At 39.3% G+C, this 55,786-nt stretch overlaps 1 protein-coding gene across 1 annotated transcript; it reads right to left on the bottom strand.

Moving 5' to 3' along the window:
- Positions 1-3,827: 3,827 nt before the first annotated feature.
- On the bottom strand, positions 3,828-14,525 carry LOC124128782 (protocadherin-11 X-linked-like). Its single transcript, XM_048387998.1, has 3 exons — positions 11,755-14,525; positions 6,306-6,414; positions 3,828-4,777 (listed from the first exon to the last, which is right to left on the bottom strand). The coding sequence occupies exons 1-3, from the start codon at positions 14,485-14,487 to the stop codon at positions 4,311-4,313; spliced, it is 3,309 nt and encodes a 1,102-aa protein (XP_048243955.1). The 5' UTR covers positions 14,488-14,525; the 3' UTR covers positions 3,828-4,310.
- Between the last annotated feature and the right edge of the window lie 41,261 nt (positions 14,526-55,786).

Raw genomic sequence — 55,786 nt, forward strand, 5'->3', positions numbered from 1 at the left:
TAATTTTATTTCATTTTTAACTATCCTGTATGTCCTACGTTTGTTTCCTGTGCCTCTTGTTGCATTTACATCTTATATGAATGGATCACTGAATCTCCGTGATGACGCCAGATGCAAACAAAAAGAATATCAACTATCAGGTCTCAAACAAGATTGATGTTGACACAAATCAAAACATTATCCCCGTATCATAAAATGGCATGCCATGTTGGATCACACACAAAAAAATATGAAAAAGTTGATATCGTTTGAAGCCATCTCACATTATCCCCCTTGGCGTTCCGAGTCATATGGATATCATCTGTCTCGTCACAATCAGCGCCCCCTGCCGGCGGAGCAGCAACTCGAGGGGCCAAAACATCCCACGTTTGGAGGGGCAGATAAAATTGGTTGACATACGTGGGGTGGCAAGCCACTTATACTTATCTCGATTTACATAAATATACATCAAGTGATCTCTGATAATGTGGTGTTAATGTTGATTTATCGTTGGACTATCAAAAAACATACGCAGTGACACGGCAACTATACATTTTTGTGAATGTGAGTTCAGAATACGGAGGTGGTAGGCGTGTAGAGATAATTTTTGATGTAAGGTTTTTATTCCATAGAGATAACTTTGCAAGTTGTTTAATTGAGACTTCGTCAAAATGACTAATCTGATCATTTATAAACATAAGGAACATGTTGAGAACTTATAAAAACAAATTTCGATTTAATAAATAACATAAATTTAAAATATATTTGTGTTATTGGAGGATTAAGAAACCGTACTTGTTTCCGTTCCACTACAAAGGTGACTAGGTGCATGGTATATTCAACTAGGTGCATGGTATATTCAACTAGGTGCGTGGTATATTCAACTAGGTGCGTGGTATATTCAGTTGTATTTTGTATTCTAGCCAGTATACACACACACACACACACACACACACACACACACACACACACACAACCACGTCGCTGGTGCCACGTTAGTGCCATAATCTTGATCGCGACTTTAAACCCCATTTCATTTCACCTCTATGGTTGATGAGCACCAAGACTGTGTTTATGAGATACACTAAGTGGAAGACGTCTAAGACCTGCTTCACTTTGGGCCTCACCCCACCCCTCCCCACCTCCAACCCCCTGCACCATTCCCCGCATGAAGCTTACACGCTGTGGTATTACTGCAAGTGTGTTCAAAGCATCGTCACTACTCATTGTACTCTCTCAACAACCAGATTACAGACTGTTTGGTCTGCAAATGTCAAAGTGTTGATAGTTATGTGAAACTTAACAAACGCATACAACAATCCTTTAAAAGAATATTCAACAATCATTGAACATACTATATGCTTTATTTACACATGAAGTTACATCTATATGCATGTTTGTATATACATTAGTATGTACAGCTGACAGAACATATATACTGCCCGTTCTTCGTCTGAGGGCTACATTCAAGGCTTCAGGAGAGCATTCAAAATGTTTTATGGCAGAGCGCATTTCCCATTTTGACGCATCAGTGACAGAAATGATATCTCATGCAATTCCCAATTTTGACTTGTACATATATTGCCGTTTGGTTCAGAGGAACACTTGTCTTGCCCCTGCATGTGTTTGTGATGGGTGCCACCGTGGGTAGATGATACGATCACCTTTTAGTGAACACCTAGTATCATGCATCAATAAATAAAATATATAAATAAACACATCCCTATGATATAATCGGAATCGTACAATGGCGATTTCATATGATTATGTCGAGCATGTGTCGCTTTTATTGTCGGTATTTCTCGTTGACTACGGATATTTAATAACCTATGTTCCATTGTTTAAACGATATAATATTATCTTGACAATATATATATGTGTGTGTGTAGCGATATGTCTCAAAGACAAATGTCTCTGATAATAAACGTAGCATATTTAAAAAGAAATATGGGTAACAAATCAATACTTTCCGCGAAATCCAATTTAATATTCACAATGGTGAAAAACGTTTCGGGGTTGTTTATGAAAAAAGAAAAGAGCACTGAGAATTTTACTTAACAGTTTCCTTCGTCTTACTTACGAACACACATATTTGCCTCCTTAATAATACATTGAAACCCATCCTAGGCCGCGGTTACCCAAACACAGACCTATTATGCAATCAGTGTTTACTATATATCCTTACAACGTTTATTTAATCCTTTGGCATTTAGAAAACGCCAAAATGACGAGAAGCGTATATACGATGTAGTTATAGGGAAGGATGCATTCGAGATACGAAGAGTTCGAGTCTATCGAATCTATAACAGGTGTTAATATGAAAATATAAGCGACAAATTGCTTTCCATAATCAAAAGAAATCTCTGCTAAAACGTCGATATATTCATAATCGCATTCGAGTCAACGAGAGTCGAGCATATACAAATTGGGAAAAAAATAAATCACAAGCAATGCATTGAAACAATTAAAACATTGTTTTTGTACCTGATCATGTAATTTATGATACATTCGGCATCAATCAATCAATCCTGGTGACATAATAGGTACACTTTGCCGCATCGTAGTACCGGAAAACATGTCATAATTGACTGCGAAGGGCTCTCACATACAGAGAAAACAGATGTACGATAGACTTTCTTCAGTGCTGCACATAAACGACTATCTTACTTATAGTGGCCAGGGTGATACTGCAATGTTGAACTGTTTGCTTGGAGGATATCACTATACTTTATCACATGGATACAATTTGTGTTGGTTGTCTCAATGTTTGTACATATTTGTAGGTTATGCATCAAACAAAACATGTTATAGCCGTAAAGTTCACTGGCATTTACCGAGAAGGACATTGCATGTTAATATTTCTGTAATCTCCCCTTAGTAAATTACAGGTCATTTATGATATGACATAATTTACTCTCATATATACTCTTCAATCATTGGAGGAAATAAAGAATGTCTGTGTGTCTGCCTTCATTGTCTCATACTTGAAATGCACTGATACATCAAAATACATACATACGTACCATGTCCACATGCCATGTAATATGTGATTCGGTCAAATCTACGTTACATGTAAACATTACTTGTGGAGATTATTACTTAAGAGTCGGTGATCACAGATGATTTTATTCATTTACTTCAGTACCTATGTTGTCTAAAGGTAACTAGCTAAACGCGTTGGACTACAACAAAAGTATATCAACACAAGAATATACATGTACATCGGTTCATATCATAGTTAGCACATAAACTGTCGGGGAAAAGCAAGTATATACTCATGTTTGATGGTGGCTAAAATGACACAAACAAGGAAAGTGTTTTCGATTGTGATGTATTTCATACGGGTAATACTATATCATACTTGGGTTCCGGATCTTAAGTTTGCATTGTTTCGGCGACTGGTTTTACCCAGTCACCTTTTGATAACGCTTGCAATTCTTTCCTAAAATCCACTTTTCAAATGTATACCTTCTTTCTCCCGGTAGTTTATTTAGAACAAAAATATATATCCTGAGAAGAAACGGTTAATCTGTTTGGGACTAGAAATTCTCTAGTAACCCATTTCACTGGTGTTTATTTTTTTCACTTCAAGTGAGTGAACGGCAATGATTGTGTTCTACAAACATGCTGAATCCTGTGAATACATGTCTTTGCAGTAAAAATGATTTAAATACCATCTGAGGAGCTTCAGATCATTTCAGGTGCATATGGCACAGAGCAAATACTCAGAAAACATAAAACAATAATACAGAAAATGTTCAACTGCACGTACACGTGCTCAGCCTCGTTGACCTGGGCCAACATGCACAAAGCGATCTTAACGCTATGACTATTGCAAGCCTATGTTAAAGAATGGGAGTTTCGATCATCTTAGGACAAAGATCGCTTTGTGCAAGTGGGCCCTGGTTGGTAAAGTGTCAACGTACCCCGGCGTCGTGGATCTGTCTCTTAATATCAATCACTGGATTTTCTGGTCCATATTTACAGGCCGTCGTCGTATAGCGAGAATATAGTTGAGTGCGACGTTAAACAAAAAAGACGAAAATCAAAAGATGATTGTGTTGTCACAATTCTTGCAGAGTAAGAATAGTAATATCATGTCAATGATGTTGTTCACACTATCAACCCTCGGTTTGTCACATCCAGGCCCGATATTTGTACTGATATATAGCTACAATATATTGCAAGCTACGACGTAATTCCAAATCCACTCACTCACTCTGTTTAGATGATTGTCTATTTACATATGTACATGAATGAAAATATATTGCAAATAAATTATCATAAATATGTGATATTTACAATGCATATAAACAACAGTTGTAGCAACATTAGACGAAGATATCGTCAACCTTTTGCAGATCCAAATCAAATATAACAGAATCACCACATTTTAAGTTGACGCCATCCACGCTTGCCCTCTTCAGAGTCTCTTCATCCGAACTATCACCAGACATGCGCAGATCGCTACGACTTTTAGCCCTTATGAGTCCTTGGCCATCATTGTCCTTCAAGACGTTCCTTGGAAGTTTTTTCGGTTGCCGCAGTTTTGGAACAGGGGGCTCAAAATGAAAACCGATCTCTTTGTAGGGGCTTTCCGGTTCTTCCTTGATCGTATCCAAGCTGCAGTAGTCAGCATACAGCTCGTCTCCGGGCAGGGAAATCTCGTCGAGTTTCGGTAAGAGACGTCTGCTCTGCATGCAGTCGTATTTCTCCTTATTTGGGCGAATGACGACACTGTATTCGGGTTCCGGTGGGCAGTCGTCAGTTGCTAAGAGCTTCCGGTCTGTTGAATGACCTGAAATTGATTATTACAACGCTATATTAACAAAATATACGACGTCAACGCCAGAGCATAACCAGTCTCGATTCTCCGACGAAACGGATTCCACAGTGTTTAAAAGACTAAATAACGGTGAAAATTATATTTTATGGATCACTGAAAATCACTGACAACTAGTGTCCACGAAAACAATATTATCTACCAGGTCTCACACAAAATAAGTTGACAAAACCTAATACTCACTATCCTAGCATCATGGCATGCGCTGTTGGATCATACATAAAAAAATTTAATAAGTTGATATCGTTTGATGTCAAACAGAGTAAAAGGCAAAATAGCGGTAAAAATATATATGAATGGATCACTGAAAATCAGTGACGACAAAAGTTGTTCGTTAAAAAGGTATGCATGTCCTGCCCTATCGTCAGCACCCGTCACTTACACAATTTGCATAAAGAAGACTACAAGAATATGATTCATTTTTGTTATTTGAGAACATCATAAGTCGACTAATAAATGGTTAACGAATTCTGAGAGCTTTACACCACGACTTGGCAGCCGCGTGTTAAACACGTGCAGGGGCGAGTAAATTACAGAGCGCAGTGGTATATATCCGGCGCGGAACAATTGATAATGCATATGCTACTTTCAGCACGTGCACGCCGCCCCAGTTCGATCCCATGACGACCATCACGCCAAACCAAACATATACTTAAAACCAGAGAGAGATATCTGTATCTCTGTCTCACACAAGAGACACAGTCAACAATGCATACGTCACATTGTCATTCAAAGAACACGTACGAGTCACGAGTGTCAAATATGATATATTAAAAAAATTACAATTAACAAAGAGCAATTAAAGACACAATATGTCTGATATTTTAAATTTGCATAATAAAACATCCATTGATAATTATTACGATTGATATTAGTTTTCATATATGATACAATAGAATAAATAGAGTGAGCTTTTTAAATCATTACATATGACTGTTACGAAATGTTTGTTTGTTTGTTTGTTGTTTAACGCCGCACTCAGCAATAATCCAGCTATATGACGGCGGTCTGTAAATAATCGAATCTGGACCAGACAATCCAGTGATTGACATTATGAGCATCGATCCACGCAATTGGGATCGATGACATGCATCAACCAAGTCAGCGAGCCAGAACACCCGATCCCGTAGGCGCTTCTTACGACAAGCATAGTCGTCTTTTACGGCAAGCATAGGTTGCTGAAGACCTTTTCTAACCCGGGTCTTCACGGGCCGTTACGAAATGAATCTCATTTCGGTATCTGACTCAAGGCGAACATGTTCAACCAACTCAATGACAGTGATAATAAGTACCGTTAGTACGTTATAGCCATAGCGGGATGCAAACATCATCTCATATTCTTCATCTCATCGGAATATTCAGCCAACGTATTACATCATGTCTTTTGTATTGAATTTTATCGGGGGCAATGTACTATGACTAATATCAACTTGTGTTCGTTCCCCCTTTATTAAAATAACAATATTGCTACCATGATTGTCACCTTGCAAGGACGAAGTCTCGTTGCTATGGTTATCGTCGTCACTTCCGCCTTTGCCGCTGTCGTTTCCGCTGGTACCACTGTCGTTGCTGTCGGCGGATACCTTCCTTGTCTGGGGTTGGGAGGAAGTGCGGGAAGAGAAAAATGGACAAATGTGAACATACTAAATGGGTACATGATCAATGAATATGATTGCCCTGTTTTATAATAATCGGATCTCCGACCTATAAACATTGAGGTCACACCGTTAATGATACTGTTCTAAATAGGAGGGGCGGTCGGGTAGCCTAGTGGTTAAAGCGTTTGCTCGTCATGCCGAAGACCAGGGTTCAATTCCCGACATGGGTACAATGTGTGAAGCCCATTTCTGGTGTCCCCCGCCGTGATATTGCTGGAATATTGCTAAAAGCGGCGTAAAACCATACTCACTCACTCTAAATAGAAATATTGTAAGTTATTAACATGGCTGAGACCAGATATTTGGAGTAGAGTTTGACAAAAGAATTGTGAGAAAATCAGAATACAAAATATTTTTCAAAGATTTATATACGGAAAGGACTGGATTTTGTCTCTCTAAAATTGAGAAGTTTGACATCACCACGTATTGGCCAGCTGACATTCAACTTCAGGGGCGATGAGATAGCCTAATGGTTGAAGTGTTTGCTCGCCACACCTAAAACTCGGGTTTGATTCCGATAATAGGTAAGAAACCCATGCTTGGTGCCTCCTGCCGTGATTCGACTGAGGCGGCGTAAAACTAAACTCAAATTTTAATCAGTAAGTTAATCAATGATCATTAAATCTTAAAAACTGAACATAACAATGTTCCCCTAGATTGACGTTGCTAGCCAGTAAATCACACGATTCGGTGAACTTTTGACCGCGTACGAGATGCAATGTTATCACTCAAGCTAGTCTTTCATAGATAAAACCTTCATATTTGACACACATTTCTATGTCCACTTCAGAATTCAGCTAATCTAGTAACTCTCACAAGCGGACTACATTGAACGCGGAGTAATAACCTTGCGATTAGCCCCATACTGTCAGAGCGTCATTGTCCCTTGTCTGGTAGCCATTTCCAGACTAAATAAAACATTACTATAGAAACTATCACATCGCGTGGTACTCTGCACTAATTTCACGGGATTAACGTGAATCCATTTACTGCAGATTTAGCTAAATGTGTATTGTGTTGCACGTGCCGGCAAGTGCTCTGCGATCGCGTGAGAAAGCCTGTAGATAGCCAAAACATTTAAAGTGTCAGACGTAAACAATATCCTTGTCATAGACCACGTGGGCTTTCTGTTAATTAGGATTTGTTTTGTAAGCTGGTTCACCACAAACGAAATTTTAATGAAAGTTAACGATAAATGTCGAATGGCGTTTGTATAGGCGAAACAGGTGGTCATATTGGCTTTGTGTGGTAAAACTATTATGGGAAGGAGAAATGAGAACTAAATTACGGTCAAATTACACCTACTGTATCTCTACTTTACAAAAATCACTTAATTTACATGCAAACGTGCTTGTCTGAAAACTCGTTCACCTATTTGTCAAACCGTTACTCGTCACACACAAAGACCAATTTGTTGATTGAATATTTTTGGGCAGTTAAATTGCATTACATATCACTGATTCTGGCTGACTTTGCCAATACAATTTTTTTTAAATGTAATCCCAATGTTATTTGATGCTCCTGTCAGTTGTGTTTAAGATATATCTCAGGATGAGTGTCTGACAATTAGAGATTTAGGTAGAGTGGAGTAGGGGAATGGACTTAAGTCAGAAAACATTTTGCTTCCACTGCCTCAAAACATACAATACAACGGTGAGCCGAACAACTTTCCTTTTTTTCACATCTAGTCCAGCAAACCATTTGGGGGGGAAGTACAATTTGAGGATAAATAATCCCCCACCCCTCCCCCGCCCAACAACGAAATCTTGAGTTGTAGAGATATCACTGTATTCAAAATAACCAATACGCCTGGTTGAATGAGTATATATAAGTTAATATATCCATTTAGGGTGCCAATCAAGAACATCAAACCAAACATACGTATATTTCCCCCGACAGACCACCACGGCATCAGATGATCATGGGGTTATATGGGGGTTATATGGGGGTTATGTTTCACTTCTTCGTAAATTCCTCACTAACAGATTTCTCAGTCCTAACACTCCAAGTGACAGATCCTATCTCTAGCCTGAAGGAGATAAAGTTCAAAGTGAACTGAAGGTCCTGATGCAGGACTCAAAGTAATTCATCACACTCGGATCTGAGAGTTGCATTCTCCCACAGAAAAATCACTAAATCTTCTTGTGATTTGTAAAAAGAGAAAAAAAACACGCATTGTCCACAGCCCCTTAACTTCTCTTTTGACCATCTCATTTTCAAATCCGCTTGTCCCCAAAATACAAATACCTTTCTTTTCGGCTCCTTTTTTCAAAACCAAAGCCCGAATCCCTATAATGGTCATTCGTAAATTAGCCATCATTATTTTTGCCAACAAAAACTTATCGGAACAAAGGATCTCCTGAAAGGAGATCTTCCCTTGAAAGGATTAAGGGGTTTCCCTATAAAGGGTGAATTATTTCCAGGCGAGTAGAGAACCCATAAAGATTTAGGGGATAAAACAGGGAGGCCAGCGCTGATAACGAGACATGAGATGTGAGTTCGACCTTCTCGGGGGCTATTATACCCCCTGAAGCTAGGAGGGTGTATTGTGGGATAGGGAGAATGGGGGACAAATGGAGGCTCGACAGCCTGTTGTGTCTTGTAATGTTTGAGGAAATAAGTTCTTATAATCATGACAGATTTGGTAATGTATGGGTGTGTTTGTCTCATGAAGTTCTTCAACATGATCACATATGTTCATAAATCACTCGAAGGGTGTTTTTTTACTTGAAGATGATACTTGGGAACAGTTTGTTGACAACATTGTAGAATGTCTTTCTGAGGTAGCCTATGGTTTTATTATTAATTGTTGACATACCTGAATTTAGATCTAGTCATGCTACGTAGATAAGGTTGCGCTGTTATGTCCGTGATTGTATTCATTTGAGGAATCAAGTTATGCTAACATGCAATGTATTCCTTTTCAGTGGCAAGATAGTACAACTTACTAAATTAGAAGCAAGATTCTTTTGAACGGAAAATAGAAATAGTAACCTGTGATAGCATTCGAAGGATATATAAATATAAATAAAATATATTACGCATTCGAAGGATATATAAATATAAATAAAATATATTACTTATTTTAAAAACAACATATATATATATATATATATATATATATATATATATATATATATATATATATATATATATATATATATATTCATTCAAAGTCAATCGTAACTGTGATCATATATTCATCTACCCGATTGTGTGTTTTCACATAACTACGACCTGCATATTTTGATTAATAACCCACTGATACCTATACGTATTGCCTAAATCCTATTTTAATAAACACATTATTGTACTTATTCTACTGAACGGTTATTGAGAGACTGATATGCATTAAACTGCTGTTTTTATGGAAATTAACACATACGCTGATATTATCACTGATCGCATCTCAAATAAAATGTATAGTATATTTGTAAACGCACATAATACACAATAATTGTCTGAAATCTGTAAAAATATTCTGCTTTAGTGTTAAATCATTGTTGCTCTGAACACGATACGTATGTTTCATTGTAATAAGCAATAATTGTTTGAAAACTGTTGTTCCGCTTCAGTTTTGAATCAATGATGCTTTAAACAAATTTGGTACGTATGTTTTTTCATTAAAAACAATAATTGTTCAAAAGCTGTAAAACCTGTTCTGCTATAGAGTTTGATCAATTATTCTCCGAGCAAATATGCGTCGTATGTTTTATTGCATTATTCATTTTCATTCATGTCGATAATAATGAACATCACCTGTTGTAATACAATAAATTCGACAAATCGTGAGGTCTTCCAGACTATAAACTCCACCTGTCCGACTTAAATGCATCTCAGAGATAGAATACAGGATGTTCTTTTTCTCCAACTTGACATAAAGAACACTGATGAGCATTATGTCTGTACATCTGTCAGACCAACTCACTTTATAATGACCACCTTCATTTCTAATGTATACGTTTATATCTAACTCTTCCTGCTAATTAAACATTACCATGGCAACATGCGCATATTGCAACAAAAACCCGGGATGCACGAGCAGATCGTGAATGTTTTCTTCGGTTGCATAGCAACGCTTCCCCATACCGTCCCAAACCAGTGCATGTCTCCGAATTCCTGCTTCACACCGATCCACACTTGGAGACTACATTCAATACGTTTGGGGCTCTGAATGCGTTTTCAGATGCACGAGATAGCAAAAAGTAATATGTCACCTGACCAAGTCAAGTGGTCTGGTCAGAGTAATGGCTTTTTCCTAATCCCGTATAAAGGGTTGACGAGGGGTGGTTTACTGGGGTTGCCCTTGTGGGGATAGTATTCTAGTACTGCCTCATAACCACATGCCTGAGTGAACAGACAATGGGATCTCACAGACAGTGGAATTGAAGGAAAACCCTTAGCCTCATGTCAACTTCTAGACAACGCGATTCCCAGGAAACGGATCATCTGAATCGTTTTTTTTCTTCCATGTATTTTGATGATTTATATATTAAAAAATTGGTTTCTTTCTTCAGGTTTCCGTTTCTATGGCCAATGTCCAGATAACTTTACTTTACATATGAAAATAAATGCTTGATAGTTAGAAATGGTCTTCCCAATAACTTGAATCCTATTTCTATGGATGATTGGCCGAAAAACAATAAGAGTCAAACAATACACCTGAAGTAAATTAAAATGCGCAGTTTAAGGATTTAAGTTCACTTTGTGAACTGTGTGTGTTCATTGGAGTCTGAACCTTCGCAAAGTGAGGATCAAGCGGTATGAACGTCGGCGCTTGCGACATACAATGATAGACTCGTGATACTACTAGAAACATTGTCCGGTTGACTCTGATTTTGAGGGTTGGTCGGGTAGGTTAAAGTGGTTAAAGCATTCGCTCGTCACGCCGAAGACCCGGGTTCGGCTCCTGACATGGATACAATGTGTGATGCCCATTTCTGGTGTCCTCCGCCGTGATATTGCTCGAATATTGCTAAAAGCGGTGTAAAACCATACTCGCTCGCTCACTCACTCACTCACTCACTCACTCACTAGGATTTTGAAGCTTCGATCATAAGCAATTATGGTGCCTTCGACGACTGGACCTCCCGTGTCCACTCCTTCCGTGTGTATGTATATATTAACATGAAGTGAAAAATCTTATATATACATAATATTCGTTAACTACCCTTACCAATGATAGACATGAATTGAATTTTGGATTGGTTTATTATAAATTAAACGTATGCCAAATTAACTTTTGAAAAGCTAAGATTTCCGTGCAATTCTCACCTTTTTCCTCGCCCAGTTTTGAGCCGCCGTCAACTTGCTGCTGTCGCCGGACCCGAGATGCCACGCTGACAGGAACTTCCAGCCGTGGGACACGTGACTTGACAGCCTCGGCGACGACAGGGAACGTTTCAGCTTGTGCCCACTGTCAAGCATATCTCCATCGTACTTCACGTCGACGTCGCGCGGTTCCACCTTCACGTGCAGCTGACGTTCACGTTTCAGAGTTCTCTCCCTGTCAATCATCCTGATGGTAAAGATTATCACGACTACTACAACGATGACGAGGCCTGTCAGACATCCCAATGCCGTTACTATCGTCGTGTTGTTGTTGCTTTCTGCAGTGCCGGTTAACAGAGCTACTATTGTCTCATTACTAGCAACCACTTCTACGATCAACGTTGTGTTCGTCGATAACGACACCGTTCCTTGGTCTCGAACCATGATATCCAGGGAATAAACCCCTAAATCATCAAGGGTAGGATATCTGGTTAGAGTAATCGTTCCTGTTTCGGAATCGAGGCTGAAAAGTTCGTCTTCTGTTTGATCGTCAAAATCAACGTCTTCAAGCCTGATTTCGACCCTCTCAATAGATGCCAGTATATACTCAAGTTTGCCATTATCACCCGCATCGTTGTCGATAGCATCAATGGTCACTAATGCAGTACCAGGATCAGTGTTGTAAGTTACGAAAATGGTGTCGTTCTTTTCAGATGGGAAGAAAAGAACAGGAGCATTATCGTTCCTGTCATCAACATCAACAAAGATCTTAGCAGTGCTTGTGATGGGTTCTCTCCCTTTATCTGTTGCGAGTACCACAAATTCAAAATGACTTTCCATTTCCCTGTCTAAGGGCCGAGTTGTCTTCAATTCCCCTGTTTGGGTCACCGCGATTGGGAAACTTTCAATATCCTCAAATAATAGCTCAATACTTAAAAACAGTTCGCCGTTTCGTCCATCATCAAGGTCATAAACCGACACTTTACCGACTTGAGTTCCCCGGGGGAGGTTTTCAGGAGTTTCAAATGAGTATATACTCTGGCTGAACGTCGGGGCCACGTCATTTACATCTTGAAGATTAATCAACACAGTTGCTGTAGAATTATGACATGGAGTGCCGTTATCTCGAGCCATGACAGTCAATAGAATCTGTGCCTTATCTTCTCGATCGAAAGAGAGTAGAGCAGTTATCTCCCCTTGTTGAGAAATCGTCACGCCGGAGTCCCGACCCTCTGTGATTGAGTAATGGATTTTCCCATTATCACCATAGTCTGAGTCGAATGCCGTTACTTGTAGCAGTGTAAGGTCGGGTTTGTTGTTTTCTTCTACAGTAACCTCATACACTTCTTGTGTGAAGGTGGGTATGTTATCATTCTCATCAAATATTGTCATTGTAAAAGATGCAGTGGTGTTCAGGGGAGGCTCAGCTTCATCCTGACACGTGATGGTCCCGCCGACTTCGCTCTCCGTCTCTCTATCCACGAAGCGCTTCAACGTGACCTTGTATTCATTGACGTCGAGGTTCTGGATCTCAAACGTCGAGCTGTCAATGGAACATTTAACGTAGCCGTTTCTTCCCGAGTCAAGGTCACTCGCGGCCAGGTGAGCTACGACTGTGCCAAGTCTGTAGGACTCGGATACTACTCCGCCGTTCAGGAGATTGAGGTTTATCACGGGTTCTGTATTTTCTGTGTCTTGAACGAATATTTCTACCTCGCTTTGGCCAACCAATGGTGGAGTGTCGCCGTCCACACATTCAACTACAAACTTGAGTTTTCTCCCTTGGATCTCTGACAGCGGGGATATGACGGTTATCTCCCCTGTTCCTGGATTCATGATGAAATACTTTCTTGCCTCACCTGACTGAAGAGGGCTGAGTCTGTAAAATGGTCTCCAATTGACATTAGCGTCAGCGTCAGATGCGGTAATGCTCAGTACAACGTGGCCAACAGAAACCACTTCCTCGACTGTGACGTTATACTGTGCAAATGGAAATATTGGTGCATTGTCATTGATATCTGTGACTGTTATATTAACCATCAGTAGACTTGACTTCCTGGGAATTCCACCATCTTTTGCCATTAGATAGATTCGGTAGAAATCCTTCCGCTCTCTATCTAAGGTTTCTCTAACTATCAGATTGACAACGCTGCCGCCATCGAGATTCTTCTTAATGTCAAGGTCAAACACCCCATCGGCTCTAAGAATATCATATGTCTGAAGGGCATTGCGTCCAGTGTCCGGATCAATCGCTCCTTCAATAGCAAACGACGAGTTAACAGACACGGATTCCGAGATGTCCAGAGATACAGACTTCGACGGGAACGTAGGAGCGTTGTCGTTGACGTCAACGACTACAATATTGACCCGAACCTTCTTGAACAGCTGGAACGTTGACGACTGCACCACCAACTGCAGGTTGAGGTTGCATGACTTTGCAAAGCCACATATCTCTTCCCTGTCGATTCTTTCCACGGCAAAGATCTCCCCCTTTCCATCCGTGATCCGGAACAGGGAACTATGGGGGTAACCTTGGGGCAGTAAGCTGTACCGGAGAGAGGTCAAGAGCTCATCCGTCTTCTCTTCTTCCAGTTCCAGAGAGTCCGTTACAGATCCTACCGCAACGTTGACCCCTTGCTCCTCTACAAGGTCAAATGAGATGACCTGAACTAGGTAGGCGGGGTCAGGTAGTAAGGTCAAGGTCACTATGAGGATGAGCACAGAGGGAAGGGGCATGTCTGGCTACTTCGAAGTGATGTGGACAATGTTTCAGTGTGTTGATCTGAAACAGTAAAAAGGCTTTCAGTAATACATGGTTTCAAGCAATTTTAGATTGAGACTATGAGTATATTGCTCAGGTAAGTTGACAGTACTAGAAAGTAAAAGGTTGATTGAAGTCCCTCGAACGCCAGTGTGCATGCTACTTCAATATGTATTATGTATACCAATCTCGAAGCTGATGCGCACACTAAACTCACTCAGACAAGGCCTACGTTTCACACGGAGAACGGCCAATGGTGATTCCGGGTAAGACTATATACTGCGCAAAGAAGGTTCGGGATCATGAACATGATGGGGGACATCTTTATAAATAGTGTGTGCCCTAGGGCTGGGACGAGTCCAAATTTACTACCTGGTACCCATCCCCCTATTACCCGACACTACCCGGGTACCCAGTGTAGGTCTCAGGAGATGTCTCAAAATGTCCTATTTATTACGGAATTACTGATATTTTCAATTGTTTTTAAGATATCGGTATTTTATGCAAAGATATCAATAATGTTTTTAAGATATCAAAAATAATTAAAGATATCTTAAATTCATTTCTGATATCCATAATACAGTTACTGATATCTTAAAATGTTACGGTGATATCAACAAATTAGTTTGTGATATCTCTAAATGTATTTAAGATCATTAAACATTTACCATCCTACTGTACATATAAATATATTAGAAATAAATTCAAGATATCTTCAATTCAATTCAAGATATCTTGAAATAAGTTATACATATCCACAAATGCATTACAGATGTCATTAATTCGTTTTAGATATCTTTAATTCAATTAGAGATATCTTTACATCTATTCAAGATATCATTAATTCTGACCGTTACTGATATCAAAAATCCAATTAAAGATATCATTAATCATTTTGAAGATACCTTTATACCAATTATTGATATCTGTTATCTAATTTAAGTAACATGAAGGAATTACACGAATTATTCCAGTCCCCAAAATGGCAGAAATGATTTACAGATATCTTCAAATACTTCCTGTCCGACTGCATATCCCACATTACTTAACAGACGGAAGTATTTTAAGATATCTGTAAATAAGCGGAAGTATTTAATAATGGCAACAATTTAGTTTCAATATATCAGGAATTGAATTACTGATACCATAACAAAACGTGACATTTTGATATCTTTAAATCATATTTCGATATCAATAATCGAATTAAAGATATCAGTAATTCTTTCCAAGATATCAGTAATACCCTTCACCATATCCTTAATTCATTTCGTGATATCTTAAATTTTATTGCAAATATTTACAATTATCTGTATTTAAGATATCTTCAGTTCCATTAAGGATATCTTAAATTCAATTCAAGATATCTTTAAAACAATTGAAGATATCTGTAATTTCGTAATAAATGTGAAAACTGCTCTCCATACGTCAGCGGCGACTGAACGGGTCGGGATCCCTACAATGGTTGTACATGGGCGTTGGAGAATTGTCTCTTAAAGGAACAACTGTTACATGTAACATGGCAGTCACGTGTATCTGGTTTGTTTCCCCTTTACAGATACAAAAAAAAACGTGCTTTTAATTACAAATCAATTATTTTTAATTTCACAAATCGCTTCAATCAGTTTTCTGTTAATCGGTTGCACAGCCATATTATTACCATTAAACTGGGTTGTAAAGAACTCGAAACGGTGTAACTTTAATATTTGAGATTTCGTTATATCACACTTAGTTATGTACAAGTTACAAAGACTTGTACGTTAGAAATCATTTCCAGCAGTAACGTCATGTTTTAACTAAACATACAAACTTTAACTGAACAATCCTGAGCTATAACAGTGTTCATGTGACAGTTCGCACCGCATGCTTGTGCTCTGGACTACTTGTATGGACGACAGCTCCTGGTTGTGGCTGTCACTTGGCTCAAGAGATTGGCCATATTTTTATAATTACGTCATCAACAATGTTTTAGGGGGAACTATTTTCTGGATTAATTTCTTTGGCTACACCATAACCGACTATACCGCTATGCCCTGGTGCTATCATGTTCGTTCTACAATGATTCGTGTGTGTAAGTCTTATTGTCGTTTCAATTGTATTTTTCAGTGATACACGTGTATTTCTACATAATGTCAATATCGACATTACTTACATGTATACTTTCACTGTATACACTAAGGTAGAGTTCACGGAGGGAGTTGGTCTCTCCCACTTTCATAGTACGTAACTACACTGCCGGACAAAAGAAGCTTTACACCCATGTTTGATAGTGGCTAAAAATGAACAAAACCAGAAATGATTTATCGATGGTGATGTATTTGATAAGTGCATCACAGTTGTGTTTTGCATTAAAAGTTTGCAGTGATTCGGCGACTGTTTTCAGCCTAGCAACCTTTTGATAACTTTTGTAACTTGTTTGTTAAATCCAATTTATAAGTGTATACTTTCTTTGGCTCGCCAGTTTATAGTCAACGTAAATATTCCTATGGGTAGTTATTGATAACTAAAAATATCAAATATTTATATTAACTAATAACTATCACAGAATACATGAACATTTAGATTTATCTGAATTTAAACTTGTATTATTTATATTTTATGCGGTTGTAAATAAATATAATACAGATAAGTAAGGGTGCGATCGGGTAGCCAATTGGTTAAAGCGTTCGCTCGTCACGCCAAAGACCCGGGTTCGATTCCCGACATGGGTACAATGTGTAAAGCCCATTTCAGGTGTCCCGCGCCGTGATATTGCTGGAAAATTGCTTAAAGCTGTGTAAAACCATACTCACTCACTTAATAATAAAGGTAAAGCCAGCGTAGAGGAATAACCTCGTGGTTAAAACGTTGATTCGTAAAATACGGGTTCGATTACCTACACAAGGTGTGAAGCCATTATTTGGCATTACCTGCAGTGATATAGCTGGAATATTGCTAAAAGCGAAATAAAACCCAACTCACCAACGCCATATCTTAACGGGGGATATCGGTAAAATGAACCTGATCTCAAATCAGACTGTCATACAGATGTTTAGTTTTCATTGTACCCTCAGACAGAGCCCGGCAGGTATATCGTATATACTTAACATTATTATTTTCTTGACACATAGTGGACGGTTGACCGATGGTGACCCATATCAACCATCGTTAGCTTATATACATTCGGATAACCCCTACTCAGTGCACACAAGTGTTTAAGCAACGCACATAGCACCGACAATCACCGGGTACTTCACAGCGACCTAATGATCAGTGTGTTTGCACTATTACTGACAGATGTCGTGATATTGTGTGAACACTGTACGGCTCCACCTACACATTTGTTTAAACATTCATAACTGTTTGTTTTGTCTTCTTCCCGATACTACAGGCTATACTGCCGTTTGCTTACGATCCGTTTTCGCACAGGTGAACGCATGCATAGTAGCCCTATTTCTGAATCTTGTATGCATGTATGCATGAATATAGTCTGGGCGTCAATGGATCTGAAATGTTGTTTATACACTCTTTCACGTGTCATGACGCGCATCCTTCCCGAGTCTATTTTGGAATACGCTGCATTAAACATTGTAAGTTTTGCTTTAACGCCGCTTTGAATACTATTCCAGTTATATCATGGCTTCATGTAGAGAAAATCCCAGATTGAGAAAAAACGTTTACCTCATTAAACCTACGTACACGTTAACGCAAAGTGACAGAATCGAACCTTGATATACCTTACAAAATGTCATGAATGACATTTTTTTTTAATATATTTAAAATAATATTTTAAGTAAAAACATTATTTAATAAGTAACTGCATAATGTAACCCACATGAAAACAGCATTTAAACATACGTACATACGTATTACGAACCTCGTCAACGCGTGAAGAACAGTGCTCCCTGTGAAAGCCATCATCAAATAACTACACCTTCATAAATTTTATTTGCGACTTAATATTTTCAATGAAAGTGTTTGAATCTGAACTCATCTGGTTCAACATTCCTTGCTTACCAGAAACAACATTTAAAAGAATGCCATCAAATTCCGACCTTTCTGGAAGTGAGCCCTACCGCATAAAACCCCAACAGCGTGCACCTGTCCGGGCTTAAGTAAATAGTACAAGTGAAATGTACATGCTATCGACATGCTATCAACATGCGCCTAATGACCACCCCACAATACCAAGCTAACATGTACCATTGAAGCCCGTATTAGCACAGTGGCACAAGGAAATGTTCATAGTGGGTACATATTAGCATAGACTTAGTGTTACAATATTTGTTAATATCAGAGTTGAATAGGCAGCGTTGACACAACTTTTGTTCTATTTGCTCTGACCATGTGCCAAGCATGCCTCTTCCTCTTCCTTTATTTTCCTACTGGACATCATGGTTGTTGACCCCTCATGTTGAATATCACTGACAGCTGATGGTCAGCGTGTGGGTCAGTTTCCACCTGTCCAGGAGGGATCTTGTTACATGGTATCAATCAGCCTGTACTACGGTTTCCAGTAGTTTTGATTTAAGAGCGCGAGTCATGCTTCTGGTTATCTTATACGGTAAAATAGAAAGTAATGATACTGAATCTTTGTTCGTTTTTTTTGTTTTTTTTGTTTAACGCCGCACTCAGCAATATTCCAGCTATATGACGACAGTCTGTAAATAAAAGAGTCTAGACCAGACAATCCAGTGATTGACCTTATGAGCATCGATCCACGCAATTGGGATACGATGGCATGCATCAACCAAGTCAGCGAGCCTGACCCACCGATCCCATTAGTCGTCTCACGACAAGCATAGTCGATTTTTACGGCAAGCTTGAGATGCTGAAGACCTATTCCACCTTGATCTTTACGGGTCGAATCTTTATTGGCACATAGGTTTTCTCGGACTATTTAAATATTCTGAGTGATACACCACTGTACATTTGCAGTTTTGTGCACTAGTGGTATTAGTATAAAGGTACTCCTATTCGGAACTCGGTGTATGAATGTAAAATAAATCGATTATATAATTATATCGATTATTATCAAAAATCATCACATCACCTCGAACCGTAATTAAATATCTAACAGTGTCAAACAGTGGGTATCATATCATATTTCTTCGCTATATGCTAAAGATTATATTTGACATATATGCGACAAAACCATTTCCAAAATCATTAGAAGTATCTGCTGATGGTAGAGTCTGTTGTGCGATTCCGACTATATCATAAGCATGTGTTTATGAATTATTAACTAGTGATGATACCACCTGTGAACAAATAGAAGACCTTTCCTGCTCCACCCATCGGTGATAACTGTTACAAACACATGCAAGGACACGTCAAGTGTTCACCTGAACAAACATGGGAACACATCCACCACCATAAAGCGTTTTTGAAAGTCCTGCGAAGGAATTGAATGCTGTTCAAAAAGTGTGAAAGTGTGAAGGCTGGAGCTGCTGAAATATTGCCCGACAAATGGAAAATTAACAATTGGAAAGTAACAGTTATCCCTCTTGTCAAACAGTCTAAGGTTTCAAAAAAATATATATTCAAAAATTAGTTTTCTGTTCATGGTGTAAAATAATAATTTTAAAAGGTTGTTTCGTTGTTAGTAGAAGTGGTATCTAAATTCCGACAATGTTTACCAAAACACTTTCACAACAACATTAAGGCTTAAATATCAATTTAAAGTAAAACCACTTCTGTGTCAATACATTTCAAGGGGTCTGCACCTGTCTCTCCGTGGGGAGGCTGTGTTTCACTTGACACTGTACACCCAACGCTGTAACTCGCTACAGGTGGCCTCACAACACAACAGCTAACATAGAGATCGTGGCATGACATTTATAGACAAATCTTCCTAATCCCGACCCCATGCTCCATTGTAGGAATATCGATTAAAAGCACTTCAATGTGATAAGGATAGCATTATCAAATAGTTGTATGTCGTCTATTTTTCAGCACGTATTATGAATAAGACTGGAGGGAGAAGCGCGCCCTGCGGAACAGATAAGCCTGTGACACGTCGCCCATAACAAATAGCTTTCAACCGAGCTCTCTGTCGGACAATGATATATGTAGCCGAGTAGAAATAATCCGTGCTTTTAAAAACGAAGATTTTGAAGCGCAAACAGAGATATAAAGAAATCAGGGCGAAGTGACTCTGATGGCTACATGTCAAACAGTGGGTATCATGTCATGTATCTCCTCTAGATATCAAAGATATAATTTGAAAGCCTTTAAGCCCTGGTGGGTTAGTTATATTATTGGAAGTAGTCTCTAACACGAATGAAGGTCTAAATAAACGTTATTATCGCCTTTCACGAATAAATGCGAGTGAGGGGCTTACAGCGTGTTTGGAATGTTTGTGAAGTGTAAACAATGATACCGCTATTACAGATTATAATTTGTTTCACAACATGGGTGTTGTGGATTCAACAAAATAAATTTGGATACAGGGAAGAAATTTGATTGATGTAATCCACACTAATGCTATTAAATGTTTATCTCAACATGTCTCGTCGGTTATATTGACTACTAAATGAATAAATAAACGAACGATACAATTACATTTACTTAATATATACAAATAATGAGCGAATAATGTGAAAAACAACGTCCTGATATTAAATGTGTTTCATTTCCAAAAATAAAGCTTTATCAGCAATAAGAAGTAATAAATGAATCCATTTTTGGAAAAGGTTACAAGCCTACAAATACACTAGCAAACTATAACAAGTCAGGTATCTTCTTGTTATGGTTCAGAGGTATATATGTTTAATAGCTGACTGACAAATACATCAACATAAACATTACTCTTTTAACACACGAGTGAACAGACGAAAATGGTAAAGACAAAAGAATGAAAAGATGCATGTTTTAACGAACGAATGATTGAATGAACGAACGACATATTTAATAAAATAACGAAAACATTAAGTATTAAGAATAAATTAATTAAGTCGATACGAACACACGAACGAAAGAATGATTTACCTAATTTATTAACGAACGAAGGAGAGAACGCATGAAACGTATCCCGGCATAGTATGGAGAGTATTCTAAGTTACGTGAGGGCGACGTGGAAGGAGCGGATTCGTTACTTGGTTAAAATGTCGGAGGTCGCGCCTGGTGCAGACAAACTGCTAATGGCAGATGTCAACAATTTCAGGAAAAAACAGCGACTCGGAATACCAACACGCGGCAGGACAGTCTACACTGAGAACCAGAGAGACAAACAGGCTTGCCTGCAAATATCCCCAAAATATACTTTTATATAAAAATAGAGTTACGAACGTTTTGATTTTTCTAACATTACTATGTTTGTCTTTGTTAATAAGTTTGGATATTTTGAAGTTCCTTTGAATAGAGAATTTTTAATATTTCTATGAGTAACTCCGTCTCGAGGGGTCTTTATAATTCTGCAGTTAGTATTGTTAGTAGTACACGATCAACATAGCTGTCTCTAGTTCATTGTCTATGCCCATCCTAACACCCTCCATCATCGTTGCTTCAGTTGGACGGTGCTGAGTACGTCTGTATTGTGTACAATGCATAGTAATCTAATCTAAAATATATTTCTATTTACGAGCTATAAATTAAGCAACCTGAACGTGAAACACCACCCCAGCGTCGAACACCGCCACCGTCAAAGACCCGTCCCATGACCCACCTCAGGGACTAAGACCAACGACTAGTGTCTAAAACCCACCCCAGCCCCTAACACCCAACCCAGCGTCCAAAACCCATTCAAAGCGTCGAACACCCATCCCAGCGCCTTACACCCATACCAACGGTTTACACCCACCCCAGCCCCTAACACCACCCCAGCGTCTAACACCCACCCCAGCGCCTAACACCCACCCCAGCCCCTAATACTACCCCAGCGTCTTACACCCACCCCAGCACCTAACACCCCCACCAGCGCCTAACACCCACCCCAGCGCCTAACACCACCCATATCTCACCCTCATGCTCCACGACCATTGTTCTGACGAGCTTCCTCTGATCCGTCCTCGTCAATCAAGGAGTCTACAGATCCGCCGTCACCCGGGTACTGTAGCTCATTATAAACAATACCAGTCACATTAGTGCCATCGCCGAGATATCGGTACACAACTGATCACTATCGCCCTGATCCCCTACTTTGCAGCTGCCATAGTATACTAACTGCATTGTATGATTAAGATAACCAAGTATATCTTTGTTTGTTCCTTATTTAGTTGAATACTGTTATTGAGGAAACGGATGATGTGGCCTCTCAGTACTATGGTCAGCTCGTTTAATTGTGCGAAAATATTTCATATAAAATTATTGAACTTTTAATTGCTTTGTCTGAAATTGTAAAACATTTGCTTGGGTTTATTGCAACTTGGTGTCATATTTAATTCTTATCATCAGCATTTAAGGTATAACATGATTATTAATGTGTTTTTGAGACGTATCATCGGAATATCCACTGGAGAAGAGTCAAACATTAATGAAAATATTAATCATATATACTGTATGATATAACAAAGATATAGTACAAGTAAGTTGTCAATCATAAACTATTTTAATTGTAGCAATATCACATTTAAATAACATAATTCAGTAAAAATGTTATAAATTAATCTATATACATCGTTCTTATGTGCAGTGCAAACTATTCCTTCAGCAACAATCCGTTGAATACGCACTCTGTTATATAACCCACGCTGGAACAGTTTAAATCCTCCTAAAAGTTTTAAATTTAAATCCTTTCAAACTTACCTTAGTGGTCCAAGTTCATAAACTCAATGGCATACACTCTTCAAAATCGGAGTATGGAACAAGTCGGAATACTTTTAATCCAAAATGAAACATACGATGATTATGAGATTAGCACCTCCAATTAAGAACCAGGTACCGCAAACGCTCTGTAATCCTTTCGCATACGATTCCAATAGCGAATAGCACCGTCTTGTTGGGCTACAACAGTTTAAAACCTTTCTCGCAGGAAGTGAACTTGCGATCGATACTTAAGTTTGGATTAATTTTAAGCTGTTTGAAAATACGTGTTCGTGTTAGATAAAACAATACAAGGCCCTGTTCTAACTCTCCGAGATCCCTGTTTAATGGCTCGTCAGTCGTAGAACAAATTTACTCAGTAAACATTTCATGCGTCGGGGAGAAACACATGGCTCGTAAGGTCTTCGGCCCTTGCGTCGCGTTGCAATTTCTAAAAAATGCATAGCTATCATTAGGGGTCCTACGTTGTGTTTGATCGAATGTCATTACCTTTTTAAATACACACTACTTTTTTCGATGCGATAATCACATTGTAACAGCTACTCCGTTGAAAAAATATCGATCCGTGCTGGAGAATGTTTTCGCTGATTGGTTGAAATGTAGAATGTTCGTGTTATTTACTCGTGTTTATTGTACTGGTGGGATGGAGGAAACGGTCTCAAAGCGCAGCGTTGGTGTAGAACTATATACAGAGCATATGTAAATATAAATAGAGAACCAGTTAAAATAATTGTCCGTTTAGTTTGGAGACGTAAGGAAACAGTTTCATTTAAGGGAAGAGTTGATAATTAAAGTTTTGTTTAGCCTGAGAATTGTTCAATTAAATGAGGTTGTTTCTTGAGGTCTTCTTTGCTGCCATGACAAGTTTAACATGAAATGAAATTACTTTTCATATTAATTATGATAATTGTACATTGAGCTAGTCACGCCGCGGTTTTATCAAAATTGCATTGTCAACAATATTTCATGGCAATATGGTGCAGGGGGTTTATGCAAATAGATGTGTAATCTTGTTGTAGTCTGTATCAGCAGTTTTGTTAAATGGAAGTTTAACTTATGAATGGTTCATTTCGTGATGTTTGGATGCGATTATTTAGTAAACTATTAATTTAATTGTCGATTTTGTAAAAAGAGACTTATAGTACGAAATTAATAAGAAATGAAATATGAAATGCGATTGTAATAATATTTCAACAATTAATGATATGTGAATGGTGTTTATAGTTTTAAAGAGAAGTTTAACAAGTCTGAACTAAAATGTACAATAAGAAAGTAGGTTGGTTATCTTCACCGGACAGTTCCACAAAACGTCATCAGTTAAACTCTTTATCTATGAGAGTATTCACAAAGGTAGGCACGCAAGCACGCTAGCACGCACGCACGCACGCACGCACGCACAGCTACCATCACCACCACAACTCCACCATCCCACCCTACACCCAGAACAAAAAAACCTGGTAATCGAAAAGTAAACTCCACCTAATAGTTAAATTCCTTGGCTATGAGACAATGTCCCCCTTATGTGATGACAGTTTCAAAGTTGTTCCAAGAAATCTGAAGCACCAAAGAGGAAGAGACAGCCGTTACTGGAATAAGAGGCCACAATGGACAATTAACCACGAAGCCCACTCTCCACAAGGAAACCTTTCCCTTCTCAAATCAAGGAGCTATTAAACTAAATAGTGGTCATTTACCACGACCGAGAACTTTGACCACCGCCCAGCTTCTGGTTACTTATTTCACCTGGACACGAGCATGACTCAAATTTCGGCCGCGATAGGCGTGCATGTCAGTGAGGTCAAGGTATTCGAGGCTAATAGCGGCCTAATTCGTACAAAAATGGCGTTATCAGCCGAGGTTAAAAAAAATGTACAGTCAGTATACACTGAAAATATCACTGCAACTCTCTTTCTAGACTAACATCTAGTCTCTGAATGAACATATCGTACAGAGAAAAAAAAACAGTTGCTAAATTATCTTTTAAAAAATTAATAAAAAGGAGCCTCTCTTCATTTTCAGATACTGCAGAAATCTAGACTTGCCAAACATCATAGACTTGCATGGTCTGTATTTGATATACTTGTATCAGGGTCTGTAAGACAGACTACTCTCCTTCTAGAAGAATTTCGTTTTAGGACATGACGTCATTGACACATTCGTACCATGAGCATTGACGGTGTTTCATCACTTTCCTCTGACCGAAGTGATGCAGGTTAATGAATATACAGTTAATCGAGAAACGCACACAATATAGAATCTGGAAGCTGTAGCCACGTCACTAGGTTGTATTTGGACATTACAGAAGCTGTAATCACGTCACTAGGTTCTATTTGGACATTACAGAAGCTGTAACCACGTCACTAGGCTGTATTTGGACATTGCAGAGGTGGTAACCACGTCAATAGGTTGTATTTGGACACTACAGAAGCTGTAACCACGTCACTAGGTTCTATTTGGACATTACAGAAGCTGTAATCACGTCACTAGGTTCTATTTGGACATTACAGAAGCTGTAACCACGTCACTATGTTGTATTTAGACATTACAAAAGCTGTAGCCACGTCACTAGGCTGTATTTGGACATTACAGAAGCTGTAACCAATTCACTATGTTGTATTTGGACATTACAGAAGCTGTAATCACGTCACTAGGTTCTATTTGGACATTACAGAAGCTGTAACCACGTCACTAGGCTGTATTTGGACATTGCAGAGGTGGTAACTACGTCACTAGGTTATATTTGGACACTACAGAAGCTGTAATCACGCCACTAGGCTGTATTTGGACATTACAGAAGCTTTAGCCACGTCACTAGGTTCTATTTGGACATTACAGAAGCTGTAGCCACGTCGCTAGGCTGTATTTGGACATTACAGAAGCTGTAACCACGTCGCTAGGCTGAATTTGGACATTACAGAAGCTGTAACCACGTCACTAGGTTGTATTTGGACATTACAGAAGCTGTAATCACGTCACTAGGTTGTATTTGGACATTACAGAAGCTGTAACCAATTCACTATGTTGTATATGGACAATACAGAAGCTGTAACCACGTCACTAGGTTGTATTTCGACATTACAGAGGATGTAACCACGTCACTATGTTGTATTTGGACACTACAGAAGCTGTAGCCACGTAACTATGTTGTATTTGGACATTACAGAAGCTGTAATCACGTCACTATGTTGTATTTGGACACTACAGAGGCTTAACCACGTCACTAGGCTGTATTTGGACATTGCAGAAGCTGTAATCACGTCACTATGTTGTATTTGGACACTACAGAAACTGTAGCCAGGTCACTAGGCTGTATTTGGACATTGCAGAAGCTGTAATCACGTCACTATGTTGTATTTGGACACTACAGAAACTGTAGCCATGTCACTAGGCTGTATTTGGACATTGCAGAAGCTGTAATCACGTCACTATGTTGTATTTGGACACTACAGAAACTGTAGCCATGTCACTAGGCTGTATTTGGACACTACAGAAACTGTAGCCATGTCACTAGGCTGTATTTGGACACTACAGAAGCTGTAGCCATGTCACTAGGCTGTATTTGGACATTGCAGAAGCTGTAGCCACGTCACTAGGTTGTATTTGGACATTACAGAAGCTGTAATCACGTCACTAGGTTCTATTTGGACATTACAGAAGCTGTAACCACGTCACTAGGCTGTATTTGGACATTGCAGAGGTGGTAACCACGTCAATAGGTTGTATTTGGACACTACAGAAGCTGTAACCACGTCACTAGGTTCTATTTGGACATTACAGAAGCTGTAATCACGTCACTAGGTTCTATTTGGACATTACAGAAGCTGTAACCACGTCACTATGTTGTATTTAGACATTACAAAAGCTGTAGCCACGTCACTAGGCTGTATTTGGACATTACAGAAGCTGTAACCAATTCACTATGTTGTATTTGGACATTACAGAAGCTGTAATCACGTCACTAGGTTCTATTTGGACATTACAGAAGCTGTAACCACGTCACTAGGCTGTATTTGGACATTGCAGAGGTGGTAACTACGTCACTAGGTTATATTTGGACACTACAGAAGCTGTAATCACGCCACTAGGCTGTATTTGGACATTACAGAAGCTTTAGCCACGTCACTAGGTTCTATTTGGACATTACAGAAGCTGTAGCCACGTCGCTAGGCTGTATTTGGACATTACAGAAGCTGTAACCACGTCGCTAGGCTGAATTTGGACATTACAGAAGCTGTAACCACGTCACTAGGTTGTATTTGGACATTACAGAAGCTGTAATCACGTCACTAGGTTGTATTTGGACATTACAGAAGCTGTAACCAATTCACTATGTTGTATATGGACAATACAGAAGCTGTAACCACGTCACTAGGTTGTATTTCGACATTACAGAGGATGTAACCACGTCACTATGTTGTATTTGGACACTACAGAAGCTGTAGCCACGTAACTATGTTGTATTTGGACATTACAGAAGCTGTAATCACGTCACTATGTTGTATTTGGACACTACAGAGGCTTAACCACGTCACTAGGCTGTATTTGGACATTGCAGAAGCTGTAATCACGTCACTATGTTGTATTTGGACACTACAGAAACTGTAGCCATGTCACTAGGCTGTATTTGGACATTGCAGAAGCTGTAATCACGTCACTATGTTGTATTTGGACACTACAGAAACTGTAGCCATGTCACTAGGCTGTATTTGGACATTGCAGAAGCTGTAATCACGTCACTATGTTGTATTTGGACACTAAAGAAACTGTAGCCATGTCACTAGGCTGTATTTGGACACTACAGAAACTGTAGCCATGTCACTAGGCTGTATTTGGACACTACAGAAGCTGTAGCCATGTCACTAGGCTGTATTTGGACATTGCAGAAGCTGTAGCCATGTCACTAGGCTGTATTTGGACACTACAGAAACTGTAGCCATGTCACTAGGCTGTATTTGGACACTACAGAAGCTCTAGCCATGTCACTAGGCTGTATTTGGACACTACAGAAACTGTAGCCACGTCACTAGGCTGTATTTGGTCACTACAGAAACTGTAGCCATGTCACTAGGCTGTATTTGGACACTACAGAAACTGTAGCCATGTCACTAGGCTGTATTTCGACACTACAGAAGCTGTAGCCACGTCACTAGGCTGTATTTGAACGTCCTAGAAGCTGTAGCCACGTCACTAGGCTGTATTTGGACACTACAGAAACTGTAGCCATGTCACTAGGCTGTATTTGGACATTGCAGAAGCTGTAGCTATGTCACTAGGCTGTATTTGGACACTACAGAAACTGTAGCCATGTCACTAGGCTGTATTTGGACACTACAGAAGCTGTAGCCACGTCACTAGGCTGTATTTGAACGTCCTAGAAGCTGTAGCCACGTCATCAGATTGTATTTAGACATCCGGGGACATCAACTACTGAAACTCTAATCTAGGCTTGCTGTAAGAGGCCTTAGGGATCGGATGGTCAGGCTGAGTGATTTGCTTGAATGCTTGGCATCGTATCCCGATGACGTTGAACGTGGTTCATAACATCAATCACTGGAATGTCTGGTTATGATTCGAGTATTTACAGATATCCGCCACATTGTTAAGTGCGGCGTTAAACAACAAACAATCAAAGCAAATATTGAACCCCTCCCTGTACCTCTCATAACTACTTATTGTAGAGTGAGTAAGTGAGTGTGGTTTTATGACGCTTCGAGCAATATACCAGCCATATCACAGCGGGGGACACCAGAAATGTGCTTCGCACATTGTACCCATGTGGGTTAAACGAGCCTGGGTCTTCGGCGTGACGAGCGAACGTAACAACCACAAGGCTACCCCACCCACCCGTTTTTTTTATATGAAGCATTGCAACAAAAATATACCAAAAAAACGTTCATGGATACGATGTCTTTATCAAAGTGGTATTTCGCGTCTTGGTGTCTCCGTCGAGTAAACGCCGATTACTTCTTCTTTTGTGTATGACTTTTTTTTTACAAAATATACAGTATGCAATTACACAACAAACATGCTAGTTAGTCTGGTTTTAACAAAGATTTCTTATGGTAATTGAACATTATTTTCTCGTTCATTTACACAGCGTTTAGCAATATTGTGGCGTACGGCATGAGGGATGGACTTCACACCTTGTTCCTATGTTGAAACCCATATTGCGGCAAGACAAGGTATTAACCACTAGGCTACCCTAAGCCCCATTAAACAAACAGCCAACACATCTAACCGAAGCGCTGTATCTGCAGCTGGGGACAATTCATGCGAGTTGGCCTGGTTTTGTGAGTTCCTGTGTGTGATATATTGATGAGACGTGTAGGTCTGACCACATGCCACCATGATCCATCACAACAGATACGATTACATCATTTTGTTTGATTCTTCCCCGATTTTATTCGAACACTGCCGTGAGTCTCACGAATCTCACCCGCCTACCCCCTGACGAGTGTGCCACACGGAAGCCGTTGGGGTCTAGGGGAGGGGACAACTGCCCCGGGGTATGTTAATCACCCCTACCCGTATAATTTTCATGTCACGTGGGTGTCGAATTTCTACCCGACTCAGAGGAACTATTGTGAGCTCTGATCTCAGTTCCTAGTCAGATTTCAACCAAATTATCTCCGCTGCCACCTGAATGTTGTCGTGTCCATATCAGTATTGACTGACAGATGTATATATCAAAAGAAATGTACCTGTCGGTGTCTTTGATATGGTCACCCATCTAGAAAGATTTGTAGCGAATATGTTTTAATTTCGACATGTCTTGTGAAAGGACGCCCGCTTTGTTGGGGGTGTCCAGCTGTCTGGGGGTGTACATTTCAAACTGTCATCGCACGTCAACTCCAGCTGATGTTATGGTGAAATGTCACGTGTTTCGGGTAGTCAGGTTCAAATCTACATAACTCGATGAATGATATCAACGGTATCTATTTTCAAGCTTTTTTGAAAACATTATCTCATCATCTTTGACAAACCGGCCGATGCTTTGATTAACAAGTTACCAATTCGTTTAAAGCATTAAAGTTGTTTGGTTTTTTTGCAACAAGAAAACATATACTGTTACAAAGGCGAAGAGGAATGTTTATAAACGTCGAAATTATTATTATATTGCATGTTTATAAATCATTAATTGTATTGCTCGTGGTTAATACAATACCCAAAATTATCTCAAAATCAAAATCAACACAACTTTAAAACGCCTTTCGAGACAAAAGTCGGTTTTATTAAATGTGTCAGTTAATATTTACTTTTCTCAAGAAGGATACAACCCTGTAGTTGTAACTTTGATAACTGTACCAAACAATATATACAAATACACTACAATACAACAACATCTTGATAAGATGAACGTCAATAGATGACGAAAATGTATCTCAATATCAAATATCAGCTAACATCCCTATTTATGATTTCATCAAACATCAAACCTCTGTCATTAACGAAATATAAAGTACCAAAACCTGCTGATTTCACGATTTTGATAAACATTTCAAAATCAACCTGATTACAACAATAAAAATCGTTGTATTAAACTCAGACTAATTTCCTGTTCCGTTCCACAAAACAGTTTAGATCAACATTTCAAAATCTACATCGATAGAAAAAAACAGTTTAAGAACGTGACCGCCAAATCGTCTTCGTCACGCGGGAGTGTTCCATATAAAAAAAACGGGTTGCTCCAACAAAATCGAACTTTCTCGTTAAGATTACAAAGGAAATAATGAAAAACGTAAACAAAAATGTTACCGTTATGATAAATAAAGACGTCACATAGCGGTGTGTTATGTAGACACGGAATTATTGTAACGATTATGTGTGAACGGACTCGCCAACGCCAGGTGAACGCTCACGCGCCCAACACGTTGGTTCATAATCAACACATTTGGGTAGAGCAAATTATCACTGGTATTGGAGGCAGTGGAAATATTTGAGGGGACCACACTCTTGGAAAACGGACGCCCGCAGTAACCTCGAATTACGCTGAACACACTTAAAATTTTGAATTTCATTCAAGTTTAACTGTTTTATGTCGAGAAAATATTGTATCAGTTCTAAATCCATTGCGAAACTCGTGGCGGTGGTGGTATTTTCATTTGGCGATATGACATCTTGGAGGAAAGGTTTACTACTACTACTACTACTACTACTACTACTACTACTACTACTACTACTACTACTACGCTACTACTACTATCGTAATTTTTCAACCGCCGGTTTCACGAAGATCTATGGCTTAAAAAGTCCCCCATATGCCATGTTTGTCCTAAGGGTCGAAAAATTCCCCTATATGCCATGTTTGTCATGAGGATCGGAAAAGTCCCCTATATGCCATGTTTGTCCTAAGGGTCGACAAAGCCCCCTATATGCCAGGTTTGTCCTTAGGGTCTGAAAAAATCCCCTATATGCCAGGTTTGTCCTAAGGGTCGAAAAATTCCCCTATATGCCAGGTTCGTCCTAAGGGTCGAAAAAATCCCCTATATGCCAGGTTTGTCCTAAGGGTCGAAAAAATCCCCTATATGCCAGGTTCGTCCTAAGGGTCGAAAAAATCCCCTATATGCCAGGTTTGTCCTAAGGGTCCAACAAATCCCCTGTATGCCATGTTCGTCCTTAGGGTCGAAAAAATCCCCTATATGCCATGTTTGTCGTATGGGTCGAAAATATCCACTATATGCCATGTTTGTCGTGAGGGTTTAGTCTGTCATACAGACCCTGAAACACATATATCTAATATAGCCCATGCAAGTCCATACTGTTTGGCAAGTCTAGATTACTGCAGTATTTGAAAATGAAGAAAGTCTCTGGGCTCTTTTTAATTATATTTAATAACTTTAATTTAACAACTGTTTTTTTCTTTAAAATATGTTATTCCGTTATTTCAGGTAAATCATGACATGCATGTGTTTGAAATGTTCCTTACTGTAACAACTTACAACAATATTCAGTCTCTTTCCTAACCCCCTCAATCGCTTGCTAGTGCGGCGTTCAGCAATATTCACTCTCACTCACTCTGCCGCCAACACTATTAGGGAGTAAGTGAGTGAGTGAGGTTCCAGTGTGGAGAATCGAGGCTGGATCGCCAGTGTACTGAGCCAACACTTAACCACGTGGATAACCCAATAAATAAAAATCACCATACTACCAAACTACCATTAAAACTTTACTGATATCAACACTTGATCAACGACTTATACTCATAATAGAATCAATGATTGATATTTATACCAATATGGACAGCAATCAACGATAAATATTTACACCAATATGAATACTAATCAACGATTAATACATATACCAATATTAATAATAATATGAACGCCTAATACAATTATGAATACTAATCAGCGATTAATACTATTACTGATACGAATACTAATCAACGATTAATACTAATACTGATACGAATACTCATCAACGATTAATACTAATACTGATACGAATACTCATCAACGATTAATACTAATACTGATACGAATACTAATCAACGATTAATACTAATACTGATACGAATACTAATCAACGATTAATACTAATACTGATACGAATACTCATCAACGATTAATACTAATACTGATACGAATACTAATCAACGATTAATACTAATACTGATACGAATACTAATCAACGATTAATACGTATATTATCATCAATACTGATCAACGATTAACACTAATGCTGATAGGAATACTAATCAACGATTGATACTTTTTCCAGTTTCAATTATAATCAACGACGAAGAATTTTAATGATATCAAAACTCACCCCTAGTCCACAATAACCGTGTGGTCGTCCACACCACAAACCTTCTACTACCCCGCTATTTATACCCAGGTTAAAGGACAAGAGTATATGCAGTGTTTTACACTAATCAACTGCAGCATCTTCACACGACTGATGCATGGATTCAGTTAACAGCCTCCACATGTCGTGTGCCCCAACACAGGTTATCGGACGTAACACTTGTTATTTCACACTGCTATCTCCACATCGACGCGGCCGGTAATTGGGGAGAACGCTGATAGGCGGTAGACTTGGACGTGTTAATTACCTATAGTTCGCCCAAGTTGTCACCTCATGAGTTTGACAGGAGATGCTATCAATTATGCTCCTAATTAACAGAAGCAAAGAGTTGCACGTCTATGTTGTGGGTTCGTCTGTCATATGTTGTCTACATCTGATCATATGTGCCTATGTGTGTATATGCGTATGTGCCTGTATGTTTAAGTGCGTGTTTGTGCGTGCATTTGCATTTGTGTAATTCGTGTAGTATATTTGTGTGACGCGTGGAAATATGACAAAAAATGAATTTAAAATACCTGTGTAAAAATGTATTTTAATGACGTGTATTGTCTTTAAAAATTAAGCACGATGTGTACGTGATGTATACACATGACACAACAATAAGCTATTAATCTATATGTTGTCATTGTTGTTGTTTCTATTATTTATTTATTTATTTATTTATTTATTTATTTATTTATTTATTCATTTATTTATTTATTTATTTATTTATTTATTTATTTATTCATTCATTCATTCATTCATTCATTCATTCATTTATTTATTTTTTTATTTTTTTTATTTATTTATTTATTTATTTATTACTCATTCATTCATTCATTCATTCATTCATTTAAGATAATCATTAAATTCTTGTCGCACCAGCAATGAGCTCCACACATTGTATCCATGCTGGGAAGTGATCTGGTCCTACGGTGTCACGAACGAACGCTCTAGCCACTTGGATACCCAACCGCCCCTCCAGTACACAGAGAGTGTACTACCTCTTTTTATATTTTCATATATCTCTAACTTCATCTAACGGGATCGGGTGGTCAGGCTCGCCGACTTGATTGATGCATCTCATCGTATTCCAATTGCATACATCGATGCTCATGATGTCAATCACTGGATTGTCTGGTACAGATTCGCTTATTTACAAGCGCCGCCATGTAGCTGGAATATTGCTGAGTGCGGAATAAACAACAAACAACAGATAAATGTTGGTACACGAGCACTGAGTGTTCGAGTCACGATGCATAGAACGGGTTGAAACGGTAATGACGATTAGCCTATCGATTTCTGCATTTTAAAAATGAGTCTCAGAATAGATATGTTTTCTGAAACATATTTAGAATATATACGTAATTTCAGACAATTATTTAAAATATAATGTATTCAGACACATATTCATAAATCACTAGGTAGATGCGATTTATTTATTGATCACACGTGAATGAGTAAACGTGTGCATACGCGACAAGGAATATTTCATTTATATACAGGCATAGGTCGCTATGCAGTAGACATCGACAGGACCAGGAACACTGCACCATTTACCTGTTTCCCCGACAGCGTTCAATTTTAACTCATTTTCACAGAACGCGTACCACTTATCATCATATTTATTTCTTGTATCGGGGACTGAGCAACGGGCCGAACCATGTCGAAAAATTCAGATTGGATAATGCAGTGTATTGTTGATGGATGTATTAAGCTTAATTTAAACACGACATAAGCTGCATCATTGCGGTACATATTGGTGTATGTATTTTATCAATTCCAACATTTGTAGTGCACTCCTACACATAACTTGTCACAAATGGAATACCATGTTTACATTTCGGTCGAATGTTTTCATGACGCGTTATGGGCTCATTTATCACGTTTGGTACTATTTTTCTTTATTAATTCAGGAGCTTCCAGCGAAGAGGAAGCTGTACAAAAATGTGAAAATTATTACGTGAATAATTTGAGTTTAGTGTAACCATAACGCAGCGTTCAATTTCTTATGCTTCTAACACAACTTTAAAGTTAAGCGAGTTGATGAAATTACAATAAATAAAGTAAAAGGTGTTAATATATTAATTATTAAAATCAAATCGTTTAAGAATACTATAATATTTCATCAATATATTGTGTTATGTTTGTGATAATTTAAAAAAAAATAATCTTCTTTTCTTCAACATATGTGTCGTTAATATTCAGAATAAAGTGACAATACCAAAGGGAGATAACTATGTCAAACCGAAAACATTTGACGTTGACTTGAGCCTGACCGGGATGGTTTTCCGATAAAGCGTTCGATTTCAAAACCCTGGACGACCCAGGTATAACCCAACTTAGCACGTGTTAATTATATATACATATTATGGATTTTTTCCGGGCTAGGGCTTGGTTTCTAGGGCTAATATTATTTTTTATTAAGTTTTCGATTAGAGGGTTTGATTGGGACGCGGCCCAGAAGTTTAGGGTAAGTTTTTCCCTACGTAGTTTAAGTGGCATTTCTCCTGTTAAGGCCTGGAGTGAGGTGGAGGAGGTGCCATGTTGAGTTCGTGTGATTAGTTTTAGGGCCTGATACTGGATTGAGTCTATTTTTTTAATAAGAGATTTGTTTAAGGTGTCGTAAATGACACTGCCATCGTCTAGTTTGGATCTAATTAGTGATATATAGAGTGAGAGGAGGGTGTTTTTCCCTACGTAGTTTAAGTGGCATTTCTCCTGTTAAGGCCTGGAGTGAGGTGGAAGAGGTGTCATGTTGAGTTCGTGTGATTAGTTTTAGGGCCTGATACTGGATTGAGTCTAGTTTTTTTAATGAGACAGTTGTTTAGGGTGTCGTAAATGGCACTGCCATCGTCTAATTAGTGATATATAGAGTGGGAGGTGGGGTTTTTTTAGAGCGAATTTTGATGTGTTTACTTTTGGGGACAGTCCCTCGAATAGATCGTTAATCATAATATTGAAGAGTGTCGGGCTTAGGATGCTGCCCTGGGGAGTGCCATTTTCTGGGGGCATTGTTCCGATAGCGTTTGGTCTATGCCAACGGTGATTTTGCGGTTTGATAGGAACCTTTGGATGTAGTTAATTATTTGACCTTTAAGACCTATATTTTGTAGTTTATGTAGAATCCCGTTGTATCAAACCATGTCGAATGCTTTGGAGAAGTCTAGTAAGATGCCTGTGTAAATGTCTATCTCTAATCGGGCGAGGTAATTTATGGATGAACGTTTGTTAAAGGAACAATTTCATATCCATTTAACCCAAATATAACGTTAAACAAGTCAGTTAAATTACAATAAAAAAAGAAAAAGGTGTTATTATATTAATTGTTTGTATTAAATCATAAAAAAACACTATACTATTTAATTTATCTATTGTGTTATGTTTGTGATTATTTTATTAAAGATCAGTTTTCTTTCCTTAACATATGCGTCGTTAAGATTCAAATTAAAATGACAGTACCAAAGGGAGATAACTGTCATACCGAAAACATTTGACGTTTACTTGAGCCTGACCGGGAAGGTCTTCCGATACAGCGGTCGATTTCTGAACCCAGGTATAACCCAAGTCAGCACGCGTTTACTCATCTACGTCATGCTTCAGCTGACCAGCCCCAAGTAACATCATCGTTACAGCGAGATGGTTACATTTATTAATTCAATCATGAACAATGCATTTTAATTAATATTATGAACTAGATATTGATAGTATGTATGTGTTCTGCACCACTCCAGGGAAATTTATCTTTGATTTAAATTCGACTTTACATCTCAGGTTGCAATGTATGCGTTTTATTTCGGGTACTGCCCTAAGTTGTCTTGTTTGTTTTAAGTCGTCAGGGTCGAAAAGATCCGTTATGTGCCATGTTTGTTGTGAGGGTCGAAAAGATCCGCTATGTGCCATGTTTGTTGTGAGGGTCGAAAAGATCCGCTTTGTGCCATGTTTGTTGTGAGGGTCGAAAAGATCCGTTATGATCCGTTACTCAGCAATATTCCAGCTATATGACGGCGGTCTGTAAATAATCGAGTCTGGACCAGACAATCCAGCAATTGGGATCGATGACATGCATTAACCAAGTCAGCGAGTCTGACCACCCGATCCCGTTTGTCGCCTCTTACGACAAGCAGTCGCCTTTTACGACAAGCATGGGTTGCTGAAGACCCTGGATCTTCACGGGTCAAAAGTAGCAGAAGCAGTAGCAGTAGCAGTAGCAGTAGCAGTATCATCAGTAGCAGTAGCAGTAGTATCATCAGTAGCAGTAGCAGTAGTATCATCAGTAGCAGTAGCAGTAGCAGTAGTATCATCAGTAGCAGTAGCAGTAGCAGTAGTATCATCAGTAGCAGTAGCAGTAGCAGTAGTATCATCAGTAGCAGTAGCAGTAGTAGTAGTAGTAGTAGAAGTAGTCGTAGTAGCAGCAGGAGTAGTAGTAGTAGTAGAAGTAGTAGTTACAATTGCTGTTGCCACGCGGCCAAGTGACGTCTACTGACCGCGGTTCACTGACGCCAACATTCACTGGGAGAAGGTAATACACCTTTCCTTGCGTACAGCGGATAACAATAGAACGACGCCAACAGTGATTGATTAAGGAGACGCAAATCAAATATTCTCCCCTCATCTTTGTCCAAACACACAATGTTTACCAACCCTAAACATAAATATACCGAATAATATCAGAAGTTACGGGTCACGTTTAATTGTAATGTAATTTATTGGAAGACTGGAATCTTTCGAATCAATACTGAATTCCAACCACAAACCCTCAACAGGGGCGATTCGTCTCCCAAGCACGCACAACTGCAAAACGATAGCTAAACGCATCTGACACATCGCCGAGGCACCATATCAAATGTAAATCGCCCAGTGCTATTGTGCTGCTATGTTTGTTTAACATTCAGGGGACATAACTCTGTAAATAATTGTCCTCCCACCATTATAAAAAAGTGAATGGCGAACCAACATTAATTTTTCACCCTTTACAGCCCAAATACTCTGACTTACAGCAATCAACGCGACACTTAGTGGAAATGTTTGTTCTTTTATTGTGAGGCTTTTATCGCACCTGCCCCGATTGTTTAAGAGAAAACTCGTAAAAGAAACTGCCAGACGAGAATTCTCTTAAAATGGTGGCCATGTTTGTTTTGTCTGAAATAGCTGACTAACCAAAGGAAGTCTAAGTGCGTTTGGGGTTTTTCATGATTAATGGAGTAAAAGCGATCTTTGGCAGTGCTAAGTTGACGTGTTTAACATGTGTTGAATTTTATTCTTATTACCTTGTAGCATGTTCAACGTTTCGGCAACGCGGGAACACGATGATGTTAGCTTCAAAGCGAAAGAACGGCTATTGTCTAACGGAGTGTGATCACTTCTGTGCAACTGCTGCGATGAAAACACGTTGAAATTAGCTAGACAAACGTTCAAGTCAACAAAGGGCATTTCCAAAGAGCCAGCAGTTTAAGTTGCTCGACCCTCTCCATTACCGAACCACCGCGTCGTACATTACATCAGGACCACGTGATACGATTCATCATCCAGTACGATTTCGTCTTTGTGGATTGTGAAATGAACTTCCGCTTATTTTTCGTTTTTTAATTGAATTTGAGTATCGTGCAAATGATCGGAATTGAATCTATATATGTTTTCTTTTTTTGTTTTCATTTGTTTTTGCTTTTGAAGTGTGTCCATAGACTACTTACAGGGCTCAGATCCATTCGTGTTTTGTCTTTGCCATTGAAATACATTGCCATAATTATACATTGAGATTGAAGTCTAAAGAACTATTGCCTAATGTTATTAAATATATAACATATCACAGAGAATTATGGACTGTGAAACAAGTCTACAGATTGTTAATCTCAACAATACTTACACTGCTTGCATATTAGCAAGGCTATATATACATGTATATCACGGAGGCCCCTCTCTCCTAAGAGGTGAGGTGAGGTGAAATTAGGTTTAACGTCGTGTCCAAGATTATTGCAGTGATACAGCGACGTGTGTGTGTGGCTGCTTGTACTAGTCTGGACTGATGCTGATTTATAGTGCCAGCTCACTGTGATACCATGCCGCAGTTTAACATGAATACCCCGCTAAGACACAGTATACTTGTATTAACTCGTTAATGCAGAGTGGCAGACAGACAGACAGCAAGTACCATCTATTAACGTCTTTTGGACCTTTCGCTCTCCGGGCGGAAGCTGTACCACAAGACCACGGAGGTCGTCTCTCCTGAGAACCTGTGACAATATTTAACGTAACTAGTACTGTATCAATGTCGTTTATTGATAACATTAAATAAATAATACCAAACGACTTACACATTGATCAGTCGTCGTAATGTACCGAAGAAACCATTTGCGTATTTTTTATGTTTATCTTTAAAATACAAGTATATTTTTGCTTTAATCAAAGAAAAGAGAGAGCTCCAGAGTCATATGCATATTCTTCTAAATAATCACGTAATTAATGTAAGTTTGTTTAATAGGTGTTGGTGTAAGAAATAAAGTCACCTTTTAAAATCTTTAATTGGATATGAAAGCATAAGGCTTTTCATCATAACTTGTATAAAGAAAACTTACAATGGTAGGAAGAATTTATATTAGCTTCTTTTTAATTAATGTAAACAATAATATTATTATAGATCTTTAGAAAGCACTTTAATGCCGTCTTCCTCCCTAATTAACAACAAAACTTTATAATTTTATAAAAAAAAGCGAGCAAAATCGGAAAATCGTAGCTAGCATTTCTTTTGGCTTTGCATCATAATATAAAACCAGGAAGTGTATGTAGAGGGTTTTGTTTTGTCTCCCTGATATAAAGTTTTGTGCGTTTTTATTGGATTTACATTTCTTTTTGAAAATACTGTTTAAGCATTTTAATAGATTTAAAAAATAATTTTCCCTTCTTAATTTGGTTGTTGTGAACGACTGCTGGACATGAATTTGCTATGATGTTTTGGGTTTTTTTTAAATTTAAACATAATATTACATCAAGTGAATATAAAAACACAAGTCATCACACTGTAAAGTTTGTTAAAACACGGAACTTAATCTCACTATTTTCATGAATAAAATCGTGAAAAAAAGTCATAAAATCGTGTATTTCTCTGTTTAAAAAGTTAAACCAGTCTCCAGTTCCTTCTCACTACAGGGCACATTACATGGGGTGTTACCTCATACATGTTCATGAAAAAACTTAATCGTGTCTATACAACTAAAGAGAGCAAATATTGTCTGAAATTAAAAAAATGTAACGTCAACAAACTCCTCACTAAAAACAGATTCCTGTCCTCTCAACAGCTACGACGACGAAATACTCAAAGATAAATTTGTATAACATGATCATACACGAGTATGTCGTCCACAACGTCTGGCCAGTAAACAGCGAAGAGGAAGCAGGTCCCTCCAGATTACACGGGGCGATCATTGCACCTGATTTCCTGTGCCCCTAATGAGGAAATGTTAATTACCCACCTGGGAATCACGTACTCCCTTGTTTACCTGTGTATCAGCGTTCCGTGGTCTGTGTAAACATGCAGGCAGGTAGGTACGGCGTCTGAGATGTTTGATGTCCAGCAAGAAATTGATCAGTTTCGGCGTTCATTTCAAACGGCGGGCATGCATTGCATGTCAGAGGATCTGGGTTTATTGTAGATTTCGGAGAAACTGACAGTTATCACTGACTTGTTTGTCCATTTCGTGACTGATTGTCATCGTGGCAGCTTTATTGTCTGTTTGTTGTGTATCTTTTTGTTCGTGTATGTGTTTGATTGACAGGTGGGGATTTATAGTGACAGGTCAGTGTCGTGAAATATACCTTTGTCGATGTATTTTACATTGCAAAAGCGTGTGTTGGTGTCTCGTGACAAGAACATGTACATAGTATTAGAAATCAATACATTGGTCAAACTACTTCTATGAAATTGGTTATACATGATTTACTTCATATTATCGGCAATCTATTTGATATGTAATTATTATAAATACATCCTGATGTCATCAAATTGTAAACTTTAAGTGATTTAAGTGAATTTCATTTGTATTTATGTTCATAACCATCGTCAATGTTGTTAAGGGCTTGCGTGTACTACGTTGTCCCATGGCGTGATGATGATGATGATGATGATGATGGCGTAATCTTTAATGGATTTCCGCTCATCTCCCTCACTAAGACAGAAAAATAAGGCTCCAGCGTTAATTAACATAACTGTGTTCATCTCAGCTACATCCGTGTTAATTGCAAGTGCATATCAGCTAAACACCCGTTAATTGCCCATATCCGTTCTTTTGCCTTTCAAATGGGTATTCGACTGTGGTGCATATAGCATGTAAGTGCCTCTCAAGAGACCTGTCTGACATCGGAGCTCTTCAGTCTGACACGCGTTGAGGAGTCCCCTTCTTGTCATGGGGAGTCAGTTGTATGAGGCCCGCCCTTGAGACCCTCCTTTAGATATCACGTCGGCTGTCAGACTTCCAGGCAGCGAATACTCATCTAAGAATTCTTCTGCTAGAAAAAGAGTAACTCAACTACTCAACGACCCACTGCCTGTTTCTCTGTCTTTCCGTCGCTCAAACTCTCTATCTTTCTGTCACACTCACTCTCACTCTCAAAAAGCGGTCGTTGCACGAACTGGTTTCAATGCACGGTTACACCATGAATGTGACATAGGCGGATCCAGAGGGGTGTCCCCCCCACCCACCATTTTTTTAAAATTTGTTTGTTTGTTTGTTCTTCACTCAGCAATAGTCCAGCTATATGAAGGCGGTCTGTAAATAATCGAGTCTAGACCAGACAATCCAGTGGTTGACATCATAAGCATCGATCCACGCAATTGGGATAGGATGTCATGCATCAATCAAGTCAGCGAGCCTGTCCACCTGATCACGTTAGTTGCCTCTGACGACATTATTGTCACTTTAAAAAAACAAAAAACAAATTTAGTATGTTGTAGGCAGAATAAGAGAATATTGTGATATTTTGGAGCCCTCCCTTTCAAAAATGCTGGATCCGTCCTTGGTGTCTCAGTATTGTACAGTCACGTGTCACGTGACAAGACACTTGTTTTGACTGTGGTCGACAAGCCCTTCAGTCAACCTGTGACACAGACATACCACGCCACATCCATCTGATTTATATCCCGGCCAGTCATTATGAAACGACACCAACAAGATGGCCATTCTCACCATCGCTGAAATACGATACAGTCACGCCGTACAGGTTATCGTCTACTTACAGGGGGCATGTTCACAAGCATTCATCTTACAATTTATCAAACCAGTTTTCAAAACACAAATTTATAATAATATATCTAATACCGCAATCGGTGGTTATAGCATTGCATTACAAAATTGAAAATCTTCTCAAACTATCTCTATTTGTGAAGGTATGATTTATGAGCAATAGCGATATTGACAAAATTAGTTTCAAAAGGCAATCTCGTTTTTGTAAAAATACACAGTGGGATTTGAAGACCACGATCGGGTACCTAAGGAAATTTAATCATCCGTTGAGGCAAGACTAATTTTCCAGACGCCTTATTTCTGAAACGTGAACCACCCCCACAGCGAACCATCTGCGTTTGCACGGACTTTCCGTGCAGGTAGACCAACTTGTGGCAATTTGGCGTCTATTTCAGACCCAGCTGGCTTTAAATGAATGACATTCCTCTTTACTGTCTGATTTATGACGCTCACACCTTTTTCTCAGCATGAAGACTGCATGCAGATTCTCGTTTCGCTGAATGACTATCATTTACTATCGAAATCCAGGGTGGTTAATTTAGACCACCAAACCTCAGTGATTTGACCAGCACGGACTCAGGTCATCTTTGTTAACGAGTGTCGATGTCCAGTCCCGCTGACCAGGGGTGTTCACTTCGGCTGGACCCCACAATACCAGGATTAAAGTCCACTCTCCGATGTCCGGCATTGGGTTCAATGCGGTAAGGACAACAGAATTTAATATTAATACCTGCACCGGTTGTCTCCCTTGATATGATATTAAATACATAGGTTACCATTGGTCTCCTCTTATCGAAACAGATCGTAGACGTTATCAAGACTGGTATTTGCGCACGGTGGCAGTCCTGGTGAAATAATATACTCCATCTAGTATGTCACATAGAGAACGGCACAGACGTTGCGTATGAACAAGTTATCAGATGCACTCCAGAAACTTTGAATACACTGACTATATTATTCTCAAATCCAACACTCTCATACTTCCCTGACAACCACATACAAATTCTTCATATCCTCGTTCAGGGAGAACACCCGAAATTAAGTCCGGCGAGGAGCTAGTCTAAGAATTAAAAAAATAAAAAGCACCATACCCAAGTGTTGTGCTTCTGGGAGTTAAAAAAAATAAAATTAATTTTTTTTTGTGAACAATGTCTTTCCTATGTGAGTTCTTTTGGAAAGGTGAACATTCCAGGAACATGAACAGCATCGAAACATGTTAACGATGTTTTTGTGAGTTTCCGTTTATTTATTGTATATTTCAGCAGATAATTGCCCCGGTTTGCACGCTGGCGGTGATGTGTACGACAATTGTGGGTGATGTTTGTAGCATAGCCAAACTGCATTCAAATTGACTTTATCAGATGCGTACCGTTAAGATACATGTTTTTTCAACTCAATTAATGTTCTTTTTTGCAGTTCAGCAACCCATGCTTGCCGTAAAAGGCGATATGCTTGTCGTAAGAGGCAACTAACGGGATCGGGTGGTCAGGCTCAATGACTTGGTTGATGCATATCATCGTATCCTAATTGCGTGAATCAATGCTCATGATGTCAATCACTGGATTGTCTGGTCTAGACTCGATTATTGATAGACCGCCGTCATATAGCTGGAATATTGCTGAGTGCGGCGTTAAACAACAAACAAACAAACAAATCTTTTAAGCAGGCGCATGTAGCCTGGCCAAAAGAGGCCACTTGTTATATTAGAATCAAGTTTACTTTCATAGATTTTACCGAACTAAAGAAAAAATAACAGATGAAATCCCTAAGTAAGTATAAGATATATGGACGAACAACTTCTTTATTACAATTAGGAGCGACGTTTCGGTGTGTCACTAGCTACACCAAAACGTCGCTCCTAATTCTAATAAAGAAGTTGTTCATCCATATATCTTATCCTTACTAATTTCAAATTAGCCTAATCAACGATTCCTATTATGACAATCCCTTAAACCTTGTATATATTTTAACTTGGGTATATTTTATTACAATAACAACAGTTTCTTTTGCTTCTTACCCTTCTAGCTCCCCACTCCCCGATGTCTACAACTCAAACCTAACCAGATCTGTCACTGGGTGCCGGCGTCAAATTATAGGCTCATGTTTCGTGATTCGAGGGGAGATAACTCCAGTCAGACTAGCAGGAGTCGCGGACCTCTACGGAGATCTATTGTCGTAGAGCTGAGAATTGAATAGGGGGTTTGCAGGAAAATGATAGTAATTTTCAGCAAGTCAAATTTTGAAAGGACTCCTCACGGTTTATACTGGCATGCCTTTGGGGTGGTGAAGGGGCCAATAATTGAGTTTGTTCCGAGACTTGTATTTATGATCAAATCGGTCATATTCTATGATACCCTTTGCGATAAAAATGTAAGAGAAAAATGTATGCCGACCTGTATTTTGCAACGGCTGTGTTCATGCCGGTAGGTAGCGATAGGTGATAATGTGATATTGTCTGAAGGGGGCAATTTTCTTGAGAATGAGGTTATTGTGTTTCAGTGATGTGCGCTGTTATCTTTACAAACGGAGATGCGTCCAAGCTGGGAGGGAATTGGATTCAGATGCTAGGAGATAAGAATCTTATTTCATCTTTGATACTTTTAATAACTATTATAAAACCCGCGTGTTCCAGTTAAAAGTACTTACACTGACATATCATAAAACTAAAATAACTTATATGTTATTACACTTTCATTTTGTATATAATGGATTCAACAAAGAAGAGCGATGGTGTGACTGTAGTTGGATACATCATTATACCATAGACACATTCATTAGTGATTAAACACCCAAAGCATTTTTCTCTCCTGAAATAGCCCTTCATTCGTAACTTCATTATCAAATCCCGTTGATGTTGAAAACTTCAGCAGTTGTGCGCGAAAACAGGGCCGACAATAAATGTGATATTCAATGCCTGTCTATATAAATTGGCGAAATCCCGATTATGATAGAATAGCACAGAACGATTGACCCCACCGTATGATTTCTCAAGCGCGTTTAATAAAACAAGAGTGTTCACCATTTGTCTACAGTTGTCAATAGGCATATGTCAAATTGTTCCTTCAAAGCGTCTACACAAGCCCAAACCTCCCCAGTACAGATATGTCAATTTCCCATCCATCACTGTCAAAATCAAACTGATATTGACAACTAAACTGTTCCTTGTATGAATGAATGTCACCTGACAATATGTTCCACAAGGTATGAAATCGTTCCCTAATATATTGCCAAAGGTAACGAATATTCATTTCAGTTCCAAAAGCAAACTGCACGACAATTAAACAGAAAAATATTGAAAATGATTAAACGTATCGTACAAACACAGTCCTTAATTCGTCCACAAATGTGATTAATCACCCGTATGATTTAATCCAAGTCTGCTTGTGCTCTCTCCTGCGGGAGGGTATACTCGTCAAGCATGTAATTTGCAGTTATCTTTTAATTCCAGTGGTCAGCGAAGCGTCTGCGGCAAGTGGCGAGCGGTCAGCTTTATTCTCAGGTGACACAGGTGATGATCAGTGAATCAGCAGGTGGGAGGTGACCAACGTCCGGCGAGCGTCCAGCCAGCGTCCGTCACACACCGCACAGGATATGCATGTGAAATAGGAGATGGAAAATAATTACTAAATTGCCATGCGGCTCTCATCGGTTCTTCTCTAAGCCTCCCACCCCAACTCCCTACTCCAGCCACTGAAATTGATTCATGTTAATTACAAACACAGCAGTGTGATATTGGCGTTCAAAGAGCACATGGCCGTAATTTGACACCTTCGTTTAAATTAAGGATAAGCTACTTGCATTTTCAAAGAGGCGGAATCAATTCATATTTATGTCGTCTCATTCTCTCTCTTTTTCTTGTTTATTTCTAATGACAACAGTTGTAAATTTCATCTCTCACCGACGACGTTTGAAATCAACATTGTTTGTGTGATCAGAGATTCTGTTTTGTCTCTGGCGTGTTCCGAATGCTGGAAACTTGAAGTGAAACACACATGTGCTTGTTTCAAAGGCGACCTTGTGTCTTTGTCTTTTCTCTTATGTTTTAGATCTATGCACATGGATTAAAGTTCTTTATTGTCATAGCTCCATATATATTGACAGTGATATGATGTTAATAAACGCCGTGATATAACTAAAATGCGTACAAAGCGGCGTAACCCACTCTCTTATTTTGATAAAGGTTTAAGATGTACCCGCAGACATTACAAGAACAATGTATCCTTCCGCAGGTTGTCACATGTACTGAGTCGTGTCATGTATACTGTACAAAAAATGTTAGGGAGCATAAATATTTTAGGGGATGTTGGATGTGAAATTGGGTGTTCAGTCTTCGCTACAAACAATTCACCAAAGTGGTAAACGTTTGAGATCTGCGTCACTTCTGGGTTTCCTCCCACACCAAGCTGACACGTAGTGATATAACTGGAATACTGTTAAAGGCGGCGTTGAAACCTGTTCACTCACTCACTACAAAACAAATATATAAAAAATATTCATGATCCGTAACCTTTTTCTCTCAGTATATGAAGCAAAGAAGCAGGTGACGCAATTGAAAGGGTCAAGTAACTCTCACCTTGGAACAGGTACCATACATGTCATCAGTTAATCGATTCCACCCGTGAAGATACGGGTAGAGCATCGGTCTTCAGAGAACTATGCTTTCCGTAAAAGGCGACTATGGTTGTCGTAAGAGGCGACTAACGGGATCTGGTGGTCGGGCTCGCTGACTTGGTTGATGCATGTAATCGTATCCCAATTGCGTGGATCGATGCTCATGATGTCCATCACCATCACTGGATTGTCTCGTCCAGACTTGATTATTAACAGACCGCCGTCATACATCTTCCCGAGGCAAGGGAGTTAACTGACTATAAAAGTCCAGTTTCCACCCTTGCCCAACTCGGCCGGAATTTCTGGGTCCTATCGTAGCGCCACCAGTGGCTATTACGAGTTATGTCCCTTCTATGTCCCTTCTATTGACCAATCAGATTCCACCGCTGATATCACTTGCATTTGTTTCATACAAAATGGCGTCGCCCAGTGAAGGCGATAATCAAGATATATAGTGTAATAAAACGAGCCTTACTTCGCGAAGTGCATCAAATCCCCTGAGCACCATGACCGAAATCTGCACAGCTGTTTACGAACCGGATGTTGATTTCGTTACGCGATTTTGATTGGTCTATGCATAGACTCGTAAGTCCAGCAAAAATATAACTCCGTAATTGCAGCCATTTCGACAAGGTTAGGAAACTGGACTTTTATAGTCAGTTAACTCCCTTGCCACGGGAAGATGCCGTCGTATAGCTGAAATATTGCTGAGTGCGGCGTTAAACAACAAACAAACAAATCATTCCAATACACGGACAATACACTGGCTGTATTTAAGATGGGAGGGGAGTTGTCCCAAAATATACTCAGCACAAAATCAAGACGCAGTACATACTTATAGAATAAATTTAACTCCAACCACGTCATGCTTGCCTAAATTCTTCCAATTTTTCTTGTAAAGAGTTGATGTCCCTGCGCGCGTGGTACGCAGATTATTGAAGCAGCTCGCCATTGTACCCGAGAGCTTCAGTTCTATATAAAGTAATTTTCAAGTCAAATAACCAGAAAGAGTATACTGTTTTCGCTTCACAGGTTTGTCATTTTCTCTCTATGATCTATCAGCAGAGGGTAGATTCCCCGGAAGGGCCAATTATTTAGTTTTAATACAAAATGCGGGTGCGATATTTTTGTGAGAGCTTTATGAAAGGGATGGTGTATTAGGATTAGGTGTTTGAGGCAAAGGTCATCAAAAAGAGTAGGGTCAAATAAGGCCATTGAAAAATAGTCACGGGTCTTCCCATTGTCCGTTCAGTTTTTGATGTCAGCTGTCGGTGAAGTTAATAGTTAAGGTTTGCGGTTTTCAAGTGCCAGGGTTTTGAGTGTCAGAGAGCGTTCAAAGGTGGTTAGTCTTTTTTACGTGGTATTGATACTGAAGTGTATTGAATTGATGTACAGGGTATTCATACGTTTTTTCGAATACTATCACACAGAGATATGCTTGTATGGCGGCATGGATTGAAAGAACGCTCCACGAAACCTTTCACCCCGCATAAGTTCATTTTACGACTCTTTGGAAAATTCTGGCAATATAACGTCGGAGGACACAAGAAATGGGCTTCACATAGTACCTATGTGGGAATCGAACCCAGGCCTTCTGCGTGAAGAGCGAACGCTTTATCCACTAGCCGACCCCACCGCCCACTCACGCGGGTTATTCTCCCGTGCTAATTTCTCCTACAACTGTACCTACTTTTCTCGGGTAATAAGTGGTCTAAAGGATAACAATATACTGTGCAGAGTTGCGTTCACTGGTTGTGCCAGGATACGCTGGTCGCGAGTTCGAATCCTTAATACGTGCCAGTTATGATTCTTGGTCTATCGGCGCAATATCCGCTCTGGTGGGTTCCATCAAACACGTTAACATCAACAAACACACATTAGGGTGAGTTAGTTTGTGAGCATGTTTTTTACTCCGCTTATAGCAATGTTCCAGCAATATCACGGCGGTGGCGGTACACGCAGTACCAATGTGGGGAATCGAACCCGGGTCACCTCACCGCTCTCCAAAATATGTTAACTCGCCGGGATATAACTGACAGACATTCTCATGTCCGTCCCTCCTACAACTCACTTCATCTTTAAGATGAAGAGTTAGAAGTCATTGGAAAGTCAAAAGTTAGGATTGAGTTTCGGTGGTGCCTGAAAGTTTCATTTAGCGAGTCCTTTTGTGAAGAAAAGACCACAGATTCGTCTAAGTTATTTTAATCTTTTCTTATAATTGTAGGTTATCGCAACAAATTAAGGAAGTATAACATTATAAATTGGAAAGAATATTTTATTATCAACGAACTTTCTTTACTTTATAGAATATTGTCAAATTTCGGAAAGCTGACTATACAAAAAGTAAGCGATTACAGGGTACAGGTTTTTAATAAACGTTTCTTCCCAGTTTCCCCGTGCTAGCATATACATGTGAAAATAGTTGTTGTAATAGCAGGTTGTACTACTTTTTCACTCAGATTTAACACAAAAAGCTGTATTAGCTTGAACGATTGAATCCTTCACATACATTTGTATAACAAGTGTTTGCCTATATGGATACCTATTCAAGCAGCATTGTCAGTGATATTCACCGCACTGAAACACACCATTTCTGTCTCATTTCATTGTCCACCCAGCACACCTCCATCCCACAGGTCATCTCGGACAACTTTCTCCCTCATCAGCAGTTAACGGATAAGGTCGAGTGGACCCGAATGCCCGATTATTTATATAGTCGCCTCAGGGAGGGATGTAGTTATTTTATGAGCGCTTCAAATCAGTTGATTCGGGAATGAGCGGTCTTAGGAATGTTGTGACAAAAAGAACGATAACCTAGAGATATGAAGTACAACATCACTGTGAGACAGTGTTCGTTAGTGAGTGAGTTGGGTTTAACGCAGCTTTTAACAGTATTCCAGTTATATCGCGGCGTGTCAGCTTAATGTAGGAGGAAAGCCCGAAGTGATGCAGGTCTTCGGTGAAACCCACGAGCACTTGTATGGTGGGACAAACCTAGAAACATAATCGGGGCGAACCAGGATTCGAACCCACAATCATAGGTTTCTGGTCAAGGGACGCAACTCTGCACAGCGAATCGTGGCGCTTAGACGTCTGGGCCACCCGTGCCCCCCAGTGTTGTTAGTGTTGAATGTCAGTGTTATGATGAGAAATACAACGTTCGCCAGCTCCAGTACAAAACTATTCTTGAAGCCATGTTTATGATTGCCCTGAAACACATACGTGCAGGATAAAACACGTCTGAGGATTTTTATGAGATTTAAAACCCGAATCCAATGATAAAACCGTGGCGTCCCGATGATGAAGGTTTAAAATCTCATAAAAACCCGAGGGTAAGTGTTAAACTTTTCAACTGGCGTACGGTTGCTTAAAATCATTGTGATTTATACCTCTGTAGCCTAGTGGTACACTCACAGGGCTACAGATACGAAATACACGCCATATAGGCTGAGTTCTTTCATTTCTTCTTTACAATAATATAATTGTTTACATGGATATAATTTGAACGTAAAAACATATCATTGAATGCTTTTAAAGTTTAATATTCCTCATTTTACGAATGTTTTCCACATGTCAATGCAAACTGACGTACAAACTATATATCAGGCTTGACGAAAAGGACACGATATTCCAAATGTAGCGTGTGTCATGAAGTAACCAAACAAACATCAATGAAACTGGCAGCGACAAAACAGGACCCACGAGCTCAAGGACGCGGGGTTTTTTTGCGGCAGTATTTAGTGTTTATTTCCTAAGATTATTAGCGGCAGAAAAAATAAAGCGCTCATAAAATGTCACGTGTTATGTTGACCTATTTTGATAATGCCACGGCAGCACGAAGGGTAGAGTTACCTCCCTTGGTTATTTGCAGTCCAAGCTCCGTCCAAGCTCCTTCCCAGCGCGTGGCACCTTCGTTACACTCTCGGTAACATCGCTGTCACCAGTGTGGGCACGGCCATTACAAGAATCTTGAAATTTGCCCTCTAACCCCAAATGTAGTAACGTTTATACTTTTGTTTATGTCTTTGGGAGTGCCATCATATTTCATTTTGAAAAGGTTTACGACTGACCATGTTTTCCAGATGAATTTACTTTGTTGTTTTAATAAACAGATTGGTTCGAGATTGCAGACAAACGGAAAATAAACCAACTTCTCCCTTACATTCTTACCATATCAATGACATGATAGTTTTAATGTAATAGAAATACAAATTGACAAACAAAGAAAAGTAGTTTAGCAGGGGTAAGTGTATTCGGCGTCACGACAGTCGTCACTTGTTTGTAAACATAACGGTCATTCGGTTGCAAGTTCAACTCCAAGCATGGTTGGGGCCACCTATCACAGTGGGGAGTTTTGACTGGTGGCCGCAATAGTATAGAGAGCTCTGCGAACGGGCTATCGCTGTGAGGAGCCTGTTTGCAGTCCAAACGCCGTGTCAGCGCTTCACACCTTCACTGTGAGCAGCTCGTTTACAGGCTTGTTCACCGTTACTCACTTCATGGACTGACCACATTGTTTGATTTACTCTTGGAGGTAGCAGTTTCTAGAAGGTTGGCTGTAGTTATATAAGAGCGAGACGAGGACGATTCTAGGTCTCTTTTCACGATCGCGACTAATGACGTTCGACTGTGACAAATTCTGGTGAGTCCACTGGCCTGATATTCATTTTTGCTGACACATATTTGTGAACATACTCCTGTATTTAAACATAATTTGTTGATTGTTCATTGATCTTGTGTGGGTATTTACTATTTACTGATTTCACCATTTTGGTTCTGTATGTAAAGATTGTTGGGTTAAACTTCGCGTTTCAATTTGGGATTGAACACATAACAGAAATTAGTGGTTTCATTAAATTAAATTAGCTGATAATTTAAACATATAAACAAACCATTTGCCAGTGGCCTTTCTACACTCGTTGCTTTGCACATGCGTATTGTGAAACCAGTAACTATAACATGGAGTTTACACTTGAGACATTGTCAAGTTGGGTAATGTTAATGCAATATGTTTTGAAGGACAAAGCTCAAAACGTTTATTCAGCACTACCTGTTAATATTATTTTAACTATGATGAAGTGCCAAAAGGCAATTTTGAAGGCTTATGAGATGGTACCTGGGCAACAATGTAGGCAGTCCAAAAAAAGCCGTGATGGTTCCTATGTGAGCCTTGCTAGTGAAAAGGAGTCTTTGTTTTATATGTGAAGTTTGTTGGACGATTTCAAGCAGTATGTGCATGCTGAGGGTATGACCTACTTGGATGAACAGAAGATCTATCAGTTATACCAGGCTGCAACGTTGGCAGGGGATTACTCGGCAACTCCAAAGGGTAATTTTAGGCAGTTACTCTCCCAGGAACGGTTAGGGTGCTTTCAGGTCAGGTCAGGTCAGGTCAGGTCAGTCAGGTAATGCAGGTCAGGATACGTCAGCTTCTGTTCCCCCATGTTTTTGTTAATGTCAAGTCCCAGCCTATATCTGATGTCATTGATACCGAGGATGGGTGTGTTAGTGGTGTTAAGCTACTGAAGTCTCATATTGTTAGGGGGAGCATTTGTCATTTAAAGGTGTCACTTAATCCACACTGCGACCCATTACTCTTCTGAAGGACACATGGTCACTCCAGTCTTTGTTGTTAGAGGTCGTTTTGCCATTTGGGGAAGTGTTTTACGCTAACTCTGATGTTTTATTAAGGGGTAGTGGTGGAGTTGCTTGTGCGCCTGTCAATTTTGTGGATTTGCAGTCAGATTTTGGTTTCAGGTTTGGTGAAATTTGGTGGAAGAATACTCGCACAGTTCCAGGCGTTGATTTGTTGATGGAAATGAGTTCACGTGGTCCAAGGTTTTGGCTGAGCCATGTATTAGTTTTGAGCCAAGCACTTCAGAGGGGAAACGCCAGTTATATTTCCTCATTGGCTGTGAGTCGTTCAATGGCTATTAACAAGGATCTGACGTGAGATTTCAGACGAGACTGATGCCACTTAAGATCTGGTACTTTCAAGGATAATTATCTTCAGTATACCTTTTCATCAAGTGAGAGTACTTTAATACTGATCATTTTCAGGGAGCTGACCCTGTATTCTCTGGGAAGCAACTCATTTCTTCACTGGGGGATTATCCTGAAATTAAGAACTCGCCAAAAGAGCGCCTGTCAACTAACGATGCTGCCAATGTCCCTGTGTGCTTTTCTTACCCAGATGATGCTCTGAAGAGGAAACGGAGACCACTTGGGTTGAATATGCACCGGCTTCCTTTTACTCAACACACTCATCATCTCTTACAATTTGATTTGATGGAGAAGGAGGACTCATTTGAAGAGGATCCGTGACTTCTTTAAGCCACTTTCACAGGCAAAATCGACTCTAAATCCGGCCAAATGTAAATTTGCTTAGGCCCATTTGGTGTTCAAAACCAGTCAATACAAAAAGTAAAGGCTGTTACAAATGTGTAATCTTGATTGTATCAGTGCATAAATGCAGTGTTGCTAATTATGTATGTATGTTCATCTATCCTATGTAAACATATATGTTATGTTAACGCTTATATCCTTAAAACCCGTGAAGATCCGGGGTAGAATAGGTCTTCAGCAAAACATGCTTGTCAAAAGGCGAATATGCTTGTCGTAAGAGGCGACTAACGGGTTCGGGTGGTCAGGCTCACTGACATGGTTTATGCATGTCATCGATCCCATTTGCGTGGATCGATGCTCATGATGTAGCAGCAGTTATGTTAAGTATATGCCGATTGGTAGTGGCAGAACAAGTATCCGCTCACAAAATGTAGACATTAAGCCGTCCTCTGAGGGTTTGGAATAGTTCGTGAAGTGACTCTCTTTTGTTTATGTAACACTAATTAGCTGGAAGCTGTCCGAACAGTGAAAATTATTACGCGTTTAGCGTTCCAGACAAGGCGCTCAATTTCGTGTGCATTTAACCCAAATATAAACGTGATACAAGTTCGATAAATTACAATAAACAAAGTAAAAGGCTTTATATAAATTAATTCCGTAAATTGAACCATTTCAGAATATGGTATTTTATATTCATATATTTTGTTTTGTGTATTTTTACACACCCATTCTGTGCGGGTCTGATGTCGGCTAGTAGACCGGCTAGCGTCGTTTCAATGTTATGGCAATACAGAATTGGGAGGTATCGTGTTTTTGGATTGATAGAATAACCACCCTATTCAAGGTGCATATAAGGTTTGTGTGCATGATTTGTCATTTTACGTTTGAAATAGCGAGCGGTGCCAAACGGAGTGTCTGGCCATAATTAATATTGGTAGGCTATTCTCTTGTTGCATGCTGATCAACCTGCCACTTGTCACTAAAACCGCACAATGACGGCCTGGATCCACCATCTAGATTTCGTAGTAACCACTGTCAACAATGGTCACCGGAAGTTTTGAGCCGAAACACACACTACAGCCTTGAACTTTGGGTCAAATCATGGGAAGCTGGAGTCAATACCACTTACAGATTATGGATAATAAAAAACAATGTTAAATCTTTCATTTAAGTTATCACAAGTCGTTCTAAAAAAATTGGCACAGACTGAACGGTCCATTTAAACAGGGCAGTATGTTCTCCTATTTTGCTTCCGGTTCCGGTAAAACTTACGGGGCGGGGGTAACTGTGGTCGGAGGCCATATAACAGGATAGTGCATTTCGTGATCAAGAAATGTTTAAGCGACGACACAAGGGCCCGTGGTCGCAGTGCTGATGATTACATAATTCTAAATCCTGGCTACAAAAGGCCCCCTCTAACAGCGTTACATAGACGAGGTGCAAGGCCAGCATGACGTTTCATTAGTAAAATTCAGAGATAACCGCATTTCTGTCAACCAGGGTTGACAAGATTAAACCTGAGTTAACAACTGTCACTCAAGGACAACTAAGGGCAGAACCCGAAATAAAACGCATAAATGAAACCTTAGACATAATACAAAATGGCCGAAACACGACTGTCATGTATGTTGCTAAAGCAAGCAAATATGGAGGTTAACATTGTTTCATTGTCTTACAATGCTGCGATTCTACCTGTTCAATTTAATGTTTGTATTACAACAAAAAAGTTCAAAATAATACGTTGGGCATCAAACAGAGATGAAAGATCGTCATCAAAGTTGCATTATTGATCAACATCAAAGTATGGACATCAACAAGCAAAAGTTCAATTTCCATGACGCATAGCAGAATAAATATGTACTATATTACCTCGTTAATAATATTCATTAAAATGCTTTTATCCATAATTTGATTAATGAATATAACTAACTTTAACGATGACGTCACGTGGAGGCTGCTAACTTGAGTACCGCACCCCAGGAGCTCAGTTGGTGTGTTTGCTTGGTGGCAAGTCAGGTCAACCGAAGTTTGACGTAAATGAGGGTAAACCAGGGTTTTGAAATCGAACAAGAAGCACAATTAGAAAGAGCCAGAAGCGAGTTGACTGTTCCAAAACAATGAAATACGTTATTCAGAAGTCAGTTAACTTCTCTTATTTTGTATTTTATAACCGTTCAAGGTTTTTGTTATCAGGCTGTCTAAATATTTGATTGATCGACTGGAAAACTTTGATGACAGTGTAGCTCACCATGACTTTGTTTGTTAATGATACGGACAGCTGTGGCAGAAAGCCTGGTACAGAGTCTGTGACGCATGATTTCCGTTTATGCCTCAGGATTTCAACATGCCTCGAAATCCCACTCAGCAAGATATTTTATGTGCGCGCCAAGGGAGACAACCCAATCTTCTTTGATTGGTGGAGATCTGTTACGTCCTCCATCTTGCGATCATTTGCTGACGTGGAGCTTGGTCGAGGCTGATAATAAACTCTCTGGAATTGTGATCAGTACAAACTCAATTTCCCCCAAATCAAAGATTAAGAATTGATCTTGCACGC

The sequence above is a fragment of the Haliotis rufescens genome, unplaced genomic scaffold (assembly GCF_023055435.1).
Source record: "Haliotis rufescens isolate VD_foot unplaced genomic scaffold, xgHalRufe1.0.p SCAF_7, whole genome shotgun sequence".
Lineage (NCBI taxonomy): Eukaryota > Metazoa > Mollusca > Gastropoda > Lepetellida > Haliotidae > Haliotis > Haliotis rufescens.

Bases quoted from the DNA above. Each gene is read 5' to 3' on its own strand.
- LOC124128782 (XM_048387998.1), bottom strand. From the start codon at position 14,487: ATGCCCCTTCCCTCTGTGCTCATCCTCATAGTGACCTTGACCTTACTA. The intron at 6,415-11,754 runs GTGAGAATTGCA...TCCCAACCCCAG, and splicing joins AAAACTGGGCGAGGAAAAAG to ACAAGGAAGGTATCCGCCGA. The intron at 4,778-6,305 runs GTGACAATCATG...AATCAATTTCAG, and splicing joins CGAGACTTCGTCCTTGCAAG to GTCATTCAACAGACCGGAAG.